Genomic DNA, 72,089 nt, shown 5'->3' on the forward strand with positions numbered 1-72,089 from the left:
CGACTCTTTTTTTTTTCTGTTTATTTATTTTACCTCCTGATAGCTTCTGAAGGCTATGAATGCCAGGCCTCAAGCATCTCTGTTTTCCCACAACCCTTACATAACTTGTATGTGGCAGATCCTCTGTGAGGGTTTGATGAGTGGAACTGAGCTGGAGTTCAGCAGGTCTGTGGGAAGGATGAAGTTTCCAGGACCCTCTCCTCTCCTAAAACTAGGCAAATACTGTCTTACTTGCCCTGCATTCCCATCTCAAAAATGGGCCTCCTTTTTCCTCTATGGCTTTTAACTATCATTTGCCTCAGAAAGCAGTGAGATCTTAGAAATAACAGAGACCTGTCCATGTGCTGGACACCATCCTAAGTAGGCACCTATCTTAACTTCTTTGAACTTCTCAGCAATCCTGTGAAATGGACACTGTAATCCCTATTTTTCAGATGAGGAAATTGAAGCAGAGGGAGGTTAAGTGGCATGTCGAAGGTCAAACAGCTAGTATGGAGGGAGTCAAATTCTCACCCAGGCCCTCTGGCTCCAGAGACCACTATGCTATAAGATATAGATCCAAAAAGGGGAGATTCTGATGGTCAAAGTTTCAAAACCTCCAGCCTGGATTGGTCTTCACAAATACATGGCCAAATAAATACAGATGGGTGTCTGATTGTGAGAGTATATGCAGTAGAATGGGGGGCAGGGTCTGTCTACATTCTGCCGTTTAGCCAGCATTTGTGTATTTACTATTATTTCCCCAACACAAACTTCCTAAGGGAAGAATACCTTCATGACTTCATTCTGCCACTGGGGTCTACTCTGGGGCTTGTCATATCACAGGTGACCCCTAATTTTAGGGCTTAATTATATTTTGATGTATAAAGTCAGTGCCCAAGCTGAGCATCTCCTTTAAAGCTTCTGTTGTCTGCCCCCACTTCTCCCAGCCTGCTGACATACACCCACTCTTTCACAGAGCAGGTGGAGTTCAGCAGAAAGTAAGCAAATCCACTCTGAATGTCAAAACAGGATTTTACTCGATTATTAATTTGGGAGAACCAGGAGAACGGCAAATAAATATCCCAATGAGGTCATGCTATGAAGTGTGTGAAACCCCATCAGATCTAATATTTAATTTTGACTCTACTGTCTGATTTTTCAGCTTCCTAGATTAAAGCCAGAGGCCATCAGACATGGCTTGGATGATAACTCAGCAGTCATAGAAGCCCAGTGCTAAAGCCAAAGCAGATGGGGGGGGGGGCCTCTTCCCAGGCACAGGTACCCAGAGGGCAGAGGCTGAAAAGCTTCTCCAAAGTGACAAATTAACTCAAGCACAGGAACCAGAACCTGAGCTCTGACATCTGGTAAGTCAATCTTGGCCTAATGATTCTGCAGCCAGAAGGGAGATGCAGGCATGTGGCACACCACCGAGGGCTGAGGCAGGTTACTGACAGCAGCTCTCTGGCTCTAACAATATTTGGGTGTTGGGCCACAATCAGTGTCAAAGAGGAGAGGGGAGGAAGGGTGGGGGAGTGGAAAAGCAGTGAGGGAAACATATCCAGTGGGTGCCCCAGCTCAATGCCCCCCACTTCGCCTGCCATCTTTGACACCCATGTTATCTTCGCAGCCATCTTTTGACCCCAACCACCTGCTTTCCTGTGGCCTCCAGACCTGGCGGCCCCTCTCTCTCACCCCCAGGATGCTGCCCAGGCATTTCCGGTACACAGGGATCTTCTTCCCTGGCCCTGCTCTGCTGATGGCCGGTAGATTCACTGTCTCGTCCCCTCTGCTACCTCCCAGAGTAGGGATGTACCCTCTCTTTGCTCAGCATCCCAAGTACATAAAGCAGACTTGGCTCCCAGAATCAGGAAATACACAGTGGCTTAGGATAAGACCGAAAGCTCTCAGTCGTTCCCTATTGCTCCAGTGGGGGACTGCTCTGGGCTCAGTGAGAACCTGACACCAAAGTCTCTCCCATCAGGCTGGGTTCATGTAAACAGCACCTATACTTCTCATGCCCCAACCAGTGGGAGACCTGGGGCCCAGGCAGGTCTTGATACGTGAACACTCTATCACAGAGCCAAGAGATGGGGATGGGTTTGACTGCCCCACGAGCTGCTCAGCCTGCAGACCTGACTCAGGAACCTGTGCCAGCTACCAAGGAGTATATGCTACCAGTGAATACAAAGTAAGCCTGCAGCAGAAGAAGTGGCAGTGGCATGCCTCCACCCCCCACCTCCCAGTCAGGTGGAGCTGCAACCCCATCTCACTCTGAGCATGCAACAGCCCCCAAGCAGGTGCAAATTACTTGAGATGACACATTCTTTCTTACTCCTCAAATTTCCTTTCAGATAAAACCTGATTTTAATGACCATCAAGGGCAGCCCTAAACCATTGTGATGTGATCACCAGGTTGGGTTCAAGGAGAACTGGTGTGTGGCCCATTTATTTCAGAGGACTGTGGTGACCATCCCTCCTCCATGGCTTCCACAGGCCTGGTGTTAGTGTTGAAGCCCCCAGGTCTTTGTGAGACTGTCACCTCCTCTGCTGAACAGCTCCCAGCAGCTAAGAGTCAGTGAGCTTTCCTCTTGGGCCATACTCTGTACTAGCCACTTTTCAGGAGTTCTCTAACTCTGCCAAGTAAGTATTACCATGATTGCCATATTCAGATAATGAAATTGCGACTTAGAGAGGTTGACTCACTAGGTTAAGATAACAGTTGCTTAAAAGTGACAAAGCTAGCATTTAAGCCCTAGGCTCTTAACTAGAAAAAGGTTGCAAACCACAGCACTTGGGGATCAGTGAAACATGCAGGTGCAAGAAAGATGGGAGGAGATGACACATGTGAGGAAGTGGGATACAATTGCTTTATTCAGAGGAAGCAGCTGCCACACTGGGCCCATTTGTTGTTCCATGACAGAATGTGAAATTGGGTGAATTTCAGATTTTTCAAGAGTGGTTATAAATATGGGTTTGTATGCATAATCTCCCAATCTGTATTGGTTACTGATGCAATTTTTAAGACTCATGGTAGAGGCCAACACTGAGCAGGTCTCATAAACACATCTGTGAGCAGGTTTGTGACAGTGTCCACTGTCACTCCACTCTAGAGCCCTGGGTTAGCCCAGCCATTGAGCTTTACTGTCTTAAAATGATCAAATGGGTCTTATCTCTGGTGAGTCCTAGTTTTTCTTCCTGTTATTTCCTTCTCCTGGCCTCAGTTCTGCCATCTGAAGCAACAAGGATTCCAAAACACCACTCTCCTGTTTTTTTCTCTAGACCAGACACCCACAGACCCTTCAAGCTGCCCCCTCCTGGGTGGCTTGCAGGACCTTTGCCATGCCAGCCCTGCTACTTCAGGAGCGCCCCAGACACACTCCCACCTGTTCACGTGACTCCCAAAATCCACTGCTTAAAGCTGAGCCCTACTCTTCACATGTGGTTTGTGCCATGCAGAGCAAGGCAGGCTCCCTGCCCAACAAGACGCATCCAAGAATGGAACCCAAAGCCCTTGGCTTGTTTAGGAGCTAAGCATTTGCCTCAGGTTAAGTGAAGTGACTGGCCCCTCTCCCCAGGGAGAGGGGCTTCTCAGTCTCCACAGTGTTTGTCACTGCTGTGCAGAGTGACATCCCCAGCCACCAGCCCTTCCCACCATGGTCTTGTGGGGACTGCTCCAGGGTTGGCCCTCTAACACCTATAGCTTTAAGCCCATACCTGGCTGACCTTCCCTTCAGAGAACCCCACCTCTAGCACCAAGAATCCATCTCACTGCACTGTGAAACAAACCTTACTCTCCTTCCCAGTGCCTCCCTCCCAATATTTGGGGGATTTTTTCCATGATTCATCACACCCTAAGATTCACTCCCTTTCTTGATCCTCACTGCCCAGAACAGGCCACATGTAGACTAAAAGTCTGGCTGTCACCACCTGTGGGTCAGAAGTGAAGGTGCTGAGTCCCAGCAGGTCAGAGGAAAACCCTAGTAGCTCAGCCCAAATCCTCCATGCTCAACAGCTGTGGGCTTCACCATCTGCACAGAGTGGGGCTTCTTTGGGTTCCAATTCCACCTCCCAGCTTACCTTACAAAATGGAGAAATTCAAATCTGATAAGCTGCCATGGAAACTAAGAGAAGCAGGGCGGCCTATCTGCTACTCTCTCTTTGCCCGCTGGCCATTGTCCGTGGCCCCCAGGGCTGGGCCTGAGCAGCTGGGTTTTCCCCTGAACAGTGACTCACAAATGTAGTTTCTCTGGCACAGATTCTCAGAAAGGCCCCAGCTGGGAAGATTTCTTGGTAGCTAAGTGATCCCTCACAGCTGCCAGCCCAGTGATGAGGGATTCCAGCTGGTGCTAGGTGACAAAGAACAGATCTGGGCTTTGTCCCTTGGCTGCAGGACCTGTGTCCCACTCGCTGGACTCAGGATATAATCCATTATCAAGGTGACTGTGTAGCACCCAAGCCCTGAGCCCATCAAAACCACGTTAGCAAAGTCAGATTTCTGGAAGGGCATCATGACCACCACAAAGAGCATCAGATTTTCAGTGAGCAAGGTGCAGAGAAGTCCTGGAGCTGCCCATGCATCCACCAAGTGCTCAGGCTTTGAAATTGACCAGGGCTTGCAGATAAGGACACACTGCCAAGGACACGCCCTATAGCACACAATGGCAACAGGCTTGTGCAGGGTCAGGGCCAGGCAACACCATGAACTTCAACATTGTTTTAAGCAGCTTAATCCTCCTTCCAAACAAAATCTCATGAAGAACCATGGTATTCAGGTGGGTCCAAAGGTAAGCTGCTGAGGTGGAAACCAGGGTGCAGCCAGGATCCATTCCCCCTGGGTGGGGCCCATCCCTCCTGGGTGGGGCCCATGCCCCTGCAGTCCCCAGCCCCAGGGGCCCCTTAGCTCCTTCTCCTGAAGTTCTGGGGCTCCCCCTGACATGGCTGAAAACCTGGTAGGCTGGTTCAGTCCCTCACTGTACAGAGGGGAAAACTGAGGCCTGTAGGAGATGTCATCCATTTCCTCCATGGGCAGTGGGCAGGCTTCCATGAGGCTGTATCAGGCCACCACCAGTGTGAGCTCAGTGTTTCTCTTGTTCTTAGCTTTGGCGGCCATCACTGGGTCATAGCTGGAATGCCACAGAGAAGTGCTTTGTTTTTTCTGTGGGAGTGGAGAACAGAGAGGATGGAGGAGGGGACGGAGGCCCTGGGAGGAGAGGCGGCACCCCAGGCCCCATGCTGTCAGCCAGTTCTTCCCATCCCCCACTCACACGACTGCCCAGGGCCTCCCTCCCACTGTCCTCCTCTCTCCTAATATGTCCCTGTACCTGGACCCTCACCTGCCTGACCATACTGCCTGCACTGCTCACCAGAGGGAAACCCACTTACCCCACCAGCCCTTGGTCGGTAGCCCTTCCAAATAGCAAAGGCTTATTGTCCTCCACATCCCTCTTCCCAGAGCCACTACCCACTGCCTCCTGTACAAGGCCTGTCCTGGTGGGACTCCTGGGACCCAGCTGCAGCACTAGTTTCCCTTTCTTGTTTGGCCATCTATCAATGACCCAGTCTCTCCCCAGTCATCTTGGCAAATAGCCTGTGGGTGTCCCCTAAATCCAGGTGCCACCCTGACAGCGAGGCCTGTGTACTTTCCACCCGACACCTCTGATCCACTCCAGGATTCCAGCCTTTGACTCCAGTTGGGCACCCCACCCGGGGCCACATCCTCGGCTTTTCTGGACCTGCTACTTCTTGGGGATTTTACACTCTAAAACCCCACCCTCACCCCAGCCTTCAAGCGCCACTCCCGAATCCTCTACATCTAACCTCTGACAGCATATTGATACCTTCCACCTTCAATCACTTTTTCTCCCCACCTGGCTGCCTCCTCCTGTCTTCATAAGTAGCCCAGAGCTCTTGCTCGTTGCTGCAAGTACTTATGCGCTAAGTTTTCATCCCCAAGAACTTTCACTGTACTGCTATCACTCTCCCTTCCCAGTAAATCACACCCTGGATCTGGATGTGACTGTGGTGGCTTCTTCACTCCCTTTCCCAGACCACAGGGTTGGGACAGAGAAGACCACAAGGACAGGACGTGCAGCCATGCCCCTTCTTCCACTGGGCTCCGGACAGAGCCCGGTCTGCGTCGGTGAACATCTCCCAGTTCCAGGCCCTGGAGGCCCCGCCTTCCTCCAGCCCACGCCACCAGCCAAAGCCAGTTCCAGCCAACTGTCTCCCTCTCTCAACAGGGGGCCCCAGGTCTTAGCTGGTGGCACCCCCCACACACACACCTGTACTCTGGATCTCCCTCTTATAGCCTCCCTCTAGGACTTCTCTGCCCTTACTTCTCCTGCATCCCTAACTACTTGTTCTGTGCTCATTCCCCTCAAAAATTTCTTCCACTTAAAAACAAACAAAAATGTCAAACAGGACAGTTCTTTAGCCCAACATTCCCTGTGAATAATTTTCATTATTTCCTTTATAGTTAAATTTCCTCCAAGGGCACCTCTGAGTCCTTTTCCCACCTCCTCATTTCTTTTCCCATTCACTCCTCAACCCACGGATTTGACCTCTGCCCAACACTACTGCACTGAAATTGTCACCTCTGCTGCTGACTCCACATGCCACATTCACTGTCACCTGGCCTGATCTCAGCTGCCCGTGACACATGGAGCCAACCTCCATCCAAGGCTTCCAAGTCCTCATCTCCCTGGTGCTGCTACCCTCTCCATTCACCTCTCTTTCATCACTTGCACATTATGCTCCACAGCCATGATGCATCACTGGAGTTCCCTTGGTCTTCCCTGCTATCCCTCTTCACGCTTTCACTAGTGCTGACTCCTCTCCCTAACTCTCCATACGGCTAACTAACTAACTCCTGGAGGCTTTCCAGCACTCAACTCCTGCTCAGTGATTCCAGAGCCTTCCATGACCTCCCCCAACCCCTCCTTCCCTGTGCTCCCAAGTGCCCTGTGCTTTCCTCTCTCAGCATTTCTTCTCACAGGGTTTCCCAAAAGAACAAAAATCCAGTTTCTTGGGATTCTTGGCTCTTACATGTCCTCCTTCCTCTTCTGCCTACCACAGAGTCCTGGGGATGCGGGGATCTGGATTGGTCACCTTAAACTGCTCTGCAGGGCACCCTCCCCCTCATTCCCACCCATGGCCCGCGGGCTGCCTTCTGTCCCTTCAGACCATCAGTGGCTGGTAAGGACTTGATGAGTGTAGGCACAAGCCAGAGGAGTGGAAAAGGACTTGTTTTTATTTTAAGAGAATGATGTATTCTTGCCCTCCCTCCTGAGGTGGCAGGAAACACGTGAAGACTGCTGATAAAGTGTGGTGCAACCAGGTCAGCCACCAAACCTGAAACCCTGAAGACCTTACCGAGGAAGGAAGTGCCGATGGGGCACGTAGAGGAGTGAGCTGTCATCTGGTGTCAGACTGCAAGGCTTCCTAGAGGTGAGCTTGCAGCTGAACTTTCAAGGGGATCAAAGAAAATGACGGGCAGCAAATACAGGCCTGTGTGGGCATGAGCGGTCAAGGAATGTGGGGAACAAAGATAGAGAACAGATGAATCGCAGGCCATGTTGGGGTGTAACAAGCATCAGGAGGTGAGCTTTGACGGAGACGCATCTTAAGGGTCAGACAGGAGGTTCTGAGCCTTCAAAAAAGCAATATCAGGATCTGTAAGGGCATGGAAGTGAAAGGAAAAGTGTTCAGGGAACGATTCTGAGCAGGAACCATGCAAGTGTAAAGTGACCCCAAGGAAAAGGGCTGCAGTCTGGGGGATAGAAATGGAAAGGAAGGGCCACTCCCAAAGCATTAATTGTAACTCCCAAACAGTACATCAAGGGCAGAGCAACAGGGGTTGGGCCCCCTCTTCTTTGGAACTGCAGATAGAGACTCTGCCCCGGCGCCCCTGGCCAGCCTTAGGCCCAGCGGGCGTGGGCTTTGTGCTGCCATCTGGTGGCCATAGAAGGGAAGACCACTCTTGGTTCCAGGACTTGCTGCAGGGTAGTGGGGGTACGGATGGGCAAGGAGGGTGTTGTGAGGGGATGTTGGAGTTTGCCGAGGTTCTTTGCAGGGTAAAAGGGGAGGTGATGACACTGGGGTCCTCAAACCCTTATTCATTCTAATAGATGCAATTACTCTGCACTTTCAGTTGTCCCTTTATGGCCCCCACTTAACACAGTGCCTGGCACAGAAAAGGTACTTGGTTTTTCTTAATAATAGTAATGAATTAACAACTTTTGAAAGCCTAGTATGCACCAGGTGCTTGTATATGTCATCTAATTATTCCTCATAACAACCCTGAGATGAGGATATTATGGTGTTTTAATAGGAGAGGGAATTGAAACCGTGAGCAATATACTGAGTCACCTGGTAAGTATTTACTGAACACCACTACATGTCATAGTTTGTTAGGCACTGAGAACATGGAGGGAATGCCATGGGTGGGATCTGCCTTCCTAGCAGCCTGGAACAGGAAAGACATTATGCTAATAGTGCCACAGTAATTAATTTATTTTAATTGTGATTAATACCCTAAAAAGGAGAGAAAGTACAGAGTACTTACAGATGTTAACTAATTTTTTATTAAAAAGCATGCTTCTTCTAACCCAACTTAAATGCCACTGCATTACACAAATGAATACTCTTCTCTCTTTTCTTTCCTTCTATGCCTTTTACTCCCCTTTTTTTATTCTACCCCTTCAAGTATTTATTCTCTTTCCTGTCTTCCTAATTAATTCTTCTCTGCCAATATTTTCTTTCTGTCTGTCATTACCACCACTAGTTGAATGCATTCATGCCTGCATGAGTGAATGAATTCAGGGACATATTCATGTCACAGAAATGTACCAGTCATCCACCATGGTTATCAGACACTTAGTGTGCTTATAAGACATGGTTCCTGTTCTCAAGTTGCTCACAGTCCAGTGAGAACAAATCATCGCAAAAATAATCAAATACTGAATAAGCACACATTCCAGGAAAGAGAGAGCAATTATGTGGAGGAAGAGGTGCCTAACGGAGCCTGCTTCTCAGGGAGATCTGCAAATGTCAGCAGCATCTGGACAAATTCCCGCCATCACACCAGATCATTTAGTCTTTGATAAAAGTCCTATGATGGTTTCTCCATGTATGTTGTGTCAAAGGCATGGATTTCCTTGTTAATTTAATTTTCTGGTTTATTGAGACTTAATCAATTTCAATACCCAAAATGCATTTCTCAAATTTGTGTTTCCAAAACTTAGCCACCCTGGGGATCGCCTGGGGACCTTTAAAAAAATCACCATTCCAGGGTTCCCATCCCAGACATTCTGATTTAGTTAATCTGAAATGCAACCTGGATACAAGGAATTTGCAAAGCTCTCCCAGGAGCTTCTAATGTGCAGCCAAGTTTGGGAGCCACTCTTGAAGATCTTCATGGATCTTGCTTGGGAGATGAGCAGAACCAAATGTGAGTCTGAGGAAACCACGTGAGGCCCTGCAGTCAGGGACTTGCGCCTGAGTTTGAAGAGCAGCGCCATGTCTTCCAGAAGACTCAGCTCTGCTGAGCTCTAAGTCAATCAATGGCATTGTGAAGCAGTGTCCTCTCATTCAACAATCATTTGGCTCTCATTTTGTCCCTAGTTGGAGCACAAGTCTGCTGTCACGGATCTGGCTGGGGTAAATGGGTCTAAAATGTCCAAGGGAATCTTGTGTGATTGGTGGTAAGAAGTGGGAAGTCCAAGGTGCCACAGGGACGCTGTGGAAGGCCTCTAATCTGGCTTCCTCTATCTTTTCAAGTCATCTCCTCGTGTCCAGTCCTCTGCAAAGAGAACTCAACCAACAAGCATTCATGGAGGACTTGTTATGGGTTAGACACCAGGCACTGGAGAGTCCCATAAGGCAGTACAGAGATGAGTAAGACTCTATTGAGGACTTCACGGACTGGGGTGAACCAGTCTTTCTCTCCCATTCCTCTCATACAAAACAGCGTGAGGTGAGTGCTATCCCTGCGTAGAAATCAGTGCTGTAGGAATGTGGAAGATGGTCAGGTCAGCTCTGACATCCAGGAGGAGTTTCTGCAGCAAACCTCACAAAATGGTTGCGATTTCAGAAGATGAACACGGAAGAAGAGAAGCATTCCACTCCTCACTTATTTTGCTACTCTTTCTCATTTCTCTCTCTTTTTAAAGTTCATGGATCAAAACTGAGATGCCAGCTCCCAATCAGGACATGCCCAGTGTGGAGAACAGAGTTGAGACTGCTTCTTGGCCTTTTACATGACCCACACCCACTAATCCCCCCATCTGCCCACTGCCTTTCCCTCATTCAGGGCACATGAGCAGCCTGTGACCACTTAGGAGCTCCTTTGACCACCACCATCACCTCCAAACAATAAGGCTTCATCGGTTAAGGAGCCTGGGAATAAGCAGTGGCTTTTTAATCTCATTTCAACCAGTCATATCTCACTGAATTCAGGCAAAGGGGAAACTCATCATTGCCCAAGAACAGTTCTTCTAAATAAAAAAGGACACATTGCAATACTTTCAATACCCCTTTTCCCATGCCTGTCCTATTTCATTTCCTGTCCACCTCGTAGGAGTTTCTGCCTCTCTCCCTTCCTCCCCACCCAAGTCTGGCATTAACATTTATTTAATTATATTAGTCTTTAAGATATCTCTAGTTTTATTTTGGTTTTCTTCCCTTACCTTTTTTCTTTTGTTATTGTTGTTTCAAATGGTAATATTTGAAATATTTGAATATTTGAAAATAACAAAGACACACACTGATATGTCTCATTCTTACTCTGCCCTTATTGGTCAAGTAACACTAACCCTTATAGGTAACTACTGAGTTTAATTATTTCTGTATCTTACTAGTATTTCTTGGTGCAGTTTTCAACACATAGAAATGCATTTTTTTATTCAAATATTCTAATGTATATTTGTACTCAAAAGGTAGCATAAGTTTTCACCTTATTTTTTTACTTTATAATATATCCAGAGGTTTTTCTCGGTTTCAATCATAGAAATACTCAGTCTCTTTGTATAGTACCACAGTATTGTACATATGAATACATACCATGATTTGTTTTACCAGTGCCCTAGTGGTGGCCACTTAGGCTGGGTCCAGTCTGTTACTATTGTGGTCATTCTGCAATGATGACCTGTGTATATGTCATTTTGATATACTTAGGATAAATTCTTAGGTTAGGACTGCTGGGTCAAATGGTAAATACATTTATAATTTTGAAGACTATTGCCAAATTGCCCTCCATGGGGGTCAAGCCCATTTAACACTCCCACCAACAACGTACAGATGAAAGTTCCTGTTTTCCCAGAACCCAGAAAACAATGTGTGTAGTCAAACTCTTGAATTTTTGCCCAGTTGCTATGTGAAAGAAATGATATCTCAGTGGAGTCTTAATATTCATTTGTCTTAATTATGAGTGAGGGAGGGTATCTTTTCATGTGTCAGAAGAGATTTTGTATTTCTCTCTCTGTGGGCCGACTATTCTGGTCATTTCCCATTTTTCTATTCTGTTGCTTATTATTTTCTTTATTGACTTTTTTCAGCCCTTTATATATGAAGGAGATTAGCCCTTTGTCTGGATTGTGAGTTGCAAATATTCTCCTGGTTTGTCCTTTGAATTTCCCTACTGTATTTTTTTAACCACACACAAATGTACTATTTTTTCTTTGTTCTTTCAGTTAAATTTACTATTTAAAAAATTTTATTGCTTTGGTATTTTGAGTCACATATAGAAGGCATTCTTTACTTCATGATTGTAAAACATTACTCCATGATTTCTTCCAGTAACAAGGTTCCACTTTTTACATTTGAATCTTTAACTTGGAGTTTACACTGATGAAGGGTATGGAGTAAGATCCAACTTTATCTTTTTCAGCTGCCCAGCAGTCATTATGGCATTTATTAAAAAGTCATCCCTCCCCCCCTCAGATCTGTGAGATGTTATCTTTATTATGTATAAACTCATACACACACACACACACACACACACATACATACTCAGGCTATTTCTGGACTTTCTTTTCTAATTCCATGGTCTATTTATTCATGTTCCAGGACCACCTTGCTGTTCTAATTATTCAGGTTTTACAGTACAGCATGATAACTAGTGGGGCTTTTCTCCACTTATTAAAACACTGCATTCACATTACCGTGGGTAGATTGAAGGGAAGCAAAATGAAGGCAGGCAGACCCATTAGACAGCTTCTGCAATGGCCCAAGGTCTGAGTGGACAAGAATGGGGAACAGAAGAACCACTACTCTCAGGGGAGAATTGCCAGGGTTTGGTGATATAGGCTTAACAATGAGGGAGGAAGACGTAAAAACAGCTCCAAGCTGTCCTGATTGGCAGCCCCAGCCCTTTCAGTTGCCTTACTTCTGGATGGTTCTAGGGCCTAGAAAGAACTTCCAAAACAAAAATGCCTTCCCTATCAGACCTTTCTCCCATCTCAACCTCCATCTTCAAGACTTGACACTATTTATGGTTTTATAAAATAGTTCTGGATTCTCCTCTATTTAATTTTTATATTTTCCATTTTAGATGTAACAGAGTACTGACAATAAAGAAAATAGAGAAAAAATTTACTCAGAATTTCCAACACAACCATTTTTGATATGTTGGTCTACTTTTTCTAGTCTTTTTTCTGGGCATATGTAGTACTTGTTACTGTATAGTCTTAACAGCTTTACAGAGGTACAATCAATATACAATAAAATATACTCATGTTAAATATAAAAGCCAAAGATATTTTAGTAAATTATATTATAGAGTTATACAACCGTGATGCCAAAAAATTCACACCTGCCTTTTGGCAGTCAACCGCCATTCCCACCCCAAGGCCCAACGACCACTCATCTATGTTATTCCTCTATAGACATGCCCTTTCTCAAAATTTCGTATAAGCAGAATCATATGATTTTTGTGTCTGGCTTCTTAGAGTAGTTTTTTTAGTTCATCCATGTTGTAGCATGTATCAGTTCATTCTTGTTTTATTGCTGAACAGTACTGCGTTATATAGATACACCACATTTGTTTATCTATTCACCAGTTGGCAGACATTTGGATTGTTTCTACTTGTGTCTATTCTGAATAGGACTTCTATGAACATTCATTTCTTTTGGATGAAGATCTAGGAATGAATTGCTAGTGCGTTGGTAAATGTTTAATTTTTAAAAGAAACTGCAAACTCTTTACCAAAGTGAATTTGCCGTTTTGCATTCCCCTCAACAATATATGGTTTCAGTTTCTCTTCATCCTCATCAGCTGTCAGTGTGTCAGTCTTTTGGATTATAGTTCATTGTGTGGAGTGGTATCTCACTGTGATTTTAACTTGCGTTTCCTGATGGCTGATGATGCCAAGCATCTTTCCATGTGCATATTAGCCGTCTGTATATGTTCTTTGGTGAAATGTTTATTCAAATCTCCTGCTCATTTTTTAATTGAGTTATTTTGCTTATTTTTATTGAGTTGTAGAAATTCTTTACATATTCTGTATATAAGTCCTTTATCAGATTTGCAAATATTTCCTCCCAGCCTGAGTCTATCTTTTCATGTTCTTAATGGTGTCTTTGAAGAGCAAATGTTTTTAATTGGTGAAGTCCAATTTGTCATTTGTTCTTTTAGAGATCTTCTATTTAGTGTCATTTCTAAGAAATCTTCGAGTAACCTAAGTTCACAAGTACACAAAAATTTTGTTTCTTCTAGAAGTTGCACAGTCTTAACTCTTTCACTTAGGTCTATGATCCATAATTGATTTCTTTTTATGGTGTTAGAGAAGGGTCTATGTCCATGTGTTTGTATATAGCTATTCAATTATTCCAGTGTCATTTATTAAAAAGACTATCCTTTACAAATTGAACTGCCTTTGCACCTGTATAAAATATTGTCCATACATGTGTCAGTCAATTTCTGGACCTTCTTTCCTGCTCCATTGATCTATTTGTCTATCTTGACATCAGTGACACACTTCTTTATATTGTAACACTTAAGTCTTGAAATCAGGTAGTATCTCTTTGTTCTTCTTTCTCAAAGTTTTTTTCATTATTTTAAGGTTCTTTATATTTCCATCTCAATGTGTTAGTTCTACTAAAAATTATTCTGTGATTTTGAGTGGGATTGTACAGAATGTTGACTTTTGGGGGAAGAACTAATGTCTTAACAATCTTGAATCTTTCAACTTTGGAATGCAATCCATCTTTCTCCATTTATTTGGGTTTTTCATTCATTCCACCCATGTTTTATAGTTTTCTGTGTAGAGATCTTTCACATCTTTTGTTGGATTTGCCCTAAAGTATTTCATATTTTAATGCTAAAAATGATTTTTTATTTCAATTTATAATTGTTGCCAGTATTTAGAAATATAATCTTTGTACATTGATTTTTTTTATCCTGACTCCTCGCTAAACTCATAAATTCTAGCAGTTTTTGGAGATTCCTTTGGATTTTCTACATGATCATGCCATCTGTGGATAAAGACAATTTTTCTTATTCCTTTGCAATCTGAATGCCTTTTATTTTTGTTTCATGCCTTATATTGGCTACAATCATGAATAGAAATAGTGAGAGTGGACATCCCTGTCTTCTTGATGTTAGGGAGAAAGCATTCATTCAGAAAATATGACGTGTTATATGTTTTCTATAGATGCATTTCATCAAGATGGAAAAACTTCTTTCTGTTCCTAGTTTGCTGAGAGATTTTATCAAAAGTGAATATTGGATTTTTTCAAGTGTTTTTTCTGTCTGTTGAAATGATCATGTGGTTTTTATTTATTTCCTTAACATGGTGAATTACATGGATTTTTGAGTTAGATAACCTTGCATTCTTGGGGTAAAACCCATTTGGTCATGATATGTTATCTTCTTTTATTATTTTGGATTTGAGTTGATAAATTTTTTGTTCAGTTTTGCATCTATTCATCAAGCACACTGATCTGTAGTTTTCTTGTGATGTCTTTGTCTGGTTTTGGTATCAGGGTAATGAAGGCCTCATAGAATCAATAAAGAAGCATTTTCTCTTTGATTTTCTGGAATAGTTTGTGTGGAATTATTTCCTCCTTAAATATTTAGTAGCATTCATCAGTTTAGTTATCTGAGCTTGAAATTTTGTGTGTGTGTGGACATATTTTCAACTATGAATTTATGCTTTTAGTAAGTATAGGGGTATTTGGCTATGTATCTCCTCTAGTATGAGCTTTGGTAGTTTGTGTCTTTCAAGAAGTTATCCACTTAATCTAAGTTTCAAATTTGTTGGCATAAAGTTGTTCACTGAGTTTTTCCTTTTAAAATTTTTTAAATTAAAAAAATTTTTAATTAGATTTTATCTTATTATCCTTTTAATATCTGTAGGTTTAATATTAATATCACCTCTCTCACTTCTGATATCAGTTACTTCTTTTTGTGGCTAGATTAACTAGATGCTTATCAATTTTACTGATTTCACAGAATTGGTTTTGATTTTATTGATTTTCTCTATTGCTTTCTGCCTTCTATTTTATTGATTTCCATTTTACTCTTCCTTTTCCTTCTCTTGATTTTCATTTTTCTCCTTTTCCTAGTTTCTTAAGGTGGAAACTAAGGTCAATGATTTGAGATCTTTTCTAATATTGGCATATGATGCTATTAAGCCCCCCTAAGTACTGCTGTAATGGTATCTCACAAATTTTGATACCTTAGGTTTCTCTGTTTTCTCTCTTTTGTATTATTCTTTAAAAAATATCTTTAGTTATATTTGCCCTTGTTTTTTTTAAGGATATTTGAGTGGATATCGAATTCCTGTTTTATTTTTTTCTCAGTACTTTAAATACATCATTCCACTACCTTGAGGCCTCCATTGTTTCTTAGGAGAGATCAGCTGTCAGTCATACGCTTGTTCCCTATATATGCTGAGGCATTTTTCTCTTGCTGCTTTCAAGATTTTTTCTTCATTTTGGATTTCACTAGTCTGTCTATAATGTATCTACATGTGGATCTCTTTGTATTTACCCTGACTTGGGTTTGTTGAGCTTGTTGGATTTTTAGATTAATATTTTTCACCAAATTTAAAGAGTTTTTAGCCACTTTTTTTTCAAATACTTTTTCTGCCTCTTTCTTTCCTTCTGGAAGTTTCATTACACATATATTGGCATATTTGATATTGTTTCAAAGATATAATTCTGTTCATTTTTCTTCCATGATTTTCTCTTTGTTCTGCATAGTAGATAATTTCTACTGATCTACCTTCATGTTCACTGATTCTTTTTTCAATGACATCTCAAATATTAGTGAATTTTTCATTTCAGTTATTGAACTTTCCAACTCTAGAATTTACATAAAGTCCTTTTTTAGAGTTTCTACTTATTAATTCAGATCCCCTTCCCCTACTTGTTGAGACATTTTCATAATATTTTCCTTTAATTCTTTAAACATTTAAAATAACTGCCTTGAAATCTTTTCTTTTTCCCCTATAAATCCAATATTTGGGTCCACTGAAGACAGTTTTTTAATTACTTTTTCCCCCTGATTATGAGGCACATTTTTCTATTTCTTTGTTGTTTCTTTCTTATTTCTTTGCTCCTATGTCTGGTAATTTGTTGAAAACTGTACATTTTTAGATATCTGGCAGTATGAATTCTGATTTGCTTTTTCCTTTGATAACTTTTGCTGGTTTCACTTTTTTGTTTTGTTTTGTTTTGTCTTCTGAGTAATTTGTCTAGACTTCTCTCTAGTTACCTGTCTCTCTGCAATGTGCTGCCACTCTTTGTCCGCTTATTTTTTTTTCCCCAATTTTTAGCCTATTTTTGGAGGGGCTTCTGTTGGTCTGCATTGCTCAGTGATCAGCCAATGATGGGTCAGAGGTTGTGCTCACACACCTTGAGCTAGTAAGGCTCCACCCTTTACCTTTGGATCTGGGTATGGGTTAGAGATCACATTCAAAGCTCAGGCAGGTGTTTAAGTCAGCTTTTATTTTCTACCAGTTCTTCTCAGGACTTGCTTGTACATGAACATGGCCTTCCAGTCAGCTAGAGATGGGTGGAGAGCTTACCTTACCCTTCTGTGGCTATCTAATTTTCATATTTTCCTGTTAAATTTCTGGGTATCCTACTGGTCTGCTCCCTACACCAAGCATCATGAATCTTCAAGCAAGCAGGGCTGTGGGCTTTCCCATTTGTTTTATACCAAGTTTGCTACTTTTACTGAAAACTCTGCTGAACATGGGACTTTCACCCTCCACCCCAAATCAAGACAGCCTCCTCCAGAAGTGAAGCTGCTGGATTTCGTAGACAGCCATGATCTGCTCAATTTCTCCCAAGCTTGGAGGGTGAAGGGCAGCCCTGAGCAAGTACACCACAGACTCCCATTGTTTTTACCAGATGTTCAACAGGGTATTTTTATTATTATGTGTTTCTCAGTGTGTTATTTGTTTTTGCTCAACTCCAGAGCCCTGAAGTGACTATCCTTGACAATTATGTCCAGTTTAACATTATTTTTGGATGAAAGGATTTGCCAACCTCTTCACTCTGCCATAACTGGAAATCTTACCAGTTGTTATTTTTAATGGAGTTAAAATTTTATACAATTTGGCGTTCCAGAGACAGCTGTATTTTTATTGGACTAAAGCTTTATGCTACTTGGAAGGGCTATAGTTAAAATTAGCCCACTAATCCATTTTTTAATGGAAATGTATTAAAAAATAGCCAAAGGACCCTTATTCACCCAGCAAAGAACAGTATTCTAAAGCATGAGACTTGGCAGGACAGAACAAGTCAGAACCAGCATCCACACTCAGGAATCTCCAGAAACAGGGTGTCCAAGGGGAAAATACTGAAGCACTCTAGTTATTTTAGAATTTCAAAAAGCCTGAGGAAAAGTCACACCTCTACTTGTAACAAGGCTTCCCAGGCAAAACAGAATGTCAAGTGGCTTTACTTTGGGTCAAATTCTCACACTTCAGTGAAGCAGTCCACAGCCTCTCATGCTGATCAGATGCTATGCTGGCTGTTGTAAACGTTCACATTTTTAACAGTGGATAGGCACAGTCATCATTACATAATAAAAGCAGTTTGTTTTGCAAAACAATTCTGCACATGGGGCATCTGGGCGTGGAGATGGTGGGGGAGGATATTTTAAAAGGAGCTTTCAGTGGGAATGACCATTAAAGCAGGAGTACCTGGGAGACCAACTACACCCACTTCAGATGCTTCTTTGCCCTGAACCTCTACCTGCCTCCTACCTACTTCCTCACCTTAACACATCTGTTGGCTAGACCAGCCATTCATGGCCTCACTCCCAGTCCTGCCCTGTTTCGCCCTTCCCAGTCCCACCCTCTGGCCCTCTGCCAAATAAGAGCCACATTCTTAGCAGTGCGGCAGTTGAGCACCTGAAAAGGGGCAGCAGGAAAGACAGGTGAGACTGTGGACAGTTGTGTCTAGGGCAGAGAGTTTGCTTACTGTCAGGAAGACATTGCACAAATTCCAGTGGGCCAGACCACAACACGAGGGCCTGGGATGGGAGTTGGAGTAGTGAACAATGAGTTCCCTGGTATCCTGGATGTGCCCAGGAAACAATGAGGTGGGCTCTAAAGCACTGTCCAGCACTGAGGACCTCCAGGGTTGACCTGTCTGCACAGGATTCGCCAGAGGGGAAGAGGAAAGTGCTGGAGGAAAGACAGCACTCTGAGGTCAGGGGGTCATTCTGAATGCCAGAATGTCAAGCTTGGTCTGGGGCCTGAGAAGTCTGATAGGAGCCTCCTGGCCCTGGGTAATCACCAATGTAGTAACTGATCTCTATCTCAGTCTCTTTCTCCCATTAAACCAGATTTTGCTCTCAGGAGCTCACACAATGCAGTTCACAGCAGTATTTGCTATGGAATATGTGTACTTAGAACCGTGGCCTCCTAGGTGGAAATTAGTCCCAAGTTAGCCTGGAGAAGCTGGGAATGCTGTTCATGGATGGGACTATACTTAAAGAGGGCTGTCAGGCAAAGGGATGTCTTTGGAGGAAAGACAGCACTCTGAGGTCAGGGGGTCATTCTGAATGCCAGAATGTCAAGCTTGGTCTGGGGCCTGAGAAGTCTGATAGGAGCCTTACTTAACCTCACTAAAGCTCCACGGTCTGGGTACTGTATTTGTAGAACGGGGCGGCAGGTGGGGGAGGTTTACTGGTAAAGTGTGAACTCAGGTGACTGGAGATCCTGAGATTTGGAGCTTGACGAAAAAGTGGGAAAGAAAAACCATTTTTAACCCTGAAAATCTCACCTGACATAGGCTCTCAGAACCGGGGTTAACGGATATGCAGGCAGCCAGGTGCTGGTTCAGAGCCCAGGCCTGTGGATATCCACTTCCCACCTATCCAGTGCTGGCCTGGGAGGGAGGCTCAACTTCCCCGGTGGCTACAGTCGCAGAATGCCGCACTATGAAGATGCCTCTGCGTGTGGCGCCCTCTAGTGGCCGTGATCAGCTCAGGCATCTGCAGAGCTGATTTCCACCACTTGCTCTGTATTGGTCCTGTGGGACCCCTGGGGGTGGGAGCAAATTTCATAGCTGAGACAGATCTTAGGCCAAGCTATAATTACATGCTGGTTATTAAGTGCTGTGTTCCAGGCACAGGGTTAATACAGGTGTTATCATGAATTATTTTCTTCACTCATTCCCTCAAAATGTTCCAGGAATCTCCTAGGAAGTCATATGTAAGGAGATACACATGGGGTCCATAAAAGGAGTGAGTCATGAGAATGTTTGGAGAAAGAGTCTTCCAGGGGTAGAAACAGCCATGCACAGGTCCTGCTGCAGGGGTGTTGCTGCGTCTGAGGATAAGTAAGGAGGCAGCTGGCTCGGCTGAGTGATCATGGAAGGTTGGTTGGAAATGAGGTCAGAAAGGTATCCAGGCCACAGATGGTGCAGAGCCTTCCAGGCCACAGAAAGGCTGTGGGTCTAGCTCTAAGGGTGGTGAACAGCCATTGGATTTTGAACAAAGGCGTGACACAATCTGATTTATGTTTTAAAAAATCACTTTGGTTTCTGCATGAGGCGTGGGTAGAAGCACGGAGTCCTGTTGGGGCCCAGGTGAGAAATGAGAGGGTGTCTGGTGCCTGGATTTCTTCTTGGAGGAGAGAAGACATCAGATTCAGAATACACTTTGAAGGTAGAGGCAATTGTATTAACTGAGGGGTTAATAAAAGTTTGCTTCCAGGGGTTTGGGCCTGAACAACTGGGTGAGGAATGGTGCTACTTAAAGACAGGGGGTGGGGGGTCAGGTTTGGGGGTTGGGGGCAGAAAAACGAGTTCAGTTTTGGTTGTGCCAAGTTTGAGCTGCTTACGGATGTCTAAGTAACAATGGCAACTTCACCTGAGCCAGGCTCTCTATCCTTTTCAGCCTCGACCTAGGTGTCTTTCACAGCCCTCCTGGTTACCCTTCTCATCAGAGGGCTATGCCCCCCCCGTCCTACCTCCCCCAAAGAAAACCCACCAAGAGCACTAGTTCCAAGCAGAAAGAACAGAGGGCATGGGTGCTTCTCCAGGGACACCTCAGCTGAATGACAAATCCAGAGAGGAGGTGGGGACTCGGGACTCCTCAGACTCTCCAAAGAATTGGAAGAGGAGAAAAAAATATTTATGTCAAGCTGACAGGTGGCTCTCCATGTGGCGGGTGCCATCCTGCTGTGGGAGTGTAGCATCCTGTGCACCCCAGCAGGGAGCCACAGCACCCTACCTTCTGGCGCTGGGTCCTGAGTCCACCCTATGTCTCCACCCCTACAACCATCCAGCCCAGAGAGCCCGACTCCCTGGCATCTTCAACTCATCACCCAACATCTGCCAGTCTGCCTTCCCTGCCAGCCTGAGCTCCAGGCCCTGGGGATCCAAGAAAGAGCAAAATCCTCCAAATCTCTTCTCGTGGAATTTGCATTCAGACAGTAGAGGAATAAGACAAATAACTACATAGCAAGTTGACAGGTGGAGGTAGATACTATGAAGAGAACACAGCATGATAAGGTGCAGAGCAGTAGAGCTTGCAGTTTGATATAGGCTATTTAGAGAGCCTTTCTGCAGGGTATGAGTGGATGAACAACAATGGGGGGAAGTTTGCAGATGTCCCAGGCAGAGAGCTCAAACCCTTGTCTCAACACCCCTTTCAGTGCCTTTGGAATTCTCCTTAAAGACATCTCTCAAATGCCCCAGGTTTTATGAAGGCTTTCCTTTTCCTGTGCACTTTTGTGCTTTATTCTCCAGTTTAAGCTGATTCATTCTACCTTGGATTAAAGTCAATTGCTGACAATTCTGCTTCCCTGTCCAGCTCTAGGGAAGGGTCTACTTACTCAACTAATATTTGTTGAGCAGCTCCTATGTGCCAAGCTCTGGGTGTCCCCTGGTTGCCTAATTTAGAGCTAAGGCTGTTGAATCAGACCACAGTTCAGCTCCTGCATCTTGCGGCCTGATCACTGGCCATGTAGTCACTAGCAATTTTCTCAACCTCATTGTTTCAGCTTCTCTATTTGTAAAATGGAAATGAAAATAGTACCTGCCTCTGTTAGGTATTATCCTTATCAGAAAAGCCTGGAAAGAAGAGCTTCAATTTATACCCTTATTCCCAGATTCTATTGTGTTTTTCTTAGGAACCATGCCACCTTCTTTACAGTCTGATTCTGGGGTCTCATCTTTCTTCGAGGAAGAACTTCTGCTTATTTATTTACTCATAGACCTTGGAGAAGGTGATTCTGGAAGAAAAGTATGCAACCCATTGCAAAGTGACTTTCAGCCCTTCTACTGCCCCTAGAGACCCCACTGTACAACAACCATGACCTTGATCATGGCCAGATGAGCCTGGGGAGAGGGTGAGCTGGCAGCTGCATTCTTGGCCCCTTATCATCCCAGAGAGAGGCCTGGGGGAGGGGCTGCAGACACCCCTGCCTCTGCAGGTTCACACCAAGGAGGCTGAGGATCCACAGATGAGGGAAGCCCTGGCTTAACCCAGCAGATTCTAAGGGCCACAGCTCAAGAAGAGAGGAAGTCCCTTGGGGGCCTGCAGGACCCTTACAGAACAGCTCCGCCTAGACCAAGAGACCCATGGAGAACCCCGAACCACATCTTCAAGGCAGGAAGAAGCTCAATTTTCTTTTTTTCTGAGTGGCTGGGTTCTTCTCTTTTCCCATCTAGTTTTAGCATCCCGGAGCACCTCTCTGCGCCTCTCCCCCATGGCCACTGGGTGGCACTGTTGAATGACCCTGGAATTTCAGGTGGAAAGCGGGCCCACCAAGACGGGGCTGGAGTGTGGAGAGCGGGGGAAACCACCAGTCCGGACTCCTTGTCCTTCCATCTAGCCATTCCTGACGCCCCTAGACCCTTGCTCATTCCTAGGTTGTCTTCCCTTCACTTCTGCAGCTTCCTCTTGGTTCTGTAACACCAGAAAGCCACCAAATTGTCTCAGTCACCTCCATCCTCTGTCCTCCGTTCTCCCTGTTTGAAAGACAGGTCAGAGAGGCTGAGTCATCCAGAACTCAGATCTGAGTTGCCTGGACAAGGCCCTGCTGCCTCTAGAGCTCATTCCATTCAACAAGCATGTGTTTGTTACCTGATACTTTTCTATCCAATCTTTCACTCACAACATTCCACTTCCCTAGCATTCCAGGGAAGCCATACCTAAGTGGCATGTGGCAGTCAACCCTTTCCTTGTCTTAAAGGTCTCCTTTGGGTCCCCGAGCCCACCAAGCCCCAGAGAGCCCACTGATTTTCTCCATGTCTCATGGACCCCTCACTGCTATGTAAGCCCATGTTATCTCTGCAGGGCTTCAGAACTGAAGACTCTCTGAGCTCCCCTTGCAATGTCCCTACTGGGAAGCAGAGAACATCATTAAAATGCACTGAGCATCAGGTTTGCAGTTTTGAATTTTTTTCAGGACTCATTTTGAAGTGATGTGGCATCTCTAAAATTCCTTCCTCCCTTTTAAAACAGGCAGTGAGTTGTCAGGGGATGGCTGACTGGGGATCAGAGAGGCTTGAGCTTGAATCCCAGCTCGGCCTCTCCCTAGAGCCACATGACCTTGTACAGATCACACTCCCTCTCCGCGCCTCAATGTCCTCTCAGGAAAATAGTTAAAATAGGGGCACTTAGGACACTAGTAGAGCACAATGAGACACGGCCATCTGTCTGCATGGGGCTCCCATTCCTGCTGGGGTGAAGTGAGGAAATAGAGGACAAGAAGGGGTCATACATATCATGTAGTCCAGCTTTCCCATTTCACAGATGAAGAAGCTGAGGCCCAAAGAGGGGAAGCATCTTGCCCAAGGTCACACTCTCCAAGGTTGCCCAGGTGGCAGCAGAGCTGGGGCTGTAAATGCCTCGCTGGTGGTCTTTCCATGGTATCAAGTCACATCTTGTTTGTCTGCTCTCATCTCCATCTCTGTGGACCGAAGGCAGGAAGAGAAGAGAAGAATGACAGAGGGGCTATAGTGACAACCCGGTCCAGACAAACCAGCCACAGGATATGGACCCTAAGGGGTCAGAGTGTGCTAGGCTGCATTCATGAGACAGAAGCTGTGATCGCACTCCCAGCTCTGGTCTGTGGGGCCGCACCTGGGTGAAGGGCCCTCCTCTGGGGACCTTGGTGTGAGGCACACTTACAAGCTAGGGTGACTTGCAGAGAAAGGCAGGGCGATGCAAAGCCTCAAGCCATGGCATATCAGGAAGAGTCAAGGGCCCAGGGGTGATGATCTCAAAGAAGAGAAACTGTGGCGCTGCTGGTACTCACTTGAACTTTGGAAGTGCCGATGCACGCTGGGGTTCTGTTTTATGCCACAGATAGAAAGAAGACCCTTGAGTGAAGGCTTCAGGAAAGAAGATACCAGGTCAACAAAGGCCATCAAAAAGTTAGCTCTGTCCAAAGTTGGAATGACCCACCATAGGAGGCAATAAGCACCAGTCCCTGCAGGCATACATGCAGAAGCTGGAGGAAAATGAATCGGAGTCCTTAGGAATCCTTGCAGAGCCTAAAGCACAGAGTAACAGACAGGCAGACAAGATTAAGCCCAGGTACTCAAGGTATGAAAACAACACAGCAGAATGGTTAAAAGAATGAATTCTGGAGCCCAAATTCAAGCCCTGGCCCTTGCTTAACTAGCTATATGACCTTGAGCAAGTTACCTAACTTCTCTGGGAAACAGAGAGGGAGCCACCCCACTCTGGGGAACCACCCTCCCCCTCTGCCATCTTCCGATGCAGGGACTGCCTGGGTGTGATCTTCCCCCTGGTGGTGGCTAGTGTAAGGCTGGCCCTTCTTTTTGTTTCCTCTAGGCCTATTAGGCAAGAGTCCAGAACAGTCCCTGGCTGGCCCTGTGGTGACTCAGGGTTCTTTAGAAGCAGGGGTTTTTCAGAGATGCCAAGTCTAGGGCCTAAAAGGCAGTGGGGATGGTTAAGCTGTGGGTACCATGGAGTCCATGCATCTGCCAGTGTTGGCTGGTTCACAAACACTGTTGGGGCAGTATGCCTGGCCTGGATGAGACACAGGGATATGGGTGGAAGACATGTGCCCCTGCCCTCTGGATACACAGCACAGGGACAGAGATAAGTTCTCTGAACTTGATGTGATGGGCCTGTGCCCTGGGCAGTGGGCAGGCATTGCACTGGTGGGCAGAGACCAGGAAGAGGGGCCAGAAAGTCTTCATGGAAGATGTGACATGAGCTGAATGTTAGCAAAGGAGTTGCTGGGGTGAAAGGCAGGGTGTTCTGGGAGAAAAGGCTGCTAGAGCCAAAGCAGGAAGACCCAGAATCATCTGGAAGTTTATATTTCTTAAGCCCTTCCCACAGGGAAGGTGCTGAGATAATTATTCATGCACATGATCTCATTTGAGCCTCAGAGCAAGCATTTGGCATTATTATGCCCATTTAACAGATTGTAACTCAGAGGAAAAATGCCCCACCTTGAGGTCACACATGTGGCAAGCAGCAGAGTCAGGACTCAACCCCTGGCTTGTCTGACTTCAGGTCTCTACCTAATCTGTCTGTGTTAAGCCAATTAGAGCCTTCAGAGCAGTTCAGTTTGATACCAATATCGACTTCTAGGTTGAGGGACAAAGGGAGGGTGGGGGAACATCAGATCTTCCCATTTAGGACATACAGGTTGTATCATAGGAATAGGGAACCAATGAGGAGTTAAAAGGGAAGTGACATGATTTGAATTTGTACTTTAGGAAGATCACTATGGCAACCATGGGGAGAAGAGACAGAGACAGAGGATCAGAAAAGGTTTCAGTGGCCCAGACCGTGCCTTCTGGTGGCTTGCTTAAACCAGGGCAGTAGGGGAAGTAGAGGAATCAGAGAAAAATAAACCAAGTGACTGATTGGATGTGGGGTGGGTATCAGGGTTGGAGAAGCAGAGAGAGCTTAATGGTCTAGTTTAGGCAACAGGGTGGAAGGTGCTGACTCTCCCAACAAAGGGAACATAAAGGAGAAGTAGATCTGCAAAGTGGGGCTAGTGAATCTGCAGCTCTGGAAAGGGGCCTAGGTTGAAGACAGAGTACCCAGGGAGCCAGCCATGGACAGGGCCAGGGAGCTGGTTCAGCTGCCTGAAGCACAGGCCCAAAGAGCTGGGTTGAGAAACCCTAGCTGTAGACCTTGACCTGACCCAGGCCAGCAGGCTCCCATGATCGAGCTGGTTACCTTTGTGGGCCGTCAGGGCTCCCTATAGGCAGAAGCCATCTGAAGAGCCGGCTATAGATCATGAATTGTCCCTCTTACAGAAGACATTCAGTCGCCTCCCCAACACCCAGGCCACCCCTGGTAGCCTGAGTGAGCCACTTTGGCCTCAGAAATAATCCTAAGAGAGGAAAGCTGAGAGCCAGTGGCTGAGGGACACTGCCAGCATGCCAGGGGGCCGACCTCCGCGGGCAGCGGGAATCACAGGCCGTCCCAGATGGGGCCTGGAACACAAAAGATGTGTTACAGCTCACCGGAGACCTCTCCCACTTCTGCACCTCACAGGGAAGGCCATGGTGGCCATGCTAAGAAGATGAGCTGTTGGTGGCTGATGCTTAATGTTTGCTGAGGAATAGGCACTATTCTGAGTACTGCACAATCCAGCCACACAAAAAATTACAAGTGAGGAACTGAGGCCCAGAGCTAAAAAGCAGCAGGCCTGGGATTAATCCCAAGACCTGCTGGCCCCATGGCTGTAGTTCAAGCACTGCACTCTACTGCCTTTGGGGTTACCCTCAGGGGCCTGACGGCGAGACAACCAGCGTAGTGCCTCACACAGAATAGCATCTCTAAAAGGTGGTGGAGGGTCCCTCTGTTCAGCCATGCCTTAGCATAGTCTCTCTTGGCCAAGATTTACAGCACAGTGGGATGAACATATGGCAGCTAACTCAGGATAGGAGCCAAGGCCCAGGCCTCCATGCAGGCGTTCCTTGGAGGCAGTGGGAGTTACTCTCAGAAGGCTTCCCACAGGGGGTAAGTAGGGGGCTGAAATGAATTACACCTCAGGGGAAGTCCTCAGACACGATGCACACTGGCACAATCATGAGAGCAGCACCAACAAGTGAAAAGCAGTGAACTCTTCCACACTAATCAGGCTTTTTGCTTTTCCAAGGATGTACTCATATTCTCCTCTTTGATTCTAACAAATGAATTTTAATACACACTAACAATGACTGTTACTTTTCTTTCTTCTTTCCTTCCTTCTTCTCTTTCTTTAAACACTATGAGGCAAAGGGAATGGTGGTGGTGGGGAGAAATGCCATTCTTCCTATTTTACAAGTAAACTGCAGCACAGAAAGGTCAAGCAAGTGATCTTGGGCCACACAGCTCTGCATACTAAGACTAAAGCCCAGACTACAACCATGGTCAAATGCTCTACCTAGTAACATCCTTTGCCAGGGTGATGGATGTTTAGCCCTGGGCCCTGCAGATGTGAGAAGCATCAGTAGAGCTGTTCCAGAAAAGGGCACAGAGTGGAACAGTGATTTGTGGAGTCAGATGCTCTTGAATTCCATTCCAGCCTCACCACTTACAAGCTAAATTATCCTGGACAGCGACTTGCCCTCTCTGAGCTTCAGTGTCTTCATCCATAAATTAGAGATAATGGCATCTTTCCTACTGGGCTCAAATTACATGCTTCCCTGCCTGCTTCCTCTGGGCTAGAGGGGCTGTGCTACCACAGTGAGCCAGTAGGGTGAGCGGGGAGCATCAGCAGAGTGGGGGGCATGCCAGGAGAGCTGGTGCTCTGGGAGTGACACCAAGAAGGGAGCTTATGGAGCCTTCTATGTTCTCAAATTGTGAGAACAACTAAGAGTCCCTCTCTTCTGTACCTGCAGTGTCTCAGTGAGGGTGGCATGGGCATGGGCCTGGGCAAGGACACACTGTCATAAATCCACTTTTCAATGGCCATAGTCATGGACTGCAGGAACCAACAACTTGGCTGTATTGAGCAGGGGCAGGTCACTCACGGGGCAGTCGCCAGTCCTTCCTTCTGTTGAAGGCAATGCATAGGCCCCAAGCAGGAAACTGGACTGAAGGGGAAGGAACTGGTGTTGGTGGGGGAGGAGCTGGCCTGCTTCAAGAAAGGTATCATGGGGCACTCTAGCTGTTCTTTGGTAGCCAAAAGCAGAAGTGGTGAACACTGTAGTGAGCTATCCATGAGTGATTAAGCTAGCAGGGTGTCTACTCTTTATAACTCATTTCATCCTTACCCCCTTGTTAAAGTAGTCTTGCTATCCCACATGACAAATGAGTAAATGGAAGCTCAAAGAGTTTCAATGACTTTCAAGTTCGTACAGCCAGCAAGAGTCAGAGCTAGGAAATGGGTCTGTGTTCTTTCTCTCACACAGCACTGCCAAGCCAAGAGCCAACGTGGGTGGAAGCCACACCCTGTGCCCCTGCACAACAGTCTCATGTTTCTTTTTTGTTCTCCTTTCCTTCTTTGGTGAATTTGTTTTTAGTTGTTCACACTTAGACCAGGCTTTAAAGGGGGGTCAGAGGACGACATACTCCTGAGGCCCATCAGGCAGAACAGGGGCCAGAGGAAGATCCTACAGAGGGCAGTGACATTCAAGGCTGCTCCTTCCACCTGAGGAGTCTGGTGTGGGGGGTAGGGGTGAAGGTCCTAGAATCAGAGTCCTGATTCAAGTCCCGGAGTCACCACTTGGTGCCTGTGGGCAGGCTGTTTCACCTCTCTGCCTCGGTTTCCTTCTCCCTGAAATGGTACTGATGTAGAAACTACCTCACAGAGCTGAAAGTCCCACTGGGCCAGAGGTGCTTAGCACACTGTCTGGCACAAGGTAAGCATGTGTCACCAATTAGCATGATTACTAATTCTCCCTCAGAGTTTTTCTCTGTCCACAGCTTTTGTTTTTACAAAGGAGGGCAAACAAATGTATAGACATGATCGAATGGATAAGACTGTTGTGCTTGAATTGACATGAGGACCCTATGTGGCAAGAAGGAGAGAGATTCCCTGTGATGCTAGTCAGGCGAGGCTTCCAGAAGGAATGTGGAGCAGGGCTCTGGGGGACAGTTTGGCAAAGGAGGTGGGAATGGCTGAGAGCTCAGGGAAGGTGAGGGTAGGACAAGCTGGGAAGTAGAGAGCGTGGACAACAGAACCTAGTGATTGAGCACTTAAAGAAATAGGCAAGCAGTCAGCAGGAGGCTGGGAGTTACTAGGGGAGTTTCTTAGGGAAGTGGTGTGGAGAAACCAGCATTTGTGGAGAATGTGCTGGGGACTAAACTCTTTACCTAAACAATTTAACCTCACAATGGCCTATGAAGTATCCTCATTTTGTAGGCGAGGCTACTGAGGTCCAGAGATGGGGATTAATTTGCCTAGTATCTGACAGGGATTTAAGTCCCAGCCTGGCTGCTTCCAAAATACCCAGGCCATACTCAGGAGGGGACATTGGAGGGCCCAACTTCTAGGGCACTAAATCAAACCAGCACTTCGCTAGCTGCCCCTCCAGACCACATGTGGAGCCTGGGTAGGCCCCCATCCGTAAACCATGCCTACCTGATGAAATGCCAGAATGGCACAGAGCTGGACCTTGTGGACTCTCAGAGCTTCCACCGAAAGCTGCAGGTCTATTGAGGAAGGCTCACTGAGCAAGGGGGGCCCAGCAGCGTGCTCCCCAGCCCCACCCCAAGAGCCCCTCTGCATCCGGGGCTCGCTGTCTGTGGCAGCCTGGGCTTGAGAAACCACTGTTTGGAACAATGATTCTGACAGGAATCTGGAGATCAGAACTCACAGGGGCTTGGGGCTGTCATGTAGCTCCTAGAGCTACCAGGACCCTCTCAAATCCACCAGCTGAGCAGAAGGCAGGCTGGGCTTCCCAAACACATTCTTACACAAGCAAAGGGCAAACTCCTCCATGCAGGCCAGTGTGCCCTGAGCTGCAGTCCCAATCCCAGAGCCCTGTGGGCCAGCTGGCTTTGTAAGGACTGGAGAAAGCCCCTGTTGTGTGAGTAGCTGGCCCTTCCCTAGGGCCCGACGCTTATACCCCAGTCTTCCCTGCCCAGGTCCTGAGGGGACGGAGTACAGACGGCCAGCTCTGCAGTTCTGTCTGCTCCAGTGGCCGGTCCTCCCCGGTGGGGACTAACGCAGCAGCGGAGTTTCTGCCACACTGTGGCCCGCACCTGCTGCACTCCCCTACGAAGCCAAAGAGTTAGCTTGGTAAGAGGGAGGTGAGGACACAGAGCTGGGAAAGGGGACCCATCGGTGAAGAAGGCAACGAGCGGGAGCGGGTCTGCAGATTCTGTCTGGCAGTATGGTAATAACAGCAACACATGTCCCGTGGGGCTGGATCCCACTTCGGGCCTGGGATAGCTGCCACAGATTTCCTCCTTGACTACTTTGTCTGCTGGGGAAGCCTCTCGTAACCGCTCCTCAACTTCTGCCTCCTCCCGTCCTTTCCCAGGCCGGGCAGCACCCAGCTGAGCTCTCCACGAGGTTCTGGTTAGTAAGCTGGGCTCTGCCAAGGAATGGGGTGTTCTCCTTGTGGGGTGGGGGCCGAGGCCTGGGAGCCCAACGAAGCTGCCAGATCGGTGGTGGCGGCGGGTGGCTCTCCTCGGTAGCTCTGCCTGGCCGGCCCCTTTAAGTCAAGTTCGCTGCCGGGCCAGGTGCGGCGCTGCGTGGCGCGGTGCGGCTGCGGGCGGCAGCCGGGCGCTCCTTACGCGCCGCCCGCGGGACTGCAGAGCCGGCTCCCGGTGGCCGCCCGCACTCCGCGGCCGCCTCCCTGCGCCACCGCGGTTCCGCCGGCGCTTGTGGTCACCCAGAAACATGGAGGCTCCGGGTGCCCATCAGGAAGGGTAAGTCGGTGTCGGGGCATTGGGCTGCGTGTGCTGCTCCCCCAGTCCCGGCTGCGGCGCTCAGAGGGGCTGCGGGGCACCGGGCGACTGAGCCTGCAGCGCCGCAGGCTCGGGCTGACTGCCAGGCGGGCGAGCCTGTGCAGACCACCGATGCCCGCCCAAGCCAGGGCGGGCGAGGGGGTCTGGCGCCTTGGGAAAGAAGAGGGCACGGAATGGCCTCGGGGACCCTTCTGGGCTGTGCGTGGCGTGGAGCAGAGGGCGCAGAGAGGAGCAGGCGGGTGCTGGGAAGTGCAGCTGACAGCATAACCATGTCTGGTAAAGAGCGCCGGTTGGTAGGACCAGAATCACTTGGAACTGCCGGGCTGCATTCCTCTCTCCCGCTCCGAATACTAAAGGGTTTGCGGCAGAGAAGGGCTTTTCCGCTTCGCTCGGGCCGTGGGTGGCCGCCGCGCCCCCGCGCTCGGTTGGAAGCTGAGATCTGGGGCAGCAGCCTACGCCGCACCCGCAGAGTTCAGGCTCCAGTATTTTCGGGTTGAGATGGAGCCTCGGTGGTGGCTCGGCTGCACCCCAGAGGCAAAAGAGCTGGGCTGCGCCGGGGCCCACAGCAGCCGGGTAGGGGAGGGTTAAGGTGGCGCTCGCCGCCACTGCCAGCTGGTGGGTCTAGTCCTTCAGCGCGGAGCGCGCGGAGCGGAATCCCGGCCGGAGCCCCGGGCGATGGGAGAGGGCCCAGACCCTTCCCCGCCCAGGGGCAGACGGATTGGGCCGGCAGGGGGCCAGCCCGGAAGCCGGCTTCCTCCAGGCTTCCCCTCTCGCTGCTGCCAAGCTGCTTCGCTGGCTGAGCGTTCGTTCTGCGCTCCCTGCTCAGGAAATGTGAGAGATTTTCTTTGGGGGAGAAATCGTTGGTCGAGCACCTGCCCAGTTCAGATGCCACCCCGCTCATAGGGAAGCCTGCAGCCTAGGGATCCCCGAGGAAGAGTAAGTCGCAGGACCAAACCAGCCAGCTTTTGTAGAGTCGACCTTTCTGTGTGAGGAGTCTCTGTAGATGAGCTCTGAAGGAGTGTGTGTTGGGAGAAGGAGGGCAGGAGGAGTGGAGGGTGCTGTTCCTCCTCCAGGGCCCTGCCGAGGTCAGAGCTTGTGGTCAGGCTGGTGTCTGAAGCCCTCCCCTTGGGAAATGCTGTGTCCTGATCTGGGGGTGGGAGGGCCTTACCTAGCATCCCTCCTGATAGCTACTGAGGACCAAGCTACTTCTCCCAAGGCCCCTGGAGAAGACAGGTCCAGCCAAGCCTGAAGGCTTTTTCCCTGGGAGAAACTGCTCCCAGCTGATGGAAGCCTGCCCAGAAGAGGCCGGGAGGCTGAGGGGTAGTTCTCAGGTGTGGCACGGCAACAGTAGGTGGGCGTGGAAGGAAGGCTTGCCAGAGTCCTCTGAAGCCCGGGCACCAGCTAACTCAAAGTCCTGCTTCCACCTTGCTTCTGTTTTTTTCCAGGCAACGTCACACCTCCTGAGGACAGCCAGGAGGACTCTGGCTTTTGATGAGCTTTTCATCTTGCCTCCTTCCTTCCAAAGACTCCAGACTGAAGCTCAGCTGTCCTCAAGTCCTGCGTGCCCCTGGCCAGGCACACCACTGCCCCTCCAGCCCAGCCCAGCCCTGGAGCTCACCTCCAGGACCTGGAGCCTGCCCGCCTGCCCAGAATGACTCACCATTATTTCTAGCTTGAGTGAGAAGATGTGATGGGGAATCAGGCTGCCTGTTTGTATATCTAGGATTCCTGAAGCATCTGATCAGCTCTGCAAGAGAGCTTCAGATTCCTGCGTTGCCAGGTAATTCAATCCATTATTTAATAACAGCCATGTATGCAGTCATTGGGGAGGGGGCAGTGAAGGAGAACCAAGGCTAAGATCTGTCACTGTGATTACCTCCCAAGGTGCAGGCATCTGCAAGACATTAGTTCAGTGCCTGATGGAGGACTCCCTTCCAGCCTCTAATGTGGGGTTGAGTTCCTCTGAGGTATAGAGGGGCCTGTAGCAGCCACCTCCCCCCAGTGAGGGGCAATACCAAGCTTTCTTGAGAGACTGCCACCTGCTCCCCTCTGTCCCCTAGCCAGCTTACCAGGTGAAAGTAAAGTTTGCATTTTTGGTGGTGGTGGTCATGTTTCTAAACTCTTGGTTAAGAGATGGTAGACAATAAATTGCAACCCAGGTCAGACTGCCAGTGCAGAGTAATCTCATGCCCTTAACTGACTGCCTCTGTCTTTCAGCCAAGCGAGGCTGTGTCTCGGGCTCTCAGAGAGCCCTCTGGGGCTCTCTTGCAGGAGCCCAGGCCAATGCTTCTCTGTCTCCTGGGGCCGTAAGCAGCACCTAAGCTCCTTGCCACCAGGCAGCTGGAAGGTGTAGCGGGAGGCACTTCTCTCAATCCCAATTATGACAGTGGCCACTGGAGACCCAGCAGATGAGGCTGCTGCCCTCCCTGGGCACCCACAGGACACCTATGACCCAGAGGCAGACCACGAGTGCTGTGAGCGGGTGGTGATCAACATCTCGGGGCTGCGGTTTGAGACTCAGCTAAAGACTTTAGCCCAGTTTCCAGAGACCCTCTTAGGGGACCCAAAGAAGCGGATGAGGTATTTTGATCCCCTCCGAAATGAGTACTTTTTCGATCGGAACCGCCCTAGCTTTGATGCCATTTTGTACTACTACCAGTCTGGGGGCAGGTTGAGGCGTCCTGTGAATGTGCCCTTAGATATATTCTCTGAAGAAATTCGGTTTTATGAGTTGGGAGAAGAAGCAATGGAGATGTTTCGGGAGGATGAAGGCTACATCAAGGAAGAAGAGCGTCCTCTGCCTGAAAATGAGTTTCAGAGACAGGTGTGGCTTCTCTTTGAATACCCAGAGAGCTCAGGGCCTGCCAGGATTATAGCTATTGTTTCTGTCATGGTGATCTTGATCTCCATCGTCAGCTTCTGCCTGGAAACACTGCCCATATTCCGGGATGAGAACGAAGACATGCATGGTGGTGGAGTGACCTTCCACACCTATTCCAACAGCACCATCGGGTACCAGCAGTCGACTTCCTTCACAGACCCTTTCTTCATTGTAGAGACCCTCTGCATCATCTGGTTCTCCTTTGAATTCCTGGTGAGGTTCTTTGCCTGTCCCAGCAAAGCTGGCTTCTTCACCAACATCATGAACATCATTGACATTGTGGCCATCATCCCCTACTTCATCACCCTGGGAACAGAGCTGGCTGAGAAGCCAGAAGATGCTCAGCAGGGCCAGCAGGCCATGTCGCTGGCCATCCTCCGTGTCATCCGGTTGGTAAGAGTCTTCAGGATTTTCAAGTTGTCCAGACACTCCAAAGGTCTCCAGATCTTAGGCCAGACCCTCAAAGCCAGTATGAGAGAGTTGGGCCTCCTGATATTCTTCCTTTTCATCGGGGTCATCCTTTTCTCTAGTGCTGTCTATTTTGCAGAAGCCGATGAGCGAGAGTCCCAGTTCCCCAGCATCCCGGACGCCTTCTGGTGGGCAGTGGTCTCCATGACAACTGTAGGCTATGGAGACATGGTTCCAACTACCATTGGGGGAAAGATCGTGGGTTCCCTATGTGCAATTGCAGGCGTGTTAACCATTGCCTTACCGGTGCCTGTCATAGTGTCTAATTTCAACTACTTCTACCACCGGGAGACAGAGGGAGAGGAGCAGGCCCAGTACTTGCAAGTGACAAGCTGTCCAAAGATCCCATCCTCTCCTGACCTAAAGAAAAGTAGAAGTGCCTCAACCATTAGTAAGTCTGATTACATGGAGATCCAGGAGGGGGTAAACAACAGTAACGATGATTTTAGAGAGGACAACTTGAAAACAGCCAACTGCACTTTGGCTAATACAAACTATGTGAATATTACCAAAATGTTAACTGATGTCTGATTGAAACCTATTAACATACAGCCCAATGGAACTAATGCAGATATTGCATAACAGTCTGCACTGTAGTCAGTTTGCTCCACAGTGTGTATCTGGTTCTGCATGGAAAGCAGTAGTCATACAAGTGACTTTTGATCTTCTGATTTTTTATTTAGAACACAGAATATCTATCCGTGGCTTTCATGCAAATCTTCATCACTGGCTTAGGGGTTTCCAAAGATGGGAGTCACCTATGGAGCCAGGATTTCATGAAGACACATTGAGGCCACTTCATATCAAATATATAATCCACCACATTGGTACCACCTTACCTTCTGAACTAAATGCACACAGTGTCTGGGAGATGCAACCCATACCATCATCCCATTTGAGCCCACCTGCCCTTCACAGAGGGAGACCATGGTGGCTTAGATTTAAAGCTCTGGTAATTATTTAAAAGGTCATTCCCATTTTTGCGTTGAAAAGAACACATAGTCCTGTATGTTGGAATTACTTTCTGTGTCACAGGCTGGGGTTTGTGAATTGCAGTCACCAAGTAGATGCTCTGGAGGCTTGTGTTTCATAATGGAAAATGCTGCATTTGGTTTTTTCTCTGCAGTGTCGATGTGAGGGAACCCTGGGGGAGGGACAGTTCCTATGACCAAATGTGGGTTGTCAAGTTTCACATTTGCTCTCTTAGGCCTGATGGGAGAAGCTATCAAACCAAGGGACCTCTCAGCTTCAGATTTCACCATTTTCACAGGCTTCAGGGTCACAAAAACATGACTGATTTCTTCGTGACACTGAAGTTTGCAGAGAGAGCTGCTTTCCTAGTGCTGTGGCCCAGCTACACTGACACTGCAGTGAAACTTACCAGCGATGCAATAGAGCTGCATGGGTGTTTGTTGCATGAATCTCAATATTTAAAACACAAGAGATAGCCTATTTTCTAAGTAGCCTACACAGTATTCATATTTAGAGTATTAATAGCCTAGGAATGGCAGTGAACTAAGGATTTATCCCCCCAGCGGAAGACAGGAGAAAAAAATAGACTATTTGGAATGGGGAACCAAACTGCTGGCCCTCCAGTCCACCCCATCCCTGTTCTTCCAAATTGGGGCACAGACCTCTGCAAGTCAGGAGAGCGAGCAGGGGAAGCAGTGTCTAAACACCTCACATGGCTGCACCTTAAGAATTAACCTGGTCATGGGCATGACTGCACAGCTGACCAGGGCATCTGGTCCTGAGGACAGGCAGATCTGTGGATCCAGTGTATATAAATATATATCAAGTATATCTTTCACAAGTTCCTCTACCTTGCTAGCTATAGAAAAAAATGCATTTGAACCTTGTAAAAGCTTATGCAATATTTTTGACACAGGGCAATTTATGCATGTGTTTAACTACGTGCACTAGAGTATGTGTGTGTGTGTGTGTGTGTGTGTATTTATATGTATAAATACACACACACACACACATATATATACATTCATTCTCTGGAGTTCAGGTTCAGGAGCAAATCTACTGCTTGGTGGGTTGGTGGTCTAAGAAGCCTAATGGGTTTAATTGATCTCATTGGTAACCCCACTGGGCCTGGGTTTGCTGCTATTGTCTCAGACACTCCAGTCTTCATGGATTCGTAGACATTAGAATTGTCTTTCTGCCCTCCATGTGCTGCAGCTTCAGTTTCCCGTGGCTGAAGTTTGTCTTACTGAGTGCACAAGAGTCCTATGGCCCTCATAGCTCCAGCTGTCCTGGGCTGGGCCCACCCCAGGCCTCCTCTATACAGTCCATCATGTCAGTCATCACCATTCTCATCTTTCCCCACTCTATTTGGTATTCATTGTCATTTGGCTCTGCATCAGTCACTTTCACAAACCATTCCCTAAAGAGCCAGAATGGATCACCTGCTTTGAAACCAAGGATACCAAGGAGGAGGGCTTCCGGGGACCCAATTCCACAGGTCTGGATTTAAAGTGAGCCTCCTCTAAATAGAGTCCAGGACTAAGGGGTGGAACCCCTAGATTATCCACAGGCATCATTTCGATTGCCAAAGCTCAAACTCTCTCCCCATGAAACTGGCAAGCAGAGCTGCTCAGACAAACCAAAGGATGGGTAAAGAATCGTTCTCCACCCCCAGAACATGTTCTGAGAGATGAGTGCTGTGCAGCCTAAAGGTAGAGTTCGGGCTGGCCCTGGAATGGGTTGAGGTGGGGAAGCTTTTGCACCACCTACTGGGCTTCCATGCCTTTCAACACAATCGCTGTAACTTCCCAGTGGATTGTGTGGCTGGCTAGGCTCTGGCCCTAGCACCTGCAGTTACCTTGGGGGTGGGGCACCAGCTCAGGGGGCTAGGCCCAGGGTGCTCATTAGTCTCTGGTCCCCCACATCCCCAGGTGTCTGCAGGGTATCCCATGCCCAGTGCAAAGCCTCCGTGCTTCTCTCCCTCTCCTTTGTGGGAGATGCTGCTGCATATTCAAAACATGGGGTGGGAAAGAGGCAGACCTTAGGAAAAACAGATGGTAAAACAAAACCCATACCTAAGCTGTAGGTCAGGGAGTAGGTTTTTTGTCCCAGGGCCCTTGACCCTGGGACTATAAAATGTTCACACACACAAGTGCACAGGGCACAAGTGCATGACACACCCACTGGGAAACAGATAGATTGTTGCCAGCACAAACCAAAACATGCAACACACATGCAAAATACCCAGAAAGCAAATAAATACAAAAAGGAAACATGGAAGCTACATGGTTACACCTTTATCCAAAATATGTACAACCTGCAGCTCAGATGCAAAATAGGTAAAAGCTACAAGAACACAATGGGTATGCATATGAAAAACACAAAGGACACCTTACTGTTGTTTCTACATACAAAATACAAATTCAGTTTATTCTCAGAACATTTTCTCATAGGAGAGACACAAAATTCAGCACACACGCCCAAAAACATAATGCTCCTAAAGTGAGTACATAGCCCCAGATCCATCGCTCTGCTCACCTATCAAGTAATAGACATAAACAAAAGATCAGATTTATTCAACTTTCCCTATCCTTCATCTATACACCCTCAGTTTCTTCAAGAATTCCCTTCCTCTAGTCTCTCCCTCTCACCTCCAAATTTCAGAGAAGTAACCCCTGAAGCTTAAAGCAGAAAGATGGGCTACTATTGTCAAACAATGTCTTATTAAGACTGGGAATCCCGTGGGGTTTTCTATGTTCACTTTCCTCCCACCAGAAACCCAGATGCAGTGTGTGGAAGGACCTGGAGTAGCTAGTAGCCTATTAACATACACTTCCTTGCCATGGCCTTTCCTTCACAGCAAGTCCACACACACAACCCAGTAGCCCAGGTTCCCTGCTTCCACTCCCTCAGGTCACTGGATTCAGCCCCATTCTCTTGAAAGCAGTGATGGGCTCAAGAAACTGCAGGGTCCTGGGCCCAGAACCAGAGTGACGATGCCCTCAACATTCTCTCAGTCTACAGACTTTATTGCCCCTCTATCCCCAGTAGCTTAGTCAGGGTGGGTCAGGAAGTTGAGACCATGTATAGACTTGTCCCTTAAAAAGAGCCACCTTTACTTGCTTGTGTCACCTCACTTGCTTCTAGGCATAAGCCCAGTGGGGTCAACTCCCGAGTGCCCTCTCTGGATGTTCACTCCCACCCATACTGCCCCACCTTGCCGGGGCTCCACCTGGATGCCCTGCCTCGCATCTAGTTGCTGTGCCTGGAGGACACGCACACCAATTCAGCTTAAATAAAACATGGTTAAGGACATAAACCTAATGCTAAACAAGCAACCATTTTTTTAGAAGGTCTGATTTTTATCTTATATTCTGAGGCCAGATTTAGATGCCTCTGTTTTAGATTGCCCATGACACTGGCTCTTCCCACTAGTAAGACCAGCTGAGGGCTGGGTGTGTTGTAGCAAAGGCTTCAACCCAAATGCAAGTTGGGAGCTGAAGTCAGATGTGGCTCAGGCATCTCAGGTATCTGCTGCAGCTCTCCTGCTGTGCCCCACCCTTCCCTCCTAATGCTCGCTCGTCACAGCCTCGGATCTCCCTGGAGGAGGCAGCAACAGCGGGTGATGATGGATGGGTAGGTCCAAATTTGCACATTCAGCACCACATGCTGGGTCTTTCCAGTGTTTCCAAGTTAAGACACCAATTTTCCCTTTAGCTTCAGCAGGTGCTTCCATGGGCTCAAACTTTCAAGGAAGTTGGAGTTTTCAGGCTTCAAGAAAACAAGAGCCAGGAAAGGTAGGGAGATTGTCAGGAAGAGAGGGTAACTGAGCTGGTCAAATGTCAGTCAACTTTTCAGGAGCTGAAATTTGGTTAGACATAATTCAGGCTCTGTGTTTCCTGAAGGTTCTGTGGTGTTTGACACACTCTCTTCTTTCCTCTCTGCTTCTTTCTGTCCCTCTCAGCTGGGCTTCTGAGGATGGAGTGGGGATGTCACCAGGAAGTGCCCCGCCGGGGTGCTCATGTGGCTGCTCTGTGTGGGGAGGGCTGCTGGACTAACTTGTCCTATCTGCTCTGCCTGGGTCTCTCACTCCACTGTGGTGAGGTCTTGGGCCAACTTACTTCCTCATGGTCAGTCATATGGCATCAGTGTCAACCCAGGATGAGAGAGGACAGTGCCTGTGGAAGTCTCAGGCTGGGGTTCAGCACTGCCCCCAGCAGTGGAGAAAAGAGGTAGAGGCTAACTTTCCCCAAAGGAAACTACAGGACAGTTTGCAAATTGCATATGAAGGTGAAGGTGGCACCATATCCCCCATGATAGGCAGGAGGAGCACAGAGCTTTGAATTGTTCATCCAGCAGCGGGAGTGATGAGCCCTGCCCCAGCCCTGGCTCTCCTGGAGCCCATTGTCATGCCAGCCTCCATCTGGGTGCTGGCTGCTGGTTTGAGAGGGCTGGTCCACACAGGCTGGACTGTCCAGGGTGCTCCTTGGTTATAAAGTGGAGATTCCCCTAGCCTTGGCAAAGTTTCCATTGCCAGGTTTGAATTGACGACCTTAACCTTATTAACATCATTAGCCACCTGAGCCAACTAGCAGGGTGCTGGATGCTGGGAGGTATTCAAATGGCCAGCATGGCCACCATCCATATTCTCAGGTTTGGCCCCTTGTGGAGACCAGCCCAGTTCCTCATTAATGCAGGAAGCAGGGACCGATCAAGGTAAGGGATCCCCTATAGCTGGGATGGGTCTCTTCCCCAAACTAATCTAGTTCACTTTTCCCTTCTTTCTGCTTCCCTTCCCACCAAAAATCAGCTCCATCTCTCATAGTTTATGTTTGAATATTTTAAAGAGGCAAAGTGCAATAAAATAAATAGTGACTGTTTTCTTTAGCAATAGTTATTTCAAAATCTTGCTCTCAGGACTGAAAAATGATAGTACCTGGATTATCAGATAATGCCCTTAGCTTCTGGGCATTAGTTCACTTTCTCCCTATTTCCCTCTTTCTCCCACGTGTTCACATGTCTCCTGTCCTGAGGCTCTGACACTGCTTTGGAATGTAAACATAGGCAGAGTTGCAATGGATGCACAAGGAAGGTCCACGAGAGGCTTTCTTTGTCATTCTTCCTGCTGCACCTCTCTCTGCCCTCGGGACATCTCTGTCCTCTCTCTCTCTCTCCTGCCTCCCCATCTCTGCCTGCTCTCACAAAGCATTCTTACAACCTCTAGGTTCTGAAACCTTGGGTTTGAGTGACCTCGCACTAGTCCACCTCGGTGACTTTCAGTCAGTCCGGCAGGGTGTAATGGAAGCCTGCAGGAAAGCGCTTACCAATTGATAAGAATGAAGCATCCTGAGCCATTACAGATCATTTCCATGCACTAAAAGCCATTACTTGATCCATTTGTTTCCCTTCCTCCCCTCTGCAGGGAGATGGAGGAATGTGGCCTGGAGGTTTGCACCTGGGATGGGTAGCCTGGGCAGATTTGGGAAATTACCCTCTGGCCGTCCTTCAAAATAAGCTGACTTGCTTACCCAAAGGGACTCCAGGAGAATTAAAGAGGGAAGCAAGGTAATTGTGAGTAGAGGTCTACAAGGATAGATGTTTGGGTGGTTAGGGCATGACTTGAGTGAAACGAAGACCCCACCACCCACTACAGTGTGCACTTGCACAAATATTTGCACGCATAACTGGGGACTTCATTAGAGTCCCCTCTCTTGAAAAAAACCTGTGAGGTTAAATATTCAGACTGGACAATCAGGGAAGGCTGGCAACCCCAGGATCCCATTGCATTCCTTTTCAATCTACCTTGCTCTATACATGTGCTTACAGCAAAACCTCAGTTAACTGATGGGGAAATCCTCAGGGATGGGAGAATCTTGATTGCTTTACAATTATGATTATTTGAGTGGGAATGGAAAAATACATTTGGGTTCAACCTTTGTTACTGAAAAAAAAAACCCACATTTCCTAAGTAGGTTGGTATAAACTTTCCTGCCTTAGTAAGTAGAGTGAAGATGACAGGAGACCTTGTATTGCTCAGGGTCAACATTCTAAACGTCAGTGTTCATTGTTCAGAAGTGTAGATGGAAAAGACCAAAGAGATGGGCTGAATGTATGCTGCCTGCAAGACAGACCTGAACTTGGCTGTTTGGGCACATCCTGGCTCATCAGATAGTGCCCTTGCTGTCATTTGCCTCTTTCTATTGAAAGCATAGTAAGAAAACATAACTCTCGTTCATCAGAGATTTTGATTAATTGGTCCCAAGTTATCAGAGGCTTTTCATATATACATATATCAGTGTATATATATATGTATAGTATGTGTATATATGTATACCATTGTTTCAAAAATTACACAGTTATACAGTGACCAATCTCCTCAGCTTCACTAATGTGGAATAAATTTGGCAATCCAAGAAATAAACTGCATTTATTTGAATTTTTTAAATGACCTCCCTTTGCAGACTTACCATCTCTCCCATTCAGTTCTTTTTTTCTTCTGTGTAAGGACCTCTCTAGAAGGCAGTTCTTTTATAACGAAAGACCAGAACTCCCTGATCACCCCTTTCCTTTCCCTCCCTGGTGGCTGCCTGACTCAGGGATAGAAGGGAAGTGTGATCTAAGGGCCAGGTGCTTTGTACTTTGTTCCTTATGCCCTAGTTGACTGTAACCTCATCACTTGAGGATCAGCAAAGTTATTCCAAACTTTAGCTCTAGGGGAGTGGAAAGCTTGAAGACCTGGCAAAGGACTGATCTGTTTAGTTCTCTCTTTGCAATTGGTGGTGTCCTAGGTTTGAATTTTGTGAGATCTGAAAGTAATGCTTTTAATATAGAACTAAAGAACTTCAATGCCCCATGGAAGGTTAGACCTGTGGCAACTGATGGAACTAACAAACTCACCCTGTTGTTGGTCTTACTGAATCCAGGTTGTGGTTTGGGCCATAGAGCAGTTCTGATTCCATTGCTCCTTTGGAGAAGCAACGTGTCTGAGCCGATCCATGCTCTATTCTCCATCTTACATGGCAGTGTGTTAGACCCATGGGAGATAATGCCAGTCCACCTCCTGCATTTGACTATGTGCACTCTACCTGGATGGGGATGGGCGTATCTGGGGCAGTTGAGGTGGTACAGGAGTACCTGCCATTTCCCAACACTCCCAGAAGCCTCCTAATCTGGCCTAGCTGGCTGTGATCAGACAGTAGAAGCCTAACCTGCACTTAGCATGACCAGCTGATAAACTGGGGCAGTTGAGGCAGCTTGTCCGAATGGACACCTTTTACAGTGCATGAACCTCAGCATGGAAAGGGATATAACTGTGCTCCTCTGCACTCCTAAAATAGTCGGTTATGTTCCAGATGAGTTTGCAGCTAAGAACTTCCTGCATCATTCCACTGACAGATGCACAGGGCAGGTGTGTTTACATAATAATGTGGACAGCTGCTGCAACATCTAGATAACTGAGGGCAGTGTAAATGTGGCTGTATGCTAGGACCTTTGGTAGCTTCCCAGAGGACTCAGTCCTGTGTCTCTTCTTGGTCCTCATGAGAGGCCTCTAAGCCCTCTTCTCCTTGAAAATGATTCCCTAGACACTGACCGCCTTGTTTGTATGAGTGCATGAACACTCTGGGCTGCTGTAGGAAGCAAGAGGAGGGGCTGGGGGAAGGAAATATTCAGGGGCTTGCTTGGCTACCAAACAATTTCCATGTCAGATGCTGACATTACTGCCTTTTAGCTGTGAAGCACAGGGCAAGGACTGTGACCTGCCAGGTAGGGCTGGAAAGGAGCAAACAGCTGTGGCTAAAAAGGGGGGAGAAAAGCAGGAAGAGTGGCCTGGCTGTCTTTGACCAGGTTGAGTGTCAGCTCCGGAGAGTCTGAACATGCTCTGTGCTTGCCCCAGTTCTGCTTTCACGTGGGATCCAGCGACCCAATTTCCCTTTGTTGTCGTGCTTGGATGATTCCTCCATCTAAAGGGCCCCAGGAAGCTGGAGAGCCCCATGATCAAGCGCCAGCCTGCTGAGTAAACAATATGCTGGCCAAACTGGCCTCGGCCTGAGTTTCTGTATCCCTACACCTCCTTCCCAAGTAAGGGCAATCTCAGAACAGTCAGGATTCGTGGTGCCAGCAATCAAGAAGGATTCTCTAGTTCTCATCAGGAATACAGCTGTAAAGCTCATGAGTGCAGGATGCTATTTCCTTTTCTAGACCTGTGTGCTTATGTACTTCTATAGGCTGTCTCTGGAGATTTGATATGTTACACACACACATATATATATAAAATGTGGAAGTGACCGCTCATGTAGTCTCATGCAGCACAGATTCTAATTAGGGTTTGCACTGGCTTCCTTGCGGCTCGTGCATGACTCCATAGCTGCCCTCCCATGTCCTATCTCTAATAATTGCTGAAAACTCAAAGAGGAGAGGCAGATAAATAAGCCTCCCTGGGATCAATAGGAAAAGGAACTCCAAAGCAAATGGTAAAGCTTCATACGGATGATGCCGAAAGGGAACTGAGGTCTCCATGGTGATAAGAGTCTGGGGACCAATGGGAGCTGAAGGCGGAGCAGGACTTGTGGGGAAGACTCAGGGGAGTTGGGAGTTATTAACTATTTTTTTGCTTCATGAAAATTTAGACACCAGCTGTAACTGCATTGCACAGGATGTGTAGATATTATTACCAGTCTTGCTGACATATTCTGGAAGCTTTCAGCCCCACCAACACTGCCCCATCCAGGACTTCTGCAGCTGAGAGTTCCTGGGTCAGTAGGGTCTGATATTTGTACATAGGTTATACATATATGTGGATATACATTCCTTAATGAGTATCACTTGTCTACCTGATCATGGTGTACATAGACTTCACAGAGCTCCACAGTCTTTTGTAAATATCAACACAAGTAAATAAGTATATAAATTATCTATTACCAAGGATTTATTTTAACATCATTCTGTGTGAAATAAAAAAATAAAATAAAATTTTTGGCAGATACTGATTGTCTCCACCTTCTTTCTTGTTTGACTGAGTTAGTGGCCCAATAATAGGCACATATGCTTGTCTCCCCCTCCCTCTAGTTTCTACAGCTATTAGGGCCCAGCCAGAGGCCAGGCCAGTGCAGGCAAGGGCTCTCCTGGACCCATCAGAGGCCATCTTGGCCACGTGCCCGCCTGCCCTTGCCTGAGAGCTCAGTGAGCCCGAAGCAGAGAATGTAGACAGTAAGGGGTGGGGGTGGGCTTCACATTGTATCAGTGTTCCCTGGGTCTGCTGTGGAGCAGGGACTGAGGTGCAAGGGACTGGGTGGTAAAGGGGCAAGAACGATTTGAGACAATGGCTGCTGCAGTTGCTCTGCACAGTGGCGTTCCCACTAGCATGGCATGGGGACTGTGACTTGCCCAAAAGAGCTCTAGCCTTCTGCAGAACAAATCCCAGCAGATAGATGAGGACAGGCTCCTTGCCCCAAAGAAATGGGACACTGAACCAGGCTCCCAAAGCCAGGACCCTCCTGCTGGTTTCTCCTGTGGGACAGGAACTCCTGCCTCCAAAGAGCTGGGGAAGGGAGCTGGGAGTTTTGTCTGTACCTGACTGTTTAAATTTTGTTAGGTTGTTGCAGGAAATGTGGGAACTACAAACAGGGAGTCAGGACACTGAGACGTTTGGCGAGAAGCAGTTTATTAGTGCCGGCACTGGCTCAGTGGATTCATATCCAGAGGCTGAGCCCCGAGCACAGCAGCTCCGTGCCTTTTATACATTCACTACATGAGAAAAGGAGAGTCAGCCCCCAGGGATGTTGCAGTGGGAGCTGTTAGTGTACTAAGGTTCAGCCAGAATGCTAGTTATGTTTTAACCCATCTCAATAAAGGTTACCCGGATACCCAGTTGTAAACTAATGGGCCTACATGACCATGATCAACAAGTTGTTCCATATCACTGGGTCCTGGTGGGGGTACATTGTTACATTGCTTCAAACTCAAGCACCCTGGTATTCCTCTACTTTCCTAAAGCCTTAAAGAAACATTGTCCCTTTTCTTGGCTTGACTTCGCACCACAAGGTAAATATAACAGGGGTAAAGTGAAAGGGAGTGGTAATGTGTGGAATCTACATCAAGTTCCCTGGTCTTTTCTCTACTTTGTGGTGGAGTGGCTCAGTCATTTCAAGTGCAGAGCACCCTGCCTGGCCTGGGGCACCTGTCCTGTGCAGCGCCACCCCAGAGGCTGGGACAGGAGCCCTTCCAGCCAGTGCTTCTGATGAAAAGAGGCACTCAATGGGGTGTGGCACCAGGTAGAGAGTCTACCTTGTCCTAGGGCCAGTGTGGTGGGCAGGAGGCACAAAGCTGGATTGGAACAATTGAGAAACAAAATTAACCCTGAAGAAAAACAAAAGCCCTGGAGCCAAGGGCTTGGGTTTGACCCCATCTCCATCACTCACCAGCAGCACACCCCTGGCCTACTATTTTACTCTCTTTGAGCTTCAGGTTCCTCATCCCTATGAAAGGAACTGTGAATCCCACCTTAACTTATGAAGATTAGATGAGTGAATGGAACACAGTGGGGACCCAAAAAAAAATAGTGAATGAATCCCATGCCTGAAAGATCCAAGTGGGCCAGGGTAGCCAGAAATCCGAGATGTAGAAGTTGAAGGATTTTCAACTTCTTCTGGTCCAATCTGAGCAAAGAGGTACAAGAATTGACTTCAGAGGTTCTAGAAAATTCCTCTGAAATTAAAAATGACATGTGGTATGGTCATTTTTCCATGGACAGTGTCTGCATCCATGGCTCCAAAAGTAAAAACTACTGGTCAAACTTAGACTCCTCACCTTCTCCCCAGTGTCAGGTGGGACAAGTGACAGTCCCAGAGTCACTGTCATTAATCAAAAAAATTCATTCCTTCAGAAGATATTTTTACACTTGGTACTTAGGCTACTCTGCTCTTGTGGTTCACTGCTCTTCCCACCAACAGTGAACTTAGTGGCTAACACGGAGGTATAGCCAACCTGCCCCCAGGACCTGTCTTTCCACAGATGGGGCCTCTGTGCAGCAGCTGTGCCAGGGCCTGAGGCCTTAGGATCCAGACCTGAGCTTTCTCCAGGCTTATTTAGCACAACAGGGGGGTAAGGACCACATATTGTGATGTGAAATTAGTGCTATTTAAATGATATTCATGCAGAGGAGACAACTGCATCTTAGACCCAAGGACTGGGCATTTCTGAATGTTAACTCTGATCATCCTCATTGGTTGCCTGAGGCCACGCCCTCCCTTAGTCAATAAACAACACACCCACCAATTATTGGCTTATCAAGAAAAGACCAAGGCTCTTTGGCCCTTTACCTATTCCACCCTGAACGTAGCCAGGGCTCCATGCTTAATGTTTTGCAGTGAAGTTAGGAGGAAATCTCCCATCTACAAGGTTTCCTGTACCAAGGAAAAACTTCCTCTCCCAAAGTCTGTTCTGATGGAAGATTTATACTCTCTTCAGCGATCATTTGGGGAGCCACCCATGTGAAGTAAGCCACAGCCATTCTGTTTCAATGGCCTGTGGTGCCATCTCTCTCCCAGCCTAAACCAGGCATCTTTAAGTGTCTTGTTCATCTCTGAATCTCCAGCATTTGACATAGTGCCAGGCACAATAAATATTCATTGAATGGATGAATATCTATATCACATAGTCACAATGGTGGCCAAGATATCCTTGTCACTGGGACAGCAAAGACATGGCCACGATCTAGGACACCCTTACTCCTGTACTTCCCTCTGGCCCTACAAGATACCTCTAATCTTCACTTCTGGTGTCAGACTGGCCTTAACCTACAGGTGGTCTGAGTCACCTGTGTCAAATGGTCCACAGTCAGGATGCCGAAACCTCCTAACACCCTGTCCTCAGCACATTCTCCCACTGGTCCCAGAGAAGTTGCCCTCCAAAGCTTACCCAATCCCTCAAGAGCTTTAGGGCCAAACCCTCCCCACATCCCAAGGGGCCTAGAGATCTAAAGGGTTTCTATAAGCTTCCAAAATTCTAAGGCTAGAGATATCTTGGTGCCTTAGAAAATGCTGGGCCTCAGAGTCGACATTGGGTTCCATTCGCGGCTCTACTGTATAGTAGAGTGTACTATCTATGTGATCTTTACAAAGAGCTTTGCATTTCTAAACCTGTTTTTCTGTCCAAATTTGAAGTTAAAATGCCTACCTAACAGGTCTGTCATAAGAGTAAAAAAAGGGTTATATATTATGTATCTCAATATATATTTAATACATTACATTTACATTATATATATATTTTATACAATTTATATTATATCTATATATTTTATACATGATACATAAATATATGTAAATTTCCCTTTATGTGTTGAGGGCTTACTTTGTGTCAGATGCTCTGCTAAGTGTCTGACATGCATTATGTCATGTAATTATACCAGCAGTCTTGTGAGGTGGATGTTATTATCTGTATCTTACAGATTAGGAAAATAAACCTCAGAGAGGTTACATAATTAGCCCAAAGTCACACAGCTAATAACTGGCAGAGACTTTGTGAGGCTAAAGCCCATACTTCTAATGAATACAACAATCAATAGATGTTAGTTCTACCACCACCACCATCTTCCCGCCTGTGGTTGAGGGCACATAGGTAAGTCTTAGAAAAAGACAAACAAGAAAACTTCTCTTTGTTAAGGAGGCTTGATGTAATCAAAATAGTCCACTTACCCTGGGTGAGCTAGGATGTGAATGGTCTCAGTCTTCTCTCTAAGCCCTGTCACCCCAAGCCCTGAGAAGTGGCATCAGAGATCTGTGGGATGGGGAGGGGCATCGACTCCCAAGAAGAACTGTTTTACTCCCTATCTCAGCCACCAATCACCTAAGTGTCCAAGGCAGCAGATAACAGACCCCTTAACACGTATCCCATAGCCCATCCATCCGGGCCTCAGCATACCCAGCATCCTTGCTCCAGCTGGGCCAGACCTCCTAGCAACACCATCCCTCCTCCACCCAACCTCTGCTCTTACTGCCCCTTCCACACCCAGATGCTTAGGATGGTGGTGTGACTGAATGGAGGGACTCTTCTCCTCCCTCAAAGGGTGAAGGCAGGATGGAAGAACCTGGGGAAAGATAAACACATGCATGCACGCACACACAAACACAAGCATAGTCAGACAAATCCTCACAAAGCCCTAGGAACAGCTTTCATCATTCATAGCCTAACCTTAGGCCTTGAACCATGAAAGCTATTAAATCAAGAGACAGAAGGGCTCCTCCTGAAGAGTGGATATTCAGTAAATACGCTAACTGAATAAATGATTCAAGTTCAATCAAGCCATCAGGAGTACCACCAATTGTAAGCATTGTGCTAGGTAGTTTGCCTATCTTATCTCATTTAATCCTTAGAACTCTGCAAGATGATTGTCACTATCTCAATTTCAGATGAGGAAACTGAGGCCCAGATAGGCAAGGTTTTTGCTTAAACTCACACAGCTAATGAAAGGCAAATTTAGGACTCAGATCCAAGACAGATAGAAACCATCAAAGCCAAGTCTAGTGTCCTTGATATGACACCGCAGCCACCCTGGTGGGGTCAGCTCCAACTGGGTCTCACAATAACATTATAGCAAAAATCACCAAAGACTCCAACTCTGCCCACCCCCAGAACCCACTGACCTCTGGGAGCCTCCAGCAAAATATAGGAATGAGGCATACTGGGTAACAGTCAGGAAGTCTAGGGACTATGAAGTGCAATGGAACTGGATCACCCTCCTCGGATATTTTTGTCAATGGGATTCACGAGGCTGCAAGGTGTGAATGAGCAATCGCTATATTAAAGTTCTTGAAAAAGCTTTCCTCCCTTGGGCCTCATCCCCTGAGAGAGAGAAAGGGAGGAAGCCTGGGGTGGGGTTCTGCACCCCCTCCCCCATCCTCCCTCTTCAATTTGCATTTTCAGGGTCCTGGAAGTGGATGGAGAGATTGTCTTCCCCACTATTCTTCCTCCTCCCTCTGGCAGCCTGACCCATCTTCTCATTCATAAAGCAGAGGTGAAGGTCAAGGGTAAATGCTCTTCACTGGCCTGAGGATAAAATATGCATAATGCCTGGTATACAGTCAGTGCTTACTTAATGCAACCTTCCACTCTGGGGAAAGAAGTGCCCCATGCAGCCAGAAGCCTCAGCTCTGGACTGGCCAGTCTGCTTGGCCATCCCAGTTCTGATGTTGTGTCTGGGTAGCTGAGCTGAATCCCTACTTCCTCATCTATAAAGTGGAAGGGTACTGCCTACTTTGAGGAGAGGTTGTGGGGATGAGGGTCTTATATAAAATATTTCTTCAAAAGCCAGACAGGTGATCTGTATTTTAAGATGCTGCCTAGAGCTGGGGCCTCCTTGCTGCTCATTAGCCCACTCAGTGAACATTTGCAGGGCTTCTGCGCGAGACTGGCACTGTGCTAGACTCCGGGCATCAGAGGTAAATAAGACACTATGCTTGTGTCCAAAATCTCACATGGCAAGACTTCCTCTCCTCAGGAGGGAAAAGTGGAGAAAAAAGTAAATCAGGGAAGGGGAGGTCATGGAGGTAGGACAAGTAATAGTATATGAATAGACTCTTGATAAATGATTGCAAAATGAATGAATGATGAATGATCCCATGTGCAAATAGTAAAAGCAAATGCTTATATGGTACCTACTGCTTGCCAGGCCCTGTTCTAAGCACTTCATATATTAACTAATTTAATCCTTATGACTACCCTACATGGTAGACACTAACAATGCTCATTTTACACACAAAGGAGCGGAGGTACAGGGAGATTCACATACTTGCAGCATTTGAACCCAGGCCTTCTGGCTCCAAGTCCATAATGCTCCCTTTTATTCATGACCCAGACTCCACAGCAATTTCTCATCCATTGAGCCACATGATACATCCATGTGGTAGCTGGACAGGCAGCATTATTCTCTCCAGCTTCCAGAGACCAAGTCACTAAAGGAATGTAACTTGCCAAGGATACCAAACTTCAAAAACAAAAAACAAAGAAGAACTGACATCTGTTGACACCACAACTACCTCCCAAGAGTAAGGTGAGAGGTGGGGAGGCTGAGGGCAATAGAATCCTGCATTGCCAGATCTGGAAAAGGTCTCAAGGGTCACCTAGACCACCCACCTGTTTCATTTTATAGATGAGAAGATTGGGGCCCAGGGAGGGACAGCATCCTGCTTAGGGCTACACAGCAAACTGGTCACTGGAATGCTAGCCTGCCACTGCCAATCAAGTCATGCGCCATCCTCTTCTTTAATAGAAATCAAGAACTCTACACATAATTTGGTAAATGGGAGGTGCACCCAGTCAGGTAGCATGAATTAAGCACCTATCCTGTTTTAACACCTCTGATTAATTTTATGAGGAATGCAAAGAACTGTACCCTCTTCCTTGCCAGTCTGACCACAGACAGCAGTAAAGAGACTGAAAGCACCTGCTCTCAGGCAGGTTGAGGAGATGACAGTGATAGTAGGGGGAATCTTTCATGCAGGATGGGCAGGGAGGGTCTCCTGGATAAGGTGGTATCTAAGTAGAGACCTGCATCTCTACTTAGAGACCTAAGTAGAGGCCAGGGAGGTAGCCATGCAGATTGATGTAGGCAGAGCATTCCAGGCTTAGAGCAGCAAGGCCAGAGTGCTCCAGACAGGGGGGAGGGTGCCTTTGAGGCCCGCAGTGCTGGAGCAGAAGGGGCATGGCAGAAGGCAGTAGCAAATGACCACCCAAAGTGGAAATGGGGAGGGGGGCTTACAGAGCACACAGGACTTTGTAGCTATAGAAAGGACTCTGGCTTCTACCCTGAGTAAGGTAGGAAGCCATAGGAGGCTTTTCAGAGAGGAGAGAAGTGACTGGATTGGGTTTTTTTTCTGGGATCACACCAGCTGCTGGGTTCAGAATAGACTACAGCAGGCCAGGATGGAGACTTGGGACCAGTTAGAAGGCTATTGCAGTGATGCAGGCAAGAGATAGGGTGGCATGGATGGTGGTGGCGGCAGATGAGTTGGGGACAAGTAGCTGAATTCTGGAGCCAACCTATGTATCCACTAAGGCTATATAGTGGAGCCAACCTATGTTTCCAACCTATATACCCTATGTATGAGGATGGAGCCAGCAGGGTTTTCTGGGGGCCTGAACGTATGGTGTGAGAAAAACAAAGCCATCCAGAAAGCTTTTGGCCTGAGCATCTGGTGTAATGGAACTGCCATTCCTTACGACGGAGAAATCGGGATGAGCTGAGCAAGAGTTCACTTACCCCAGGTGCTCATTTAAGGATTCTCACTTCTAGCCTCCCCACAGTCCTCACTGGGGACAACTAGTGGGAGGGGCCTTTCTTAGCCACAGGAGGAATCAAGATAGCCCCTCTCATGGATTCCACACTGTCCCATCCCCACCCAGCCATAAACCTTCCACCTTCTCAGAGGCAAACCCTAGCCTGTCCTGGAACCATCCAGAATCCAAGCAGGGTCAGAGCCCAGACGGTCAGCCAGGCCTGGCTCTGATTTAATTATGAGATCAGTCCAACCAGCTGCCCTGTCAGGAAGAGTGCCCCTGGGCCTCCAGTTGGCCAGCCCCAGGGGCATAGCTCCTGGGCTTGTCAGAGGGAGCTAACCTCACACACCACATCCTGGGACCCACGCAGTAGCCTTGGCTAGCCCTGCCACCTGGAATCAGAGAAAGTCTGGTCCAGACCAGCCCTAGGCCATGGGATTTGGGGCACAGAGCCTACTGGAACTTGAACGGCTAGGGCTCCTCAGAAAGGAGGCGGCCCCTGAGGAGTGGACCTAGGATGCTGACTGAACTGCACGGCTGGAGGGGCAGGAGAGCGACAGGTGAGCCCTGGGTGCTGCTCCAAAAACAAGCAGATGCCCCTTCCCCAAGCTAGGGGACACTGCTGGGATGCCAGAGAAGGCCTTGGTTTTCTCATTGGTTAATTGGGAACAGTAAAACTTGCTTCCAAGAGCTGCTGCTATGAAGATTAAATAAGATAGTAGGGAATGAGAACCCAGAATGGACCCTGGCATTTCAAGGCTCCAGTACAGAGCAGCAACCTTCCCTCTTCCTAACAGCAGGCCTCAGTGCTCCAGGCTGGGAATAGTCCAGAACCCCACTTGCATTAAGAAATGGGTGCTGCTGAGCCTGGTCTCAGAGCCTGTTACTGCTCCCCTCATGCATGCAGCAGCCAATTTCAAGCTATGTAAATATGCCAGACTGCCTCTTCAGCAAGGCAACAGCTATACTTAGTGCAATTTGCATGTATTTTAAGCTGACTTGTTCCAGGCAAAGAAGCTGATTCATGAATTTAATAACATTCATAGATTCCCATAATGTCAGCCCTGGGAGAGACGTCAGACAACACCTATTCCAGCCCTTCATTTGGTAGAGGAGAATGCCCAGGGCAGCGTGTGTCCAGGTCATGCAGCTGGGGTGCAGCATGGGTGGCATCGGCCCCTTGGCTTTGAATTCCAAGCCCAGGGTTCTTTTCCAGCCCATCAGTATTTCACTCTATACCTTCCCAGCAAGGTACGAATTTGCAGCCTTCAGGCCCTCATGTCACCTGGACTGCCTTAGCTCAAGGGGAGCAGTCTGTCCTCCAAAGCTGCCTTGAAGGCAGGGGTGAGGGTGTGGGTATGGTCTGGTGCAAGCTGGAGGCCAGCTGTGTGGAGAGGACAAAACAGTCCATGAATCCTTCCCTGCTGGACACCAAGAGACCCATAGAATGAAATCTCTGAAGCATCCCACTCTCCTTAGCAGCCCATTAAAATGATGCATTAGGTCATTCAGGGATTTACCTAGAGCATATTTTTAATTCTAATCGACAGCAATTGCATCTGCCTGCCCAGCGAGGCTTCTCCCTTCTTCTGGTGACTGCACATGCCTTTGCTTTATGGGAATGGTTCCCTCTTGGTGAATTCCAACGGCACTGTCAATAAAGGGCTGGGCATGTGACCCAGACCCAACCTAGTCATTGGCCCGGGGTAGTCACACACCCGAAGAGTCCACTTGAGAAGTGCAATGCTTGGCTGAGGAGAGGTGGTACTGATCTTTTCTCTGAAACAAGTTGTGGAATGATGCAAGCCTTCCTGGCACTGACAGGGCTAGTTTTCCCACCATGAGATTAAAGCCTGCCTAACAAAGAATTAGCCCAGTGGAAGAGAGAGCCAGAGATGATGAGAAAGTATATTGACACCATTGTTGAAATGCCTAGATCCAGCTGTGCCTAAAGCCCAGCTCAACCCCCTAGGCTCCCCTATTTTCTTAAGCTAATTTAGGTTGGATTTCTTCACTTGCATCTGAAATACTCTGGACTCAGTCACTAATCTGCGTTATCTCCTGAGGTAATAAATCCCACTGGGTGACTCCTGCTATGCAAAATTGTACTTCTTTCTGGGGAGGGTCCTAAACTGACTTTCTTAAGTTTTATGAGGTTGTTCTGATTGTAATTACAAGTATTTGGAGTCTACCTTGTATCAGGTGCTCTTATATTAAGTCATTTAGTTACCCCAACAATTTTCTGAAAAGTATCATTATTATTATTATTATTAGCCCTATTTTAGTGATTAGGTAAATGAGGCTTATAGGGGTCCAATAACTTCACCAGGGTCACATAATAACTAAATGTTGGAGGTAGTCTCAAATTTAAGTACTGTGACTCCAAATGCACTAATAAATGTGTCTGATGATGATGAAGATGGCAATTGCTTCCAATTATTGAGCTCATACTATGTGGCCGGCACTATGCTAAGCACCTCACCTACGTCAGTTACTCCTCCCAACAACTTTGAAAGCTTACAGCTGAGGAAACTGAGACTCAGAGGACTTATGCAACTTGCCCAGCTAGTAAGGGGGAGCTGGGATTGGCCCTCACTGCAGCACTGTACTCGATATTATGGGGGTGAAGTCTGTGTTCTCACTGCTCAGACTCTTTCTGAGTTTATTGACTCAACTCTCATCTCTCAGCTTTTCTATTTCTGAGCTAAGGTGAGACCCACAGTCTTAGAAATGGCTCCAATTCCCCTTGGGCTGCCCACTTGCCCCTCCAGTCAGGTTTGGGCTGGCCAGTCTCATGCAGACACTACTCACCTATATCCTCACCTCCATGCTCAAGAGCCTAAGCCAGGTGCCAGGGCTGCATCCAGAGCCCTCCTTGACCATTGCTTTTAATAAAGGGCTAACAAGGGGCTAAAGAAGGTGGTGAACCTCTACCTGGGGCCAGCCAGAGGATGGCCATGGGTGAACTCTAGGTCCTGTCTCTCTGGCCCTCACCTCTCTGGGATCCCTGCTTAGAGGTACACTGGGCTTTGGCCCCTGGGGTGCTGGGCAATGACTCCACTGCATTTATTTACAAAGCAAGAATAGTGACTGTCTGAAACACTGGCATGCCGCCACCTACCTTTCAGGAATAGCTCAGTGACCTAGGCCAAAGAGTTCCTATATTTGGCAGAAGGAAGAAAACCTCTACACAGAACAACAGAATGATCCAGAATTGCTGTCCATTGCCAGGGTCAAGTCTCCCAGACTCAAGGCCACACTCTCCCAGGATGGACACCTCCTGATCCCTGCCAGGCCTCCTAGGTATCCCTCATGGTGACAGACAGATAATGATGGGTCACGGTCTCTGCTGACTGTGCCCTACCTGAGATGCTAAGTGGAGAGGTAGGTATGCATCTAGCGGGCAGAAACTTATTTTTTTGTCACCTAGTCAAGATGCTTCCCAGGCTGGGAATGGCCTAAAAATGCCAAGTCGTCCTTGGAAGGAAGCATATAGGACAGCAGGCACAGATGGCTCCATCAGGGCCATGTCAATGAGATTCTCCTTGAGTGGCCACCTGAGTCATTTTATCCAGCCTCCATTTCCTCTATGGGTGAGAAGTTATAAACTGAATATTTTCAGATGTTTCAAATATGTTTCACATTTTCTAGTGATTTCAAAAAACATAGGGGGAACAACTCCAGGGATTTTCTCAATCCCAGTCCAAGTGTAAATTGTCCTTTGTCCTCACTGGAGTCTACCTTTGACCAAAGTCCAGCCTTTCTTCCTCCTGACCTTTGCCTACCTCCATCCAGTGTGAAGAATTTAGGTGACTCACAGGAGACAGCTTCTGGGAGCGGGCACAGCACAAGCATCAGTGTCCAGCGTGGGCTTGAAATTCAGCCCTCCCAACTCAATAGCTGTTTAGCCCTCAGTATGTAATTTCTCTGAACTTTGGTTCCCTCATCCGTATTATAAAAATAATTCCCTCCTTACCAGGTACCTGTAAAGATTGGAGAGTATGTATACAAAGTACCTGACACAGAGTAACTGTTCAGTACAAGCTAGCCATGAGCACTTCTACTAATTTTTTAAAATGTTATCCCTCTACAAGCCTAGGTCTTCTTCCCCATAGCAGCTCTCCCTGATGAACACTTCCTAGAGTCCTCTACTCATGCCCATTCAAAGCTCTGTTTTCCCTGAGGCTTTCTGGAGACAATGCCCCAGTTCCAGATATCATATCCAACAGTGAGAGGCTTAGGGCCACTCTCAAGCCTCAGAATGACTGGCATGAACACCTGGTTCGTTCTCTCTGTCTATCCTCAGACTCCTAGAAAAAGCCCCATACCCCCAGGAAGGGCCTGCCATTGTAGTCCCAGGCAAACCCCCATCAGAACACTCATGAACACTCACATTAGATGCAAAAATGAATTCCAAATGTATCATAGCCCTAACGGTAAGATATAAAACTATAAAACTTCTAGGAGAAAACTAGAGAGAAAAATCATTATGATCTTAGGTTAGGCAAAGAGTTCTTGGATATGACACCAAAAGCATAATCTATTTTTTAATAACAAATCGAATTTTATCAAAATTAAAAACCTTTCCTCTGTGAAAGAGTCTATTAAGAGAAAGAAAAGTCAAACCATTGACTGGAAGAAAATATGTGCAATTTACGTATTTGACAAAGGACTTGTATCCAGTATATATAAGAGCTCTTAAAACTCAACAGTAGGAAAACACAAACGACCCCTTCCCAAAATGGTCAAAGATTTGAACAGATATTTTACCTTAAAAGGTATATAGATGGAAAGTAAGCACATGAATGTGTTCAAAATCATTAGTCCTTAAGGTAATGCAAGTTAAAATCACAGTATGTGTGGTTATACCAATATGACCACTAACACCTATTAGGATGACTAAAGTAAACAATTCTGACAATATCAAGCATTAGTGAGACTCTAGAATAACTGGACTCTTATACATTACTGGCTACAAATGACTACAGCCACTTTGGAAAACAATTTAGTAGTTTCTTATGAAGTAAATATATACTCCATATATAACCTACCAATCCTACTCCTAGGTATTTACCCAAGAGAAATTAGGACAGATGTTAACATAAAAACCACCATGTGAATGTTTATAGCAGTTTTTTCATAATAACTAAAAACTAGGAACAACTCAAATGTTCTTCAACCAGTTACTGAATAAACAAACTGGCATATCAAATATTAGGATGCTATTCAGCAATAAAATATGATGAACTATATATATGCACACAGTGGTACAGACAAATCTCAAATGCATTTTGCTAAGTGAAAGTAGCCAGACCCCAAAGACTAGATAATATGTACTTTTATTTAAATGATTTTTCTGGAAAAGGGAAAAGTATGGGTTGAAGAACAGATCAATGGTTTCCAGGGGTTCGAATTGGGGGTAAGGAGTTAACTACAAAGGGATAGCACAAGGAAACTATTTGGGGTGATGAGACTATCCTGTATCTTCACTACGGTGGGGAATACACAACTCTACACATTTGCCAAAATTCATAGAACTGTATATAAAGAGTGACCTTTACTGTATGTAAACTTAAAAACTAAATCTAATAGAACACTTTTAAAAACAAGGAAAGGATTATAAGTTATAAAAAGTAAGTTAACTGAGTTCAGGGAAGAAATGAAAGAGAAAAGCAAAAATATCACAGGTGTGAAAGCCACCTTGAAAGAATAAAAAATAGAATACACATGACTAAAACACTGTCAACAGTATGGTAGGGTAAGTAGGACAGAAGAAGTCACAAATCAATAAAGAAAAGAATAAAGATATAAAATTTTGTACAAAACATTAAAAATACAAATGCCAAAGAAGATCCGATGTGAACATCATTGCTGTTTGAGGAGAAGATAACAGATACAGTGGAATAGATGAAGTATTCAAAGAATAATAAAAGAAAACTGTCCTGAAAACCCCACATATGAAAAAGGATATTCAGTGTCCCAGGAAATAAAAATCTATGAGGAGCCACCTTTACCAAAACATTCTGTTAAAATTATTGAAATTTAAGGATAAGGAAATAATCACAATAATATTGGAAAAATAATTACATACAATGTGATAAATATTAATTTGTTAGTTAATCATTAACTTAATCAATATATATTAAGCACCTATATTAAGCACATTGCCAGCCACTGTCCTAGGTACTGCAGATGAAGTGATGAATAAAACAAAGTCCCTGATCCCATGGAGCATTCTAGCAAGAGGAGACAATAAAAGAGAAAATGTCAGTCAATAAAGACAGATAATGTCAGTTAGTGATATGAGTCATGAAGAATGATAAACCAGGATATGGGAATAGAGAGTGGTAAAGGATTTTATTTTATATAAGTGGTCAGAAAAGTTACTTCTGGTAAGGCTATTTTTGGATACACATCTGAAGGAAATGAGGACGAAGCCGTAAGGAAGTCTGAAGGTAGAGCACTCCAGAAAGAAAATTATAGCAAGTGCTAAGATCCTGAGGTGAGAAAATGCACGATGATGCAAGGACAGCAAGAAGTCTGTGGCAATAACACAGCGAGTGAATGAGTGACTGGCAGAAATGATGTCAGAGAGACCATCTGGGCAGGATATTGTAAGGTCTTACATGATATATTCTAAGTGGGGTGGGAGAGCATTACAGGGCTGAGAACAGGGGAATTACATGATTTAATTTTAAAAGCATAACTGGCTATTGTGTGAATTATGTGTAGAATAGGATAGGACAGGGCAGGGTAGAGTACGGTAGAATAGCGTACTATAGGATAGGACAGATAAGATAGGAAGGATGGGGACAAGTGGGATGGAATGGGATGGGACAGGATATGATTGAAGCAAGAAGTCAGTTAGGGGGTACTTACAGTAGTATAAGGGAGATTTGTGACTTATACTAGGATGGAGTCAGAGGAGGAAATGTGAAATGGCCCAAATCTGGATATATTTTGAAGGCAGTCTCCTGTTTTGCTGAAGGACTGAAAATGAGGTACAAGAGAAAAAATGACTCCAGGTGAAAAAACGACATCTGGGTGAACAGTTGTGCTGTTTACTGTACTGGGAAACATGGGTGGGGCAATAACATGGAGGAGTTCGATTTGGTCATGTTAACTTTGCCCAGCCTATTAGCTGTCTAAGAGGAAATGCCTCAGACTTTTCCTCTACAGCACTCAATCCTAAAGACAGGGAAATAATACCTACAACATTCTGAAAGAAGAAATGCATAACTTCAAGTATAAGGCCAGTATCCAGCTGTTATCACACATGCAAAACAAGGAGACCTCCTCTGAAAAACTATTTGACAGTAAGTAACTATTTGGCCACTATAATTCAGAAAGAATATTTGTGGTTAAAAAAACAATAACTAGCAGTAAGCATTCCATAATAGTCCTCAGTTCATAGATTAAGCAAGTAGAAATTTTAGTTATAGAACAGAAAGTAAATGTTTTACTTTAGACAATGTGAAAGTAATACATTTAATAAATGTCTTGTGGAAGAGGAGAGGGGATAAAAGTAATGTGCTAATTTTCTCATCTTTCATAACAGAGTCACTAGACAGTGTCTCAAATTTAAATTTTCCTTTAAAATTTACTCTAATCTCTTAATATTTATATTTCCTCTTAATTTTGAAGACTTTTAGGAACTATTATTTCTTGTATTGAAAAAACATTTATCTGATGTTCAGAAATACTTTGTCAATTCCTTCAGTTTCCTGTTGTCCTATTTAAAATTTCAGTTATATTAACTTTAATCCATTTCTAATAAAAATGCCATGTACAGTATGATTCCATCCTGGTAAAATTATTTCCCTGGCTATCTAAGTGCCCATTCATCTACTCCCCTCTATGTATATATATGCATAGATATATGACCAAAACCACAGATCATTAATGATGATTCTTTTGGGGCAATATGAATTGAGCAATTCTTTTCTCAATCAAATACTATCTTTTACCACCAACTATCTACATGTAAATACAAAGGATGATAAACTTTAAAAGTGAGATAGCAAGCATAAACTCAGCTGGGTAAGTGGTAACAGATGATATTTGAAGGTCCCATGGTCACTGTCTGTTCCAGCTTCCCTGGACATTTGCACCAGTCCCATGGTCGAAAACACGACTGAGTCCTGGGAAGTACAGGGCTCCCAACAGGAGGAGCCAGTATCCAGTGGTGCTGAAGTTTGGGCCAGGTATTTGATGTCCAGTGAACATGTGGCCAGGACTGTGTGTGATCCAGGGTAGCTGGGGAGAAAGGGAAGGAGCTCTGTAGTTTTCTGTTTTCAGGCTCACTGTGGACATTCTCCAGTTCTTAGGAGTAGGTCAAAGCAGAAATTTTGAGGTGCGGGGAATGAGTAGCCTTCGCTGCTCCGTCTGAGCGATTTTACAAGGGCAAGCAGCACCCACTAGAAACCAAATGCAATCTCTAAACACAGCACAGCCCAACCTGCAAGATTCCTTTGCCCTGGGCCAGAACTCACTATGCTCTGATGTCAGAAAGACATTCAGCAGAGCCTCTCAGGAAGTCCCGTGGAGGGCCATCATGGAGGCTGCTCTGGGCCCCGGGCGTTGGCTCTCTCCTGATCACATTCCCGCTGACCATTTGGGTAAGGAATAGCTGATTCAACCTGAGATGGCCTGAAGCCAGAAGGGGTGTTGGAATCCATCATAAAAGATTCTGTAGGTTGGAACAATGGCTGCAAAGTAACAAGGTCAGCTAAGTAGACAGAGAATGGGAAATAATTACTTGGCTTGGTGGCATTATTTCAGGCACAGACTGTGGGGCTTTAGCTGGCCTGTCTCCATATGAACAGATCACAGATCGTGTGGTATTGCTCCCCAAAGCGTTGACTTGCAGTTCCCAAGCATACCATCCCTACTTGGGCTTTGTAGAGCTTGCTTTTTCTTAGACCCCCAGCTACCCTTCATCTTCCTCATCAAGGCAGCCCTGCCTCAAGACTCAGGTGTCAGTCAGTAGCTCCAGAAGAGCCCTGCCCCACTCCAACCCCTCAGTTCTGTCTAAACCATTAATCTAAACTTATTATATATTCTATCAATGTGTCCAACAGGTTTTTCCTTTGTCTTTTCAAGTAAACCCTAACCTCCTGTTTGCCCTCTGTATCCCCATCACTCAGCACAGCATCTGGGACATGTGACTAGTGAATAAATGCTGAATAAATGAATGGGCAGATGAGTAACTAAAGCACAGTGGACTCTCCAGCTGGAGCAGAAAGACTTAGGGACAGAATGCCCAAGTTCTGTGACCATATCTTCTCTAGACCATGACCTTCCATAACCTTGGCACTAACCCCAAGTTACAAGAAGCTTTGAATTGTTGGTGCTTCTGAGGTACTCTAATCAGAGCTGAACTTTGCAAATTCATTTTGCTCATTGGTGAAGTGAGTCGATTGGACTGACAACTCTGGGCAGGGCCAGTGTCACAGCATACAGACAGGGCCCCATGCTTGGCCAAAGGACCCACAGTTAGTTAAAAGCTCTGCTCTTACCATCTAGAAACTGAATTTGAATAAGGCACCCCATATTTTCATTTAGCAGTGAAACCTGCTAATTATGTAGCAGGTCCTACTCATCTATGAGTATAAAAGGACCCATTTTGTTTTTACCATAAGCTTAAACCATTTAATGAATATTAAAATCTATGCCAACTTGCATCTAATCTTCGTCAGTTCATTGAAACAAATATTGGCCTGTGCTTGGCACAGTTGTTATCAAAAAATACATACTACTTAGCCCCTTTTCCACTTACCATTATTTTGCATGTACATACTTGTCCATGCCTTGACAGAGTTCCCATATCTGTCATCTTTAATAGCTCTCTCATATTCTGGAATGTAAATACACCACGGGTTTTACGCCAAACTCTGTTGGCTGGGCATTTGGGTTGCTTCCAATTTTTATAAATAGCATTTCTAACAGCAACTAAGTACAAATTACTTTCTTTTTTCTCTTTTAGGCTATTTCCTTGGAGTATATTCTCAGAAGTGGAATTATCAAGTCAAATGGTAGGAATAATGTTATAGTTCTTAAATATTACTGGATTGTTCTCTTGAAAAACTGGTCCAATTTATGGAGCCATCAGCAATATACATGTAAGTGCTCCTAAAATTCTGCAATAATTATTTTTTACTAGTTGAATAGGTGTATAATGATATCTGAAAATTGAAACAGCTTAAATGTTCAACAATAAGGGGAAAGTTTTAATAGTCTGTATACTTTTTCTATGTGGTCAGTAAAAATGAGTTTTTAAAGGCACAGAAGTCCACTGGTCTGGCTCAGTCCCCACTCCTAGCCTTGGCTATTTGTGAGCTACAAGGTGACCTCAAGCACAGATCCCCAACTGGCAGAAGGCCTTTGCTCGAGACCTATGCTACAGAGGCAAAGGGGGAGTGTTGCATCCTGCCACCACCCTCCCTAGCTGTGCGCCTCTGTGAGCCTCTGGCTTTTACTTGTGAGTGAGGGGTGATCACCACTTGGTTGACCAGGGTTGAGAGAGGATTTGGTAAAATGATGTTGGAAGCAGGTTTTTTGAAAGCATCCAAATTAGTTACTGGTATTATTTCCTGGGAAAGAGAGTTGGCTGTGCAGGGCTGCTGAATCTCCATGCTCCTGCATGATGATGCCCCATGGATCTCAGCTGTGCTCAGCGAGGAAGAAACAGCTGTGAATACCTGCTTCGTGTCAAGCTGTGTGCCTTCCGGGAGGAAGGAGTCCAATCTGGTACCCACTCCCGCCTTCCAGCAAACTTACTAGTAATATGTATTTACTTAACAAACATTTAGAAGCACTTACTATGTACCAGGCACCGTTCCAAGTGCTTCACCAAATTAAGCCATTTAATCATCCTAACCATGTTGTGAGATAGGGACTGTGCTCATTGTACAAGTGAGTAAAAACAGGCAGAAGAAGTTGAGTGACTTGCTCTTAACAAGCCAACAGGTAGCTAGTGATGGCACCAGATGCAAGTCCAGGCAGTCTAGCTCTAGCCTCAGAATCCATATGTTTGATCTACACACTCTGCTACCTCTAAATGAATCAAGGAACACAAGAGCCAGCATAGACCTTGGGCATCATCTACTCCAACCTCATTTTCAAGATGAGGAAACCAAGGGCTTATCAGATAAGATAACCCACCCCAGAGCACACAGAGTGCAGTGGCTGAATGGTACCCCATGACTCCTGACAACCAGGGCAGGGCCCTCCATACCACCTCATTGCCCCAGGATCAGTGACTGGGCTGCTAGAAGATAATCTCTCAGCCCCCATCCCTGAGGGCCCATGCCAGAGAACTGAATGGTCTCAATGTTGGTGGAAAATCACACTGGATGAGTCAAGTCTGGAGAAGTCAAGTCTGGAAAAATCAAGCTGAGACAGGTGCTTACTGTAGAAACACCAACCCCACCATTTGTTCTGGCCAACAGTGCAGTTTCTTTAGGGTTATTTTTGTCCAGAGGAGTCAAGAACTGGGAGAGAGACAGCTGAAGCAAATTTCTTTTAAAGAACATAATGTGAAGGACAGAGGAAGGAGGACTCTCCAAGGCCCATCCCATCAACTCAGGAGAGGCCCTTCCTGCCAGGCCCAGTGCCAGGCTGGGCCCTGCCCTGTGCCCTCCCACAGTTCTGTCTCAGCCTCCCCGTGCGCAGCCCTCCCAGCCCCTTGGCTCCTCCTGGGATGAGTTCTGCTGTTTCCTCCACCTCTGCTGATGTGCGCCTCTATGGTTATAAATAAATGATGCCTGAATTGATAAGAGGATTGGCTTTCCCTCCAGCAACAGCCCTGATCTCTCATTTCTGAAATCCTGCTGCCAACCGGGATTACTCAAATTTCTTGTTGCATTGGGATTTTAGCAGAAAGAGTTCTCGCCTGAGAATGCAAGAGTGCTAAATCTGGAGTTGGGAAAGGAGGGTTCCAGTCTGGTTACGCTACTGATGCTCTGTTTCCTTGGACAAGTCACTCAGCTCTCTGAGCCTCAGTTTGCCAGCAAAGGGGATGGTAATTCCAGGTCACTTTCCTTACAGAATTATTGGAAGAAATGAACCAGGTAAGTATGAAAATATAGTGAACTAGAATGCCCAGTGCAGATGTCAACTGCACAGCAGCTCCACCTTGTAGCTGGCCTGCTCTGTGAACCAGGGAAGTCCTAATAATTGCTTTGAGCTTCACTTTCCTCCTCCACAAAAGAAGTAATTGCACTTCCTCTTCCCCAGTGTTGTTTTGGGGACCAAAATGACAAATACATGTGAAGACATTTTTAAACAAAATGTTCCACCCCACTGATATATAGTGACTATAAATCGTGCTTATGGAGAGTGCTTAATGAAACAAAGAAATTGAGCTGTAAGTGAAAAATTCAGAATACAAAGTCGTGTATACAGTATATAAGGGGAAAAAACGCATAGAAGAGACTAGAAGGAACAATGACAAAATGTTAACAGTCTATGTTTCCAATTACTACGATGCTTTACCTGTTTTATGGACTTTGTTTCTCTACAATGAGCAATAATGATAATTAACAGGGTAGGGGAGGGATTTAAATGGTTTTTATTCAGGTTTTTTAAAAAGTTCTTAAGAAGTCTTGTTCTCAAGTTGCTCAGACAGAGACAATACTATCAACCAGATCAATGCTGTTGACACAAAAGCTGCCATGCCCAGTATACTGGGAGGGAAAGGGAGAAGGAAAGGGGTGTGGCCCCATGGGAGGGAGGAGGGGAGATGACCAAAGAGCCAGCCCAGTAGCCACAGGGACACCCACCTGTGACTTCCATGGGCCATCACAACAGAGCAGAGCTGGCAGGAAGCTCCGAAGACCCTAGTCACTCACCATCCCATGACCTACTTTCCAGATCTGAGGCCAAGATAAAGTGACTTGTCTAAGATGCAAAGTCTCTCCTCTGCTGCTTCTCCAGCCCTTCTGTGTCATCTCTGGGGGACTGTGAACTGTTTGCCCCACAGGTGGGTGCCTTGCTGCTTTTCAGCTGATACTCACCCCATTTTCCAGTTCTCTGGTCTGTACATCCTCTAGGGGATTCAATATCACTCCTGTGGTCTAGGGCACACATATTCAGGATGTGAATCTGCTGTCCAGAATCTACCCCTGTCCAGAAAATATTGCAAATATAGCAGCTGAATAATAAAAATCATAGAATTTAAGGATCTTAGAACATGAATGCAACATCTTCATTTTGCAGGTGAGAAGACTGAAGCACAGAGATCCTGAGTGACTTATACAAAGTTACACAGCTAGTATGTGGATGTACCAAGTCATAAGGCCAGCTCTTTTTATTCCTGGTTCTTTTCCACTATTTTGTCCAGCTCCTCAAAAATGAATGAATGAGCATCCTACAGTATGGGAGAATATATTTGTAAATGACATATCTGACAAGGGGTTAACTTCCAAAATGTATAAAGAACTTAAGCACCTCAACACCCAAAAAGCAAATAATCTTACTAAAAAATGGGCAGAGGATATGCACAGACACTTCTCCAAAGAAGAAATTCAGATGGCCAACAGACATATGAAAAGATGCTCCACATAACTAATTATCAGGGAAATGCAAATTAAAACCACAATGAGATATCACCTCACACCAGTTAGGATGGCCAACATAGAAAAGACTAGGAACAACAAATGCTGGCAAGGATGCAGAGAAAGGTGAACCCTCCTACACTGCTGATGGGAATGTAAACTACTTCAACCACAGCAGTATGGAGGTTCATCAAAAAATAAATATAGAAATACCATTTGACCCAGGAATTCCACTCCTGGGAATTTACCCAAAGAAAACAACTTCTCAGATTCAAAAAGACATATGCCCCCTGTGTTTATCACAGCACTATTTACAATAGCCAAGATATGGAAGCAACCTAAGTGTCCATCAGTGGATGAGTGGATAAAGAAGATGTGGTACATATACACAATGGAATATTATTCAGCCATAAGAAGAAAACAAATCCTAGCATTTGCAGCAACATGGATGGAACTAGAGGGTATTATCCTCAGTGAAATAAGCCAGGTGGAGAAAGACAAGTACCAAATGATTTCACTCATCTGTGGAGCATAAGAATAAAGCAAAAACTGAAGGAACAAAACAGCAACAGACTCACAGAACCCAAGAATGGACTAACAGTTACCAAAGGGAAAGGGACTGGGAAGGGTGGGTGATAAGGGAGGGAGAAGGGGAATAAGGAGCATTATGATTCGCACATGGGGGGGGGGGCACGGGGAAGGCAGTAAAGCACAGAGAAAACAAGTAGTGACTCTATAGCATCTGACTACGCTGATGGACAGTGACTGTAATGGGGTATGTGGTGGAGACTTGATAAGGGGGGAAATCTAGTAACCACAATGTTGCCCATGTGATTTTATATTAATGACACCAAAAAAAATATTAAGGGCCAAATAAAAAAAAAATGAATGAATGAAACAAAAAATAATAAGCATTGTAACTTAGTAGATAATCATTATAGATTGGAATTTCTAAAATATTTGGAACATATATAGTAATCAAAGAGTAATCTTAATATGTAAAGATTATCAACAAATCAATAAGAAAAAGATACCTCAATAGAAAAAAAAGAATGGATAAAGGAGATAAAAAGGTAATTCACAGAAGAATAAATACAAACAACCAACAAATATGTCCTACTTTTGCAAGACATGCTTGTCATAAACATTCGATTCACTCAAAGGAGGATTGGATGGGAAAGCTTAAGGAATCTTCATATCTTATATTATGCATTTCTGCATTGTTTAAATTTATTACAACATTTAGAAACTTTTAAAAACTGACCCTCTAAAATATAAAAATATATAATAACATGATTTCAAAGATAAACATTTCTTTGCCATTTGAAATTATCTTTGCTAGCATGTGCCTTTGTCCATCTACATCATTAAATTCAACAACAAATAAATAATAGATTCACGCCACTGACCAAAATTAATTCCAGTATGTCAAAATGCCAAAAGTGAAAAACAACTTTAAAATATTACATGGAAGTACAAGAGAATGTACTTGTAGACTAAGAAAGGTCTTTTTAAGCAAACATGATACCTGAAAGCCATAAAGGAAATAGTTGATAGGTTTGACTGCTTATGAATTAAAACTTTTGTGCAACAAAAGACTTATAAACAGGACAAATGAGTTGGGAGAAAATATTTGCAACATACATAACACACAGGATTAATGTCTAGACTTTAAGTAATAAACTAAAACCAGTTATAAAATACCAAACATCTACTATAAATAAAAATGGGCTGAAAGTATGATAGGCAGTTAAATTTAAAAAAAGAAATTTAAAAGGTCAACATTTTTAAAAATGTCCCACTTCATTTTTAATCAGAATACCTAGCAAATATCCATTAAAAGTGGTGAAAAGTTATAATCCAGACTATAAAATACTAGGGAGGCGTTATTTTTTAAGGCCAATATATATGTATAAATATGGAAAGATCTCCAAATACATCTCAGAGAAAAATGTGTTGTAAAACCTATTTCTGCAAGTTGTATAATCATATTTATGCTTAAAAGTCTTACATCTATTTTCATTTATGCACATATACATGTAAAATTCTGAAAGAATACACATCAGACGGTTAACAGTGGTATCGCTCTGGAAGGATATGGGAACGATGCGGTAGTTTGGGAGCCAGGGAACATTCACCATTTACTTTACTTGCTAATGTGTATATTGTCTGAGTCTTTTGCAAAACAATATTCTTCCACGACCTGTGCATTTTAGAAAGCAATAAAATAAAACAATGGAGAGGTCCATCATGGTTGTGTTTTCTCATTAACCAGACAACCAGATATTACCTCAACTTAAAGAATAACCTCCTGAGATAGAAATGAGACAACCAACTTCAGAACCATCAGGATGTTTCTCCTAGGCCCACCTAAGCTTGTGTCTGCTTGTTCAATCCTCACAGTGCCTACAGAAGCCAAGCCCACTGCTGGCAAGTGGGACCTCTTCAGACTCTCAAACAGAAGTGCCCCACCTCCACCTCTCCCACCCTCCTCCACCACCCAACTCCTTGGCCACTCAAGGCAGGTGCTGGCCTCTGCTTTTAACCAGGTCTTCTTGCTCCTGGAACCCTCCTGTAAGAAGGACAGCTCCAGGTCATTTGCCAGGAAAGTGCAAGCTGCAGACATTCAAGAGAAGAAACTTCACCAAGTGAATAAAGACAACCCCAAAGAGAACATCTCCCAGAATCCCTGGTCACTTCCACTACTCTGGCCCTAGGAATGGGAGTTTCTCCTCCACACCATTAAAAGATGCCAGAATCAGGAAGTCATTCATTCACCAGAATGTGTGAGCACCTACTTATATGCCAGGTAACTTGCAGGGCCTTTCATTTATGGTGCTTATTTCATTCAGGCCACACCACAAGCCCACCGTGGGCCCTTCTACTTGTCTACATTTTACCAACAAGAACCAGGATCTGAAAGGTAGTGCCACCAAAGGTCAGTTCTGTTTCACAAACGTATATTAATCAGATGCTCCAAGCACAGGCCAAGGTGTTTGGGACTCACAAAAACAACAGATGTGGTCTCCCCATTGAGGAATTCACAGTCTAAAAGTAGGGACTTTCAATAATGAAGAGATCTTGAGGCACAGATTGTAATCTACAGAGAGGCCAGTGTCAGACAAAGAGACTTGGAATGAAAACTAGTTTGACAGTTGACTCAAAAATATGTAATTTCACCACATTGTGCTCTTCAGAGATGGGTATAAGTAAGTCCTGGGTGCTATAGAAATATACAAGCATGGGGTTCAGCAAAGGCTTCCTGAAAGTCATGAGCCAGTATTTGGACCCAAGTTGGTGTGACTCCAAGCTCTATGCTACACAGAAAAAAATTTTTTCTCCACAGTAGGGAGTCCAGGATGCAAATTACACTCAACTAGCATTCAGTGTCAGCAAAAAGACCCTAATGAAAACTGGCTTAGCAGAGTTTCACTCAGTTATACCCCATAATGAGCTATGACCCTGGGAAACACCAATAAGAAGACCAGCTTTCTCCTTTAGCCTTGACCTTGGGAAGCATAGCCCTTCCTCACTGTATCTCAAGTGCAGTTTTGGGGCTGAAGCAGCTCTTTGCATGGCCTCCAGACCCCAAATTCCATGGTGCCATCTCCCCTTTGCAGACCCACTCACAGACACCCTCCTACACTCCTTTATCTTTTCTGCTTTCAACCTTCAAGCCAAACCTAATGGCCACTCTTTGCAACCTCAGTCCATTTATCAAGCAGCCTGATCTAATTTCTCCACTCATCATCCCTGCCTCTGGGACCACTCCGAGAATCCATACAACTAGCAGCCCTCCCCACATCCTGGCCTCCCCCTCCCATACTGGCCATGCCCATTGTATGACTCTCACTCAGGGCCCACATCATCACAGCCTGGGGCCTCAGCAGGGGCCGCCATGCCACGAGTATCTTTGAGTTAACTCATCATTAGTTACCTTTACTACCAAATACTCCTCTGTCCTCCCATCTCAGCAAAGCCCGTCACCCACATAGCGTGAGCCCCGCATTCCAGAGAGGGAAGACCAATCCAGAATGGGTCTGGACTGCCCTGGAGACTTAAACAGAATATCTATCTTCCCTCTTTCTCTGCATACCTCTCAACACACATGTGAAGCACATGCCCTCCACACAGACATAGCTGTTTAGACAGAGGCACTGTGCTGAAACACAATGGAAGCCGGAGCTTTGGTGGGGGTTCCCCTCCCCCAGATGCAGACATCAGAGACAGGGCGCTTGGCTGCCTGCCCAGGAGGCTCCCCATCCTCTCCAGACCCTGCTCATGGGTCCTCCAGGAAACAAGGGCCTGACAAACTGACAGTGGCCATAGGCCATCCCACATCCCCCTTCCCAGCTTAGAGAATCCCATCCAAAGCAGACAGGGCTTTTTAACAAACAATTAGCTTGAATTTTTCATTAGCTGCTGCTTCCTTTGCATTTCCTGCCTCTACCCCTTTCACATCACCAAGCTATGTATAGCTGGGGAGGCCCAAGCCATCACAGAGGGGAGCCCAGCGGATGTACAGGCTAAGGCTCCCATGGACCCATCTCTGAAGTGGAGCTCTAATGAAGCTGATTATAAATTAAGCCCATTTCCTCCACGCAGCCACTGTGCAGCCTACTTCAGACAGATATTATTACTGAGTGCCTTAGCAAAACCCATTCTGCTGCAAGGAACTTTGCTCTTCCCTGCCAGTGAGAATGACGTTGAAGACAATGAATGGTAAAGAAGCCCATGCAATGCTCTTGCACATTCAGATTCTCATTTTAGCCTCCTAACAGCACTGTGAGGTCATGGTGATCATTACTATCAGCTTCAGTTTACAGCTGGGCTCCTGGGTTAAGTGACTTCATCCCACAACACAAAACAAGGGAGTCATAGGACTGAGTATGTCCTCTGATGGCAATTCAGGCTGGAATTCCAGAACAAGGCGATCAATTAGATCCTCCTTCTTCCCTGGGGTCCCAGGTCTGGGAAACATTGTCTAGAGAGTGGATAGATGGATGTTCAAGTATTGCTACTTACCAGTGTTTTGGGACATATTTGAGAAGAGAGGAGAGAGGAGAGAAAAACAACTTTCTCAGTTCCAAATATATCTATGCAGACAGTGTGGGAGCAGTGCACATACAATACGTATGCTCTGGGAGGGCCACATATTGACCCACAGTTCTTGCCCCACTGTCCTTGCCAACGACATCTACCTGACCTCAGAAAAGCATGGCTCTCCCAGGTGACACAGCTGTCCCTCGAAGGCCAGCAGGAAGGCAGAGTGCCCTGGAGGAGGAAGAAAGGCCTCTCCAGCCCCAAGAAGTAGAATCCTGAGAGAAAGCAGCTTCCCAAAGCTCCCCACAAGCCTGAAGACAGGGCCACTCACCTGCCACCCACCTATCAGATCTGCTTCATGTCCTGATTTGGCTCCAAGTAACTTCTGGCCCCAGGGTAGGAGCAGAGGGCTGGCCAGTTTTAGATTGACCTGGTTGTTCTGTGGCACATAGTAAATGGTCAATAAACAGTGGCTGATGAATGAAGGAATGAATGCGAGGTCAGGGATGACAACACGGCATGGCCTCCTCCCAACTGTGACCATGTGGCCTCGTCCATCTGCCTCATCCCGGTCGCCTGCTGCCCTCTCCTGTCTCCCAGTCACAGCTCTGCAGCCCGGGCCTTACACCCAGTGCTCTCCATAAATCTTTCCTCCTTTTTCCGTGGCTTCTGTGCAGCTGTGGACACTGGGGGAGCCTGCTCAGACCACGTGCGTGTGTAGTTCATAAGCCCCTGCAGGCAACCCTCAGCTGCCGGGGTGGAGGAGCCAGGGGGATAAATGCCCCACTCAGCCGGAAATCTGTGCCATGAGTTCTATGGTCTCCCCACACAGTCCTACTCCAGCCCACGTCCCCACGGTGGTGTCCTTCCTTACATGCCCTTATATTGGCTTTTCCTCCTTCCCTCACCTTCCCAGAGAGCCTCCCAGGTATGCTACCTGCCATCAGATCCCTTGGGGGGTTCCCCATACCACTAGCCCTTGCTGTTTCCTTGCTTCCTGTCCACCAAATGGCCTCAGTTTCCCCCTGAGGGAAATTCTGCAGCTGACTTTCCATAGAGGGCACAATACCAATACATTTGGCACAAAACCACTACAAGTGACACAACGAAAGCACCTATTCTGTGGTGGACTGGGCTGTGTACCTTCAGACTTTATTTCCCAGCCACAATGCCCCTCTGAGATCGGTATAACTAGTCCCATTTCATAAACACACATATCAAGGTTCAGAAGAATATGACACGGGCCAGAGTAAAAGACAAGAAGTTGTTGACCCCAGGGCCACCAGGGTTCTCACTTCAGCATCACACAGCGTGGTAGGCCTGCCCCAGAAGAGCAGAGTGAGCCCCAGGAAAGCAGAAGACACACAGAACCCCAGGGGCGGCCCCCTGCCCCCAGGCAGAGGGAGCATAGAACAAAGGTGGACGAGAGCATGGGGGTACAGGAAGAGTGATCCCAGACTAAACTAGAGCGGTGGGGAGCAGCAGGCTGAGGGCTGGAACACAGAGCTAAAAGGCCCCAGTGGCCAAGGCATGCAGGGCCCTGCCTACTGGGATAAGGACGATGGATGTCTCCCTGAGGGCAACCTGGAGCTTATGAAGGTTTTTTTAAAATAAGGACTGGCAGGGCTGGATTTCTGTTTCTGAGTGATTCTTCAGGCTGAGTTTTGTCACCAGGTGGCTGGTCTGATTGTCCAAGGAGGAGATGGTCAAGGCCTGAAGCAGGGCAGGTGATGATGTGGATCTCCCAGGAAGAGGAGGTAAACCCACAGATGGAGGCAAGGAAGAGGGTGGAGTTGGAGACAGCCTCCAGGGCTGGCTCCAGGCAGCTGTGCCCCTGCCACCTCTCCTCAGGACTGACTATAGCAAGTAGCCAGTCTGCAGAGGGCATGTGGATCCCTAAGGGGCATGGTGTCTCCATATCACCACCAGAGATGGCAAGGCCAGCCCTGGACAGCTTCTCCACGCCCCCAGTCAATGGGCTCCTCTCCTGTCCAGGGGTGGTCGGGAGCCTCTGGGGAAGGGTGAGGCTTCCACAAGTCTCTGCCAGGCCATCTCTGCCCCCTGGAGCCTGTGAAATATTTACAGCCAGCCAAGCAGGGGAAGTGTGGGGGAGCTAGAACATGAATTATTGACAGCTTCACTTTCATCCTGGCCCAGGCTGCTGGGACCCAGGGGAGCCCCACAGCAATCTACGGACATGATGCAGAGTTCTTGAGGAGGCCAGGGGTAGAAGCTCCTGACTGTCAGGGGTACCAGAAGTGGCCTGAGCAGCCCAGTCCCTGTCATAGCCTCTTGGAGCGCCCAGTGTCAGTGAGAGGATAATATGCAGGATGATAGCTAAAGAGGCCAGTGGTCCCAGACCATTTCACCAAGCCTAGCCAAGCAGCCTCTCTCCCTTGCTGGCTCCTCACAGACACCCAGAGATTCAGCCTGCTGGGGCTTCAAAGTCCCCTACAAGCTGCTCGGATGCCTGTCATAACAGAGGTCAGCTGCCCTCTCTGAGACGGTTGCAGGATTCTCCCTGCAAGAGGGTACCAAACTCAGTGTGGCCCCTGGAGCAGCCCCCAAGGTCTGGCCTCCCTTGCTCACATGTGACCTCTGCTGGGCTGTG

The 72,089-nt window shown here is 46.4% G+C and overlaps 1 protein-coding gene across 3 annotated transcripts; it reads left to right on the top strand.

The window, feature by feature from the left end:
* Positions 1 to 7,339: 7,339 nt before the first annotated feature.
* On the top strand, positions 7,340 to 35,427 carry KCNA2 (potassium voltage-gated channel subfamily A member 2). Of its 3 annotated transcripts, none has more exons than XM_017664991.3 (3): positions 7,340 to 7,428; positions 31,732 to 32,066; positions 32,504 to 35,427. In XM_017664991.3, the coding sequence occupies exon 3, from the start codon at positions 32,667 to 32,669 to the stop codon at positions 34,164 to 34,166; it is 1,500 nt and encodes a 499-aa protein (XP_017520480.1). In that variant the 5' UTR covers positions 7,340 to 7,428; positions 31,732 to 32,066; positions 32,504 to 32,666; the 3' UTR covers positions 34,167 to 35,427. The 3 variants fall into 3 exon arrangements, with proteins under 3 accessions (XP_017520480.1, XP_017520475.1, XP_017520476.1); XM_017664986.3 differs by lacking the exon at positions 7,340 to 7,428 and adding an exon at positions 26,603 to 30,247; XM_017664987.3 differs by lacking the exon at positions 7,340 to 7,428 and adding an exon at positions 30,270 to 31,222.
* Positions 35,428 to 72,089: the final 36,662 nt, after the last annotated feature.

This window comes from Manis javanica, chromosome 4, assembly GCF_040802235.1.
Source record: "Manis javanica isolate MJ-LG chromosome 4, MJ_LKY, whole genome shotgun sequence".
Taxonomy (NCBI): Eukaryota; Metazoa; Chordata; class Mammalia; order Pholidota; family Manidae; genus Manis; species Manis javanica.

Bases quoted from the DNA above. Each gene is read 5' to 3' on its own strand.
- KCNA2 (XM_017664991.3), top strand. From the start codon at position 32,667: ATGACAGTGGCCACTGGAGACCCAGCAGATGAGGCTGCTGCCCTCCCT.